The sequence below is a fragment of the Nyctereutes procyonoides genome, unplaced genomic scaffold (assembly GCF_905146905.1).
Source record: "Nyctereutes procyonoides isolate TBG_1078 unplaced genomic scaffold, NYPRO_anot_genome, whole genome shotgun sequence".
NCBI lineage: Eukaryota > Metazoa > Chordata > Mammalia > Carnivora > Canidae > Nyctereutes > Nyctereutes procyonoides.
Genome location: NW_026575130.1, coordinates 7,552,097 through 7,624,185, shown reverse-complemented (window position 1 = coordinate 7,624,185; position 72,089 = coordinate 7,552,097).

The window sequence follows — 72,089 nt, the reverse complement described above, 5'->3', positions numbered from 1 at the left end:
ATAATATATACAGCTGGTATACAAAATATATATGTAGCTGACACATATTATTATTATTATTTAGACATTTTATTTATTTTATTCACAAGAGACACACAGAGAGAGGCAGAGACATAGGCAGAGGGAGAGGCAGGCTCTGCAGGACTCTATCCCAGGACTCTGGGATCACGCCTTGAGCCAAAGGCAGATGCTCAACAACTGACCCACCCAGGTGCCCCTAGTTTTATGTGTTTATATTTTTTCCTTATTAGCTGAGCGTGACTTTAGTCAAGTTACTTAATCTTTTTTATATCTCAATTTCCTTATCTGTAAAATAGGGATAATAATGGGGCTACCTTATTTAGTAGTTTTGAGTATGACATGAATATAATATAGAAATATTTAAAATATTGAACTGAGTATATACAGTCAATAAACCTAGCTATTGTTGATAGTATACCCTCTTTCTCTCACACACACATTTTTTAAATCCATAAACAAGCATTAATTGATAATACTTAGGTGGCAAGATTATACGAGGTAGGCATTAGGCAAACTAGTATTGTTTCTGCTCTCTTGAAGCATACATTGCATGAGGAAGACAGACAAAAACAATTCCACAGATAATAAAAATAACCATAACTCATCATAAAGTCAAGATGGAAACCAATAGGTTGGGAATAAGAAGGAGGGTGTGGATGGGTGGTGCCCTTCTAAAGGAACTGAGGGAATATTCTCCTGCCAGAGAAAGTGGCATCAGAGCTCCGAATGGAGGGAGGAGGGATTTGGCTTTGTGACTCTGAGGAAGACTCCAGGTAAGGTAAATTTGCCTGCCTAAAAGCAGGTGGCCTGTCTTCCATTGTCTTGATTCTCCATATTCCTTTTGCCAATACACTAGGAAATGGGGCTTAGAAATGTATGTTGCTGCTCTTTTGTCGATTGGCTTTATTAGAGACTCAACAGAGTGGTGAATACCTCCAGACTGCAGACTTTAGATTTTGAGTTAGTTTGAGTTAGGGCTCCTGGAAGTCACTTGGGATATGGAAATGAAATCAGGTATTTGTTATAACAAAACTAGTAATTTAGAAATATGCTAAACTTGATAAAATTTCCTCCTTGCTGGCTGCTGCAGCTGTCTGGGTCTCTGGAGGCACATCTTACTGAAGCACGGTTTTAAATTTTAAACCAAGAAAAGCAAAACTTCAGTGTCTATGAGTTTTCACAAGAAAAGGTTAACTTAAAAAAATGAAGATAAAAGTAATGTACGTGCAAAAAGTATAGAAAGTTACGAGAACTAAAACTTACCCTTCCTTCTTCAGGCCATCATTTTGTCCTCACTAATTTCCTCAAAGATAACCATTTACCTTCTTATATATTTTTAGGAAAATATAATTGCATCTAATAATACAGGTATTGTATATGTGCATGTGTGTATTTCAAAGTCCTCCCAAATAAGACTGTATTTATAAACAATTATGTATACTTTATTTTTTCATTTAACCAAATGGCTTAGAAACTTCTGTTTGAGTGCATAGAAATGAACTTTTTTTTAATGGCTCCATAATGTCTTATTTTATGGGGATATCATAATCTTTTTTGTATTTTCTGTTTTACCATACTCTTATTAATAAGCTTCTGGATTATATTCCTGCTGATTTTTACTGTACATAATTCTGTATAGGACATTTTAATCATTAATGGGAACATTATTTTTCAGTAGAGTCAATTCCTAATAGTAGGACTGTTGGGTCAAAGGATGTTTATTCATTATTGATTTTGATCACCATTATTAAATTGCACTAAAAAATGTATACCAACTAAAAACTCCCATCAAAAAAATCAGAATTCTTAAAACCTGTCTCTATAGTTGCATTGACACTGGATATTATTAAACTTTAAAAAAATTTTGTCAATTGGATAAAAGAAAAGTTATATGTGATTTGCATTTTTAATATTATGAGTCAGATCGAGTATCTTTTTGCACATTATTGACCATTTTGTTTCTGTATTTGTGAATTGACTATATTGCTCATTTATCTTTCTTTCTGTCCTTTCTTTTAAAAAAATATTTATTTATTTATTCATGAGAGACACAGACAGAGACATAGGCAGAGGGAGAAGCAGGCTCTCTGCTGAGAGCCTGATGCCAGACCCGATCCCAGGACCCCAGGATCATGACCTTTGCCAAAGGCAGATGCTCAACTGCTGAGCCACTCAGGTGCCCCTCTTTCTGTCTTTTTCATTGCTAATTTGTACAAACTTTATATAAGTCAGAAAATTAGCTCTTTGACTATATAAAAATATGGTACACACTTTTTTCTTTCTTTTTGTCATTAATCTTTTAACTTTCTTTATACTTTTTGTCATTTTCCTTAACAGTTTCTCAGTTCTGTGTCATGTTTAGGAAGGCCTTTAATTACAAAATTAAAGAAATATTTCCCCATGTTTTTTCTTAATACTTTTATGGTTTCATTTTATAATTGGAAATCTTTGATCCATCTGGAAATTATTTTGACATAAGGAGTCATTCTCTTTTCAAAATGATGAGGCAGTTGTCACACACTGTTTATTGAATAATATAGAAATGACTCATTATTATTCTAGTAAAGTGTATTGGCTTGAATTTTTTTTTTTTTTTTTTTTTGGCTTGGATTTTGGAATCAGAAATAACTCAATCCAAACCTCGGTGTTACTGTCCTTGCCTCATCTTCACTATAGGGTTGATAGTACAGGGTCACATTGTCTTCTCTGAAACCCTTGCTGCCAGATTGGTTCACTAGAGTTCAGCACATTCAGATCTCTACCCGCATCCCCAGGGTTGAACTTCCGTATTGGGATCTGACATGGTGCCAAGACGTGGGATTGTTATCTCATCCTGCCGGCATCCACTGAGACACCCATATTTTATCAGGTTTCAGGTTGCTGATTGCCTCAGATCCCTTTTCAAACACAATGGCCTTGTCTTCTCAGATACTCTCAGCTCTCACTCTTTTAGTTGCTTTTGAATGCCTCTTCTTGAGAGGATGGATGGCTCTGCCCTCCTGAGTCTGTCTGGGTGGGACCATGGGGAGTTTTTAAAAGCTATCTCAGGCTCCTTTCTTCCAAAACTTCTGTGCAACTGTCTTCTCTGGTGTCCTCTGTGCCAGGGCTGGAAGCTGGGAATTCTCTGTGAGGCTCTTGGGCTGCCTGCTCTACCCCCTATCTTCCCAGGCCCGCTCAACCCATCTGGAGGCTCCAGAATTATCAGCCTTCCTCTGTTCAGAGACCCAGGGCAGTCCAAACACTATTGTTTCCAGCAGCCTGCATCTCCTCTCCCATTCCCACTACAAACTTCATCTATCTGGGGGTGGCAGGAGGAAAAACTGTTTCTGACTTCAAGTACTTATCATTCCAGATCTTTTTGTCCCAAGCTTGGATAGCTCAGTCTTTGAAACTCCAAAGCCAAGGATTTGAGTCTTTTGTTCTCTTCTCCAAGATATCAACCCTGCCCTAAGGCAATGGATACTCAAAGTCTTTGAATAGGGAAGGGACACAGATTAAGAAAGAATTGCTGAAGAGAAAGCACTTTAGTTAACATATTAGACTACTATACCTCTGTAACCATTGTATTTAATGCTATAGAAAAAACCAGCTATCAAGACTTTGAAATAAAAGATTAAACAAAGTAAAATGTATTGCCTCTCCAGGTTTAACAAAACGATTTTTAGGGGCTTTGTAATTACCAACATAGAAAATGTCAACATGGGAATTTTGCTAGACTGGATGGACCTTAGTCCATACACATAATTAGTGTATGTTATATACACTGCGAAGTATGCTTCATCATTAGCTGTTTTCAACCTATCTCCCCTCCCAAAGAATTATAAATTCATAAATCACACCTGACCCACAGAAAATCTCTATCAATTCTAATAGAAAAGCCCCTGGATATCCCATTTGCATGATTTAGTCTCTCTTTGCCAAAAAAATTGTATATAAAAATGTTAACATCTGGATCTAAATTTCTATTACATTAAAGCAAATAGTCTCTGAGCTAATAAAATCACTCCCTTCTCCATAATTTTGTAAAATTCTGGAACTCTTCCAACATTTAAAATATCATGGTTTCTCATAGTCTAAATTTTTTATTGGGAGGAAGCAATTGAAGGGCTGCCTTAATTACTCAGATTTATTTTTCCTTTTGTATTTTGAAGATTCTAGATTCTGGCAGTAATGAATTTCATATGAAGCAACATTTTACTGGTTACCAAAATAATTTGCAAGAATAAACTAGGGCCAGTCAAATGAATAAAATATTTAAAATTATTTTATAGTGCATCAAGAATTTTCATTTAGAATTATTCTGCACTAAGAAATTGATAATTTTTGACTGAAAATATCACAGTCACTAAAAGTAAGTTTCTTTTAGATTTCCCCAAGCCAAGAAAATGTTAGCATTATGTTCCCCCTATAATTCTGGAAGAATGTCTATATAATTCTTGAATTTAAATGTGGATCACTGGAACTCCTGGGTGGCTCAGGATCTGCCTTTGGCTCAGGGTGTGATCCGGGGTTCAGGGACCAAGTCCTGCATCAGGCTCCCTATGGGGGGCCTGCTTCTCCCTCTGTCTATGTCTCTGCCTCTCCCTCTATGTCTGTCATGAATAAATAAATTCTCAAAAAAATGTAGATCACTAATTACAGTTATAACTACAAAATTGTCCCTGAGTGGGTTTATTTAGTATTCAAATGGTACCCCAGAGGAAGACTCTTTTATCTAAAGAGCTGTCATAGATAAGCAACATAATCAAAACACTCTCCCTGACAAAAATTTATTTTTAACTTGAAAGAAGACATAGTGACCACCCACTCAACTCAGTTTTGCTGGTAAATAGAATCCTTGGAACAAAATTAACTAAATTACTCTTCCTACGAATTCAGGGTAAACTGAATCCATTTTGGACCTTTTCCAAGGAAATTTACTTAGTGTAAATACGAGAGAAGAACCTTATTTGAAAACTTCACCTATTTGTCGCATCTTGGTAGGCAGGACACCTAAGGACAGTGTCACAGCAGGTTCTTAGTGGGGTAATATAATCTGTTAAATTAAATAATTAAATTTATTCTTCTTATGCCTTGGGGTGGTAAAGAGGAGGTGGGGACAGAGAAAAAAGAGCATTTTAAATTTTGGTGCTTACTTTATAAAGTCTTATTGATGATGCTTTTTATTTATTTGTTTGTTTATTTTTATTTTTTTTTTTACATTTTTTATTTAAGTTCAATTTGCCAACATACAGTTTCACACCCAGTGCTCATCCCATCAGGTGCCCTCCTCATTGCAGATGCTTTAACCAAAGGTCTTAGATTTATCTAAGGAACTTTTGAAATTCAAGGAAAGAGAAGACTCAGGGTCCCTCGGTGGGTGGTTCAGTCAGTTAAGCATCCAATTCTTGGTTTTAGCTTAGGTTATGATCTCAGGGTCCTGAGATGGAGCCCCGCATCAGGCTCCATGCTCAGTGCAGAGACTATTTGAGATCATTCTTTCCTGACCCCCTCCCCACCACTGGCACGCTGTGTGGGTATGTGCTCTCTCTCTCAAATAATAAACAAATAAATAAATAAAATCAATCTTAAAAAAAAAAGAAAAGACTCATTCTTATTTACATTGTCAAAAAAAGTACGTTACATGAAGTTTTGGTTTGAAGGAACCAGTATGAAAATCATGCCACCAGTTATCTGTAATCAGATTGTGGTATTCTTTGATACTCTTGACTCAAATTTACAATGCTTAAGAATTCACTAATTTTGCCTAGATGGCAGGGAACACACACGCACTACAGAAAAGTTTTCATGAAAACTTTAAATTTGATTCTTTGTATCCCATTTGTCCTTAATAAGTGGAGTAAATAGATAAAAATACTACTACTTAAGGACATGAAGGAGTATAAAAGGGAAGGGAAAAATGAACTCTTAGATATTTAAATCTGAAAAAAATTTTAACCTCCACAAAAATTCAACTCTTGAAGCAAATGATAATTGCTTAATTTCTATAATTCAGTTAGGGTACTTGGGGAATGAAAAGACAGAATGTGTGGAGTAGTGTTAGTACTGTTGTGGAATTTCTGAGTAATAACTGTATATATTGTTTGTAAAAATAGAAAAGCTAATGGTGAAAAATAGATGTATGTCTAGATTACGTAGTTTTAAATCTTCTGTAATCTTTGTATTTACTCCTCAAAAGCCCATGTTGTTCTGTATAATATACATTTATAAGCCAGGGAAATGACATAGTCTTCAGAACAAATTTATAATGAAAAGTAACAGCAGCCCCAGTGTTTAAAATTCTAGGTAATTTTGCTTTTAGCTTTGCTGATCCCAAAGAAAGTGACTACAGAAAGTATCACATTCCATCAAAGTCACTTAGCCCTTTGCTGACTCTAAAAAAAATGCCTCTTGGCTGATTTACATACCCAATTCTGATACAAGATAATATCAATTAACAGGTTTGCTAGCTTTTTGTGGAAATTTGCAATTATGATAAATTTTTTCCTAATTCATCCTTTTTTAAACCATAAAATAATAGAGACTTGATTTATACTGTGCTATATATATACATATATATACATATACATACTATATATATATATGAGGATCATAAATAATATATATAAGGATTAAAGTGCAGAATGTAACTTATTTAACAATGGCTATCATGAAGGGCAGAGAAGAGAAATCATGAAAAAAAGTTTATTGGGAATCAAGCTGAGGAGACAGGGGAGCACATCTGGGTCCTATTCACTTCCTAAATAATTCACTGAGAGCATTTCCGTGGAGTATCATAGGGCAGCAATTAGACTCTGAAATAGGTCAGTGCTTTCCTAAGTTGACATTTTTTTAGTTATATCTCCCACCACGCACACTCTTTTAAGTAGTTATTTGCCATTTACCGGTGAGAACCTGAAGTGTTTGAATATGTTAAATATTCAGTTATGATAGTTAAGTAAATAAAGCTGTTGAGGTCTGTTGTGCATACACAACTCCCTTGTTGACTTTCACAACCATTCAGAAGACTCCTGCTCATTTTAAGAACTTTCACTGTCTAAAATTTTGTTTACCATTTAAGATACAGAAAAATCTTAAAATAGAAAAAATTGGGGAAGACAAACAGGAAGTGTTTAGGCAAAGGAGACTTTCCTTTGCCTATTTGAGTGAATGAATGAATGAACCAGCACATCACATTGATTGCCTTGTCTGTGCCAGGTGCTGCACAAGGTACCAGATATTACTAGCTTTCCAAGATCTCATAGCTCAATGGGATCCAGCGATGTAAACAACAGACTCTTACATTATGTGAAAAAAAGAGGTATTGATAAAGTGCTATGGAACATAAAATAGGAAGTGATAATTCTGCCTCAGTGGTGGTTTGGGCTTTAGTTTTGATCTGAGAACATCAGAGAACAGGTGACATTTTAGCTAATTTTGAAAGATAAATAGCATCTTCCAGAAAGAATGTTTGGGGAAGAGCAAATGGGCATTTGGGCATTTGAAGGATCAAGTGTGAGGTGATGGAGGCAGTGAGAGAGGGATAGGACACTGAATGAGTAGCATAAAGATCTAAAAGGCAGATGGAAGACAGATGAGGAGATTCTGTGCAAGCCATTTTTGCTCTATCTTCTAGGATCTTTGCCTATTTTGGGTCATGGATCTCTCAGAACAGTGGTTTACACATTTTATTGCATATTAGAATCAACTATGGAAATTAAAAATATTCCAGAAGCCCAGGCCACACTTCATAGAACCTCTGGGAATGAGACCCAGGCCTTGCATTTTTTATAAAATCTCCAGATGTTTTCAAACTAAAAAAGTTTCTCAAAGTGTGGTCCTAGAATCAGCAGAATTAGTCTCTAGCATTTTTACATTTCTAGTAAATTCTCAGCCCCAAATCCAGACGTACTAAGTTCAAAACTATGATGGGGCTGAGCAATCGTTTTAACAAGCTCTTCAGGAGATTTTGGTTTTGCTAAAGTTTGAGAATCACTGCCATAAGAAATCTACTGAAAGCTGTTAATTCATTTTTCAGGAAAAAGCACCACGTGTTTAATTTTAATTCAGATATAATTTTAGATATAATTTTAGGTGATGGATGGAAATCCCCTCTAGGCTCATTTCTTTTCCTCCCCCTAAGCCTGGAATCCAGGTCTAGAATTCCTCCTCCAGGCACTGAGAACTTTTAAGTAAAAGAGGGTCAGGATGAACTTTGGTTGTAGAATGAAGACTGCTGTAGTATAAAGAATGGAGTGGGATGAGGGGAGGCTGGAGTCAACCAGGTAACCTAGGAGTTATTGCATTAAAAAATAATAAAATAGAGCACAGCAACACCCAAGTACTGTGGGGTGATGGAGGGGGAATGGACACTGATTTCAAGTTTTCTAACTTGAATAAGTAAGGCCTTTACTTGGGAGAAGACTATAAAGAGAAAGTTTGGGGGCAAATAATGATGTACTGGTCATGTATGGGGAGGTGTACTAAAAACAAGTCTGGAATTTAGTTGAGGGATACAGGCTGTGGATAAATATATAAGAACCATTGCCCTATAAATAGGTAGATGTAGATCAAGGTTTCTCATATTTTAGGCTGGCTAATTCTTTGTTTGGGAAGGCTGTCCTGTCTACTGTAGGTTGTGTAGTGTAGAGTGTGTACCGTGGGAGCATTAGAGGCCTGTCCTCTACCCACTAGATGCCAGTAGCCAGCATCTCTTGCAGTTGTGACAACCAAGAATGTCTCCAGACAGTGCTTGATGTCTTCTGCCCCAAAATCATGCCCTGACAGGAATTGCTGGTATAGATGAAACCTGGAGAGTAGATGAGATTGTTATTGACTGAGTGGAGGGGTGGGCGGTGGAGGAGGAGGACCCAGTAAGAGATTGGGAAAATGCTCATTCATAAAGAGTGAAAGAAAGTTGCATCAAGGGAGTCACGCAGGGGCTGAACTGCCAGAAGAAGGTGGTTGGATGCCAAACCCCACCCAGGATGATAAGTGGAAGAGATCTCTGGATTGGGTGATCTGTGAGTTATGTGAAACAGCTTCCACAGACACCTGCTGAGGTCTTAAAGTGACATTGCAGGATGCGGAAGAGGAAGCGAGAAAAACTAGAGACTGCCAATCTGGATTACTTCTTTAAGGGATTGGCTAGAGAAAGACAGAAGAGGAGAAGAAGCCAAAAAGGACATGAGATGGCTTATTTTAGGGCAGGAGAGATTTGCAAATATGGTAGACTGGTGGGTAAGGGCCAGGGATTCCAAATCAATATAGAACTTCAGGTAGGCCCAGAAGCTTTTCTTCAGTAAGAGCTCAAAATGCAAATAATATTAGTTATGAAGGAGATCATGAGAATGAATTATAGCAGCAACACACTTATTTTATATTAACTATACATATTAATTGTTAGGAGACAAAATTATTAGATTGGGGACAGCATGTTATTTATGATACAGTCAAATCCTGTCTATATGATTTTGCCTCTAGGCTGGGTCACCTTAATTGTAGTGATGATTTTCTTTTCTTTTCTTTCTTTTCTTTTCTTTTCTTTCTTTCTTTCTTTCTTCTTTCTTTCTTCTTTCTTTCTTTCTTTCTTTCTCTTTCTTTCTTTCTTTCTTTCTTTCTTTCTTTCTTTCTTCTTTCTTTCTTTTCTTCTCTTTCCTTCTTCCTTTACCCTTTGATTTTGCTTCTCCACAGTTAGCACAGGGGCAGGGGACAGAAGACTCCACACAGCACTTGGAGCAAGCCTAATTCTGTTTGCCTTGGGATTGAACCACTTTTACAGTAACATGTCTCTTCAAGGGAAATCTAGAGAGAAAAAGTCTTTACTATAGCCTATTATTTTGCTAGTAACTTTCTTGTTGTGCAGACATTATCTCTATATGAAAAAAATCATCCTTCTAAACATTTTAACTGGCATATATGCATGCATGCATGCGTGTATGTGTGCATGTGTGCAGCTGCGTGTGTGGGGGTTGCTTCAGTCTCTGGGTTCCCATCATGGCTCTACAACTTGGCTGTACAGACTTGGCTATCTTATTTATTCTTTCTAGATTTCAAGCCTTTCATTTGCACAATGAGCAGGTGGGACTGAATAAGCTCCAAGGTTGTTTCTGGCTTTAAAATTCTATAATTATATGATTTCCTTTCCGCATTATCTTTGTTTGGTAAGAGCTTGCCTTAATCTGATCCATTCCTGAGCAAAATCTCTCAGATTGACTTGAAGCTTCAATTTTTACTCTGATTCTCACACCTTTTTGTTTATTAGGTCATAAGTAATGAGCTCTGAACGCTTATGAACTTGCCTGAGTTCACATAGGGGGCTCATCAGGGATGGGGACAGAGTGAGAAAGACAATTAAGGCTTCCCAACTCTCCGTTGCAGTATTTAAATCCAAGAGAACAAGTCACCTATGAAAACGTAAAATCTTTGCACGTCTGTCCTTTCTTCAAAAGACCTCAAAGCATTTTCCAAATGTATTGAATGAATTCTTTCCTTTTTAATCCCTTATAAACTACTGCATCATTAGTTTTTAAGCACATTAATAGAGAATGAAATGTGAGTTTATTTCTAACTGTGTAACTGTGATAAGAAGAATCAACTATTTAGAAAAATAAGTTAATTCCCTAGAGCTTACATTTAAATTTATTAGTATGGTTTGTATTAACACGCCTAAAACCCATTGTTTTTGGTTGGCTTACAGTTTGAGTATTAGAAACTATAATAATAAACTCATCTTAAATTCCCTCACCGTGTGACTGCTACTATGGAGGTGGAAAGGATTATCACAGGAGAGTCATTGACTAGACAATAGACTGCCCTAAATAACATAGTTTTTCTTGGGATTAAGAGTGGACACACACACAAACACACACACATACACACACACTCACACACACATAGGTGAACCAAATTTCACCTCTGTCTTAAAACTTTTATTTAAATGGGACTTTATTCCTAACCCAAGCTATAAATTGTAATCCTACATGAGGTTTAGCATTTGGCAATGAAAGTAGTTGCTTATCTTTGAAGGTAATGGTTTTCATGACTGTCTCACCCATTGCAATCTCACCAAGCATTTCAGTTATATCACATTTGTTCCTCACCAGACACTGGCTCTCAGGTATTAGGGTAGCGCAAGCTGAGCCCAGAGTATTAGCAGGCTTGTGTTCAATGGGGAATTGGAAGTAGGATTGCTTTGAGGTAGAAAGCAGCGATCTCAAAGTGCTGGCCACTCTGTTCTTTGAGTGAGAAGGGAAAAGAGGGAGAAGAATAGCAGAAAGGAAATAAAGAAAGGTACTTAGGAGGCTAAGGTAGGCTAAGTACCTTCTGAGGAACAAAGATTTAAAGGTGTCAAAGAAGAGCCAGAGAAGCTTTCCTAGACACCGAACCCTTGGAGCAGGACCAGGACTTGCGTGGGTACCCCTCCAGGGCTAGCTGTTCTTGCTCTGTTCACTTCCATTGTCATGACATATCAACATTCGCTGTAGCCATAATTTTTGGAGCATTATTTCACTGTTTTGCATCAATGTTTTTATTTGTGAAATCTGGGATAATCTACCAGTCTGACCACAGCTTCCTCCCGTCTCTGTTGTAGAGAAGAGCTGGGAGCACCCTTTATTCTAGTCAACACACTCTGTTTCCCTTCTTACGGCCTTACTGATCAGGGCTTTTTCTCTTCTGCTTTCTTTAAAAATTTTTTTTTCACCTGAAATATTTTTCTCATCCATATCTATTATTTTCTTCAAAACACCATTCCATATTTATGTTCTGCAGAAAGCCTTTGATGACTAAACTGAATACCTAGATATCCTTTTTTTTTTTTTTTTTACCTTTTTGGCCTTGATGTATTCAGTTCATACCAGCCAGTTATTATTGTCTTCTGATTGTCTACTAGTGTCAAAAAACATGTTGGGTTTTTCTGAGCAGGAACTGATTTTCCTGCTTCTTATTCACCTCCCATAATATCTAGCACAGTGCTGGGCCCCAAATGCTTCCGGAATGAATCATTACATGCTGAAGACGTGAAAAGATAAAAAGAAAATCATCCTGAAGCTCTTCTGGCAAAAGGTCAATTGGAATTTATGACAAATGTCAGTGGCTAAGAACGAGATATGGGTGTTGTTCCCAGATATGAAAGGGAGATGACACCAGCACCGAGAAATGTGAAGCAATTGTTCTGTATTCTTAACAGTTCGTGTATAATCCTAAATGATACACATGGGTTGGCTTGGTGTGCTCAGTCTGATTCCAAGGATATCTCAGGCTTATTTAACAATGCTACCCTTAGAACAATATTAGCATACTAATCTATATTACTGGCCGTGAACCACATTCCTAGGTATCTTTTAACTAGGTGGATTGAGACTATTACCCTAGATAACCAGAATAACATTTAGCATGATGGCCTCGGATTTTAAGAGGGCAGTATCAGAGGGAAAACTCATGGATTTAAACCATTTTTCCTTTTCTAAGGTTCTCACCAACTCACATAGTGAAACACAGCGAAAAATCCTCTGAAGTTTAAATATCTCTTTCTTTTCCCTTGCTTATGCTGTGTTATCACTCCTGTACACTTCACTGGGCTTGAAAATTGCAAAAGAAAGACACAGCTTCCCCACCTACTCCCCCCACTGCCCTCTGCCCAGCTCCTAAACTACTCTGTTTATAGTCAGTTTGCCTCCCTGGATCTTATGTTTTAACACATGCTGTAGTGTTCAGATTGCAAACACAGCAGAGGGATGTTTAAATCCTAAAAACAAACTGTTTTCATTGCAATGTGTAAAACAGCATTCCATGAAGACATTTCAATTAATATTAGCTGAGTGAGGGGAGTCTTCTCTCTGTGGCCTGTTCAGTGTTTGGCCTCTCTCTGCTGAGACTGCCAACCAGGGTGCTGCCAATTAATGCCAGCTGTGATCTATTGTTTGCTTCTGACACCTGGGAAGTCCCAGATCATCAGAATCCTGCAAACAGCAGCTGGCTTAGTGGAAGCTGCCAGACTTCAGGGATTCTGAGATCTCTCAGCAAAGGTAGGGGGCCGTCTTGTTTTAGTTAAGGGAATAGTCCGGAATAGCCAGCTTAAAATCCAAGATGACTTACATTAAACAACCCCCAAATTTGGGGAGGATCAGCCCAAGCCTATAAGCCTCCTATCTCACTTCAGGTCCCCACAGGGCAGTCTTTTAAAAAATAAACAAATGTTCCTAATCCTTTCTTATAAAGTCCCAACAAGTCCCTGTTATGCTGTGAAGGTATTTTCAGGACCCACACATCTCTAGGAGGTGCTCAATTTGGTGCTCAGTTGTGCTATAATTTTATTTCATGTGTGTTGAAAAAATTGTATGTCCTTGCACGGTCTAAAATGTTTTTTATCCCTCTGCTCCATCTGATTTTCTTACTGATAGGATTTCAGAATCCATTTCTTGAGTGCTTATTATGTGTCAGGCACTAAACCCTTTATAAGTTTTATTATTTCATTTCACTTATCTTTTTTTTAAATTTTTTATTTATTTATGACAGTCACACACACACACACAGAGAGAGAGAGAGAGAGAGAGAGAGAGGCAGGGACACAGGCAGAGGGAGAAGCAGGCTCCACGCACCGGGAGCCCGACGTGGGATTCGATCCCGGGTCTCCAGGATCGCGCCCCGGGCCAAAGACAGGCGCCAAACCACTGCGCCACCCAGGGATCCCCCCTATTTCACTTATCTTTAACATGCATGCCTCAATTAGGTAGTTCCGTCAAGTGTGTGAGAACTCAGGCTGGTGAAAGGGTTTCTTTTTTCACCTCCATATACTATTGTGCTTAAGTGATGATCATGTTTTATTCTGGACTTGAGTTCACTTGGAGCAAGAAGTTGAGCAGAGCATGACCACATTTCACTGTGGCGGGCTGGCTTGGCAAGCTGTCCTATTCCTCCTCCTTTGTTTGGTGGTTTGGGGAGAGTTCTGATGTTTCCTCCTGGGCCTCTTGAATTATAAATGTCAAGAGGACAGAAACTAACTGTCTGTGTCACATTTGTGCCTGCCCTACAATTTGTAAACCTTCACAAAGCCCTCTAGGAATAGCAGATAATACCAGAGACTACTTTTCCTAGAGGGGGAACGTTAAGAGGGCTGGTAACTGGCCAGGTAATTTACCCCGAAATGTGAGGAGATATTTTGTCTCCTGGTGCCTTATTTTCCAACACATGAAAAGGTCCTGTATCCTTTTCATATGGATGCCCTTCAAAGTTGGCTAGGAGCCCTCCTTCTATTCTGGGCTCCTAGGCCACCATGCTGGAGCCTGTTGATTGCATTAAATACACAGTTACTTTTTAGTGTTGATCATCAGAGGCTAAGATGAAACCATTTGCACTTGATTTATTCAGTACACGATTCCATGTCTCAAGAAGTGAAAATCCAGTGAAATAAGCCACCACTATAGCTCTCATTAACAACTTGATCCAAATCCACTCAAAATGCTCACTCTTAAAGTCTTCAGGTAATGATGATAACATGGTTTGTTTGCTGAGGGGTCTGTTCAATCGAGTAATTATAAATAGAATTTCTAAACTATTTCCAAATAATATTTTATTTCTTGTAAATCAATCTAAAATTTCCAAAGGAGTTAACATTTACATTAATGAAGTATACAAATGATAAAGATGAGAGCACTTCCAGGGCTAGTGTGCAAATTTGCAGAGTCATTGCATACATTTTTTTGAAATAAGCTGTGTAAGATCCAGAAAATGGGAAAGAAAAATTGGAAACAATTTCTTCCAGAGAGATTGTGATCAGCTTTTAGTTTATGAGATATTTGATACATTTCATATTGACTAGCTTGTTTGGAAATCTAGAGTCAAAGCCTTCTCTGGTCTAGACTCAGTGAACCATCTGAGCAGAAGAGTATGTGTTGGCAGTGAGCTATGCCATTTTATTCAGGGTTTGATCCAGGGCAGAATTAAAACCATACTTTGTTCTACTTCCCCATACTCGTTGAAGATTGGAAGTTTGCTTCTATAAACAATAGGCCATCATCACATCTTCCTCTATTCTTTAGATCTCTGAAAATCGAGTCAGTTCTCAGAGGTCCTATATATATAGTTTTTGTAGCCTAAAGAGAAAATCAGAAGTATCTCCCTCTCACTACACTCCCTTCTTTACTATTAGATCTAGAAAAGGCCTCAGAATCACGTAACATCTCTACCAGAATATTATCCCCCATAACTATGATTCTTGTAAGAGTTGGTGTTTTCTTCTGCTGTACTTTATTACATAAATGGGAATATGATGGTTTTAAGCACACCAAATAGCCACTGTACTAAGGTGAATGTGGCTTGATGCATATTCTCCTGATGAAAGATCTGTTGGCGGTTGGAATAACATGTTGGGATGCTAGCCAAGCCAAATCTTAAGACCTTTTTGGTTTTGACCACTGCAAAGGAGCTGCTGGTTTCTTGAAATAGACCAAAGGTGTTTCACACCTGATAGGAATTATTGAGCATGTCGAACACAGGTTCAAGGGATTTTTTTTACTTCAACTTAAAAAAAAAGTTATGCAGGGAACATAGGTAAGCTTAGAATATCGCTATTTTTAACTGAAAATGTACTGACTTTCTTTTTGAAGATGCTGATACAACTTCTGACACTGTTGGTGATGAGTGGTGTGTAACAGCCGGTACAGCTCTGAGCTATCAGATACTGAAAGGGAATCTACTAACTACAAATCCCAGGACACCAGACCAGCTCTTAACAGCCCTCTTTTCCTGAGTAGGTTGGGGATGAGGAACTTAGGGGAGAACAGACTCCTAAACACAGAAGGAAGGAGAAAACCCCCCAGGAAGACAATTTAAAGATGAAGTTGAGATGAGTTAAGATGAATTCACATGGTTTGAATTGGATACAATGTGGGAATTCCAGCTTAATTCTAATTTATAACTAATTTCTTCTAACAGCCTTTCTCTTGTACATAGAGATCAGTTTGGATAAAGGAGACATAGCTCCGAGAATGCAGCTTCTCAATGAGTCTAAAAGGCGAGTTCTGTAATCAAAAAGAGGATGTCAGCAGGGAGGCCTAATCATATGTTTTCTTAAACCAAACTCCTTTTCTCCTTTTCATTAGGCTTTCTTGAGGCAATTCAGCTAATTAATGATAATAAATAGTTATTGAACACCACTAATATTCTAAATCCTCCAGTGTCATGGATTTGGAAGGAAAAAGGACCAATAGGTAGATAAACTAGAAAATGTGTGTATGTACGCATGTGCATGCTCTCTCTCTCTCTCTCTCTCTCATGCACACACACACACACACACACACACAGGAATTAAGGTTCCTGTGCCTTCAAACAGGAATTAGGGTTGTAAACTAGGAAGACCTATGTAAAAGAAGAGATGGCTTAAGTCACAGAGACAGCTGGAATCTTCACTTTGTGCGATCCTGTAGACATCTCCTCATACATTATAGGTGTAAGAATAATCATTTCCACATCTGTATTTGGACTTTGGTCCCATCTCTTAATCAGAGTTATAAATCCTGTGAAGCTGGATTAATCTTATTTTATGGATGGTTGTAAAGAAAACGCTGTCCTTTGGCTTTACCTAAGGAAGAAAGAGAGACCTTCACAAAATGCAGATGTAGGAAGGGATGTTCAGAGGGTATGATAACCCAGAGACATCCTGAGTTTGCTCTTGTCATCTAGAGTAGGATGAAGATGTCTCATTACAGCAGGGGGTAATAAAAAGAGCTGGACCTTTGGGGTCAGGCAGCTCTGAATTTGGATTATGGCTTTACCGTGTAGTAGCTTTGTGACTTTGGACATATTACTTAACCTCTCTGAGCCCCAGGCTTTATTTTTAAAATGGAGATAATACCCAGATTACAGAATTATTTGGGGAATTAGGGGTGATTATGTAAAGTACCGAGTATGTGGCATTTAATAATTGGTAGCTGTTATTATTGGTATTATTGTTTGATTGCAAAGCTGAGCAGGCCTCAGAAACCATAATCAGGCAGCTCACATGAGATCATGATAGAGCACTCTCTTCTGAAAAAGCACATACTAGTTAAGTCCTGTGAGAGGAATCCTGGATGAATATTTTTTTTAATGGCACAGAGCATAATTTGTCACAGATTAAACTTCATTCTGTAGCTCTCCTTGGGACATGTCTTTATTGTACTTTGTTCTTTGATGCGTCTCCCTTTCCCAAGAGAGAATCTTACCTGGATTTTTGAAAAAAAGCACATGCTTCCAATGTGATTTGCCCCTGGTCACTTGTGGATTTCCTCTTTGCTTTGTGAGAATCTCCCTGGCTTACTGGGAGATCTCTCTCTCAGAGTTGCTCAGATCATAGGGTAATCTGCTATTTGGAAGTAACCTCATAATTGAATTGGAGGGTCTAGTGTATAATATGGTAACTGTAGTGGATAATATATTGTATAATTGAAATTTGCTAAGAGAGTGGAACTGAGATGTTTTCACCAAAAAAATGGGGGTGAATATGTAAGATGATGCATGTGTTAATTAACTCCACGAGAGGGGCCCCTTTCACATTGCATAGGAGTTGACATACTTATTGACAAACATTGACATCATCACGTTGTACTCTTTAAATATCCTACAGTTTTGTCAATTATAACTCAATAAAGCTGGAGGAAAATGTAAATTCATAATGAAAAATCTAATGCAAAGAAGTATGCACAAGCCTATTAGAGAAAGTTGGGCACAAGAGATTCACATTTGTGTAGTTGTAACATTTTAATATTTTTTTCCCCAAGCAGCCTCAAAAAACATGTTAACAAGACTACTTGAAATTAATACTGTGCTATTAGAGCGTATACAGATGGGCCCGCTCCCTTCCTTTTTACCGTGCCCCGTGCTGGGGTTCCTAGAAGAGGCAACGTGCTCCCTCCTTAACGAATTCCATCCCTCCGATCAATAAGCATTGGCATAAGGCCAGTTTAACTTCTCCCGGACTCCTTACAAGACCTTGGCCTCTATTTTGCTTTTATTATTTCCTCCCATTCTCATTTCTCTCGCTGTTACATTTTTCATTGGTTTAAGCTCTCAGTAGTCCTGTTTTCTTGCCAATTTGAAAAAAAAATTAAAATAATAAAACCAAGCTAGTGCAGAGGTGGGTTTCCCCCAACTCAAAGCATTAATTAAATAATCCCCACTCAAAACTCAGCCCAGTAAGTCCAGCGTGTTTTCAAACACAGGCAACTCTTGAGCCTTTGCATTTGGAAACGTCTTTGTGTCCATTCGTTGGATTTAGAACAAACTGCCTATGCAAATGAGTGGGGGGCCACCGTGCCTTGGCCTCTGGCTGCCCACACCCTCAGCTGCCTCTCCACCATCGAAGCCTATAGTTCTTGTGAAGAAGCCTGTCGTGAAAGTTAATGGTTATAAAAAGCACTTATTTACATCTGTTTTAGTGTAGCCATGAAGAGTGCAATTAATTAAGAAGTCTCTGGTGTGGTAAGAATAATCATACAGCAGGAATGCAAACACATGATTTCCAAAGAGAATTTTATTCCATATGGAATTTTTCCCCTAACTAAGAATTAATTGCAACTTTAAAGAAGATTTGATTGTGTCTATGAAAAACATTTCAACTACTGAGGAATTCTAAATGACTTCAATGTAAAATTTTCTTTCTTTACATTGTTAGAGTTGAGGGAAGAGCTTTGATCAAGCTCTGAGTTATAGAATTTATTAAAGGGAAGAGGATAACCTTCAGATGTCTTCTGTGGTGAGATGTTGAAGCTAAAAATTTTAAATGTTTGCAGACTAAAGACATATTTGGCTGTGAGGCCTTAAAGGATAAACAGAATGTGACATGTTTTATTTTGTTACTTAACCCTTGTTTAAAAAAGCACAACAAAAAATGTATATAAATCATATTTTTATGCCTTTCTGAAAACATGGACATGGATTTTTGGTGATTAGCCTCCATGTAGCGGCATCATGCCAGGTGGTCTGCAGTGGTTAGGATAGATGCAAATAGCTGAAGTTTTGGTGTGGCAGCTTCTTAAAGCTGAAAGCATTTAAATACATACAGCATAAATTCTGCGAAGGGATACCCTTTCCTTCTGTTGCCATGTGCTACACATTCCAATATTTTGCTGTGGCCCAGGAATGAATAATGCAAAGAGTCGAAGAGGGGAAAAAGAAAAACATGCAGTTGAATGCAAGACTGGCAGAGAAATGCTGCCCATCGCTGCGTAGGTACAGAATAAGAATGTGACATGTCGAAGTGGGGAAAAGCAATAAAAGCAGCGAGGGTGCAGGCAGAGAAGATATTTTGATCAAATGCAGTTACAAGTTGCTGAGGAAAAAAAATTCAATCAATAACAAAGAGCTCTTATCACATGCAACTTTAATTTGATTGGCACGGCATTTCCATTATATGCTAATGAATTACGGATGATGAGAACGGCTGTCGCCTTCTGAGTGCAATTGAACATTCATCAATCAGTTGCTTAAATGCCAGACTGTCTGAAATATTAAAGGAAGTTGTTGCTATTTTGGAGATGAAAGTAAACAAACTGGAAATCTTGAATTAATTGAGAAAAGGATACACGCTGATAAGGAGGATTTGGTAAGTTATTACTTCTCTGAGTGGATGTCAGGGCAGGTATCCTATTCTCCGTGGAGCAAGTATGTCCCTGCCAAGCTCACTGAAAAACAAATTCTCTTAAGTGAATCTTGTTTTGCTGTTGACTAGCATTATACAATTATTGACTATTACTCTTGGGGAAGAAAGCTGGCCCTCGACTGTACCTTGACCATCCACTCAAGGATGCAGTGCTTTCAACAATACATATTTAAAGGAAAATAACAATCTACTAAAACATTAAAAATAATCTTCAAAATATTGGCAACATTCAAATTCCTACGATGTGGCAACGGTATTCAAGTTGCTGTAAATAAAAATATACACAAAGAGAAACCTCAAACTACCTGATATATTCAAGTTATCAAAATGATTAACTTTTCACCTTTTACCCAGAAAAAGACAGTGTTGGGTGTTTTAGAATTTCGACGAAGCTTTTCATCAGTCTCAAGCCACCTAAAGATTTCTAAAATTTTTTTTTAACTTTTATTTATTTATGATAGTCACAGAGAGAGAGAGAGAGAGAGAGAGGCAGAGACACAGGCAGAGGGAGAAGCAGGCTCCATGCACCGGGAGCCCGACGTGGGATTCGATCCCGCGTCTCCAGGATCGTGCCCTGGGCCAAAGGCAGGCACCAAACCGCTGCACCACCCAGGGATCCCATTTTTTTAAAATTTTTTTTTAACTTTTATTTATTTATGATAGTCAGAGAGAGAGAGAGAGAGAGACACCTAAAGATTTCTAAATTGCGTTTTTCAATCATCCTTTCCATTTTTCTTTTACTTTGTGTCTTCCTTTAATAATTTTAAGCATTTTTTTTCTAATAACTTTAGAACATGAGGCTATGGCCTAAAATATCTAATCTTTGTAAAACACAAATTCTGTTCTGATGTTTGCTGAGACACAGCTCAAGTATGTAGGCAGTGGCAGAGACTATCAATTTGCAAGTATTTTTATAAGAGAAAAAAATGATTTGTTGTCATTACTTCACACCCATGAGGATGACTACTATCACAAAACCAGAAAATAACAGGTGTGGGTAAGAATGTGGAAAAATTACAACCCTTGTGCATTGCTGGTGGGAATATAAAATGGAACATGGCCTCTGTGGAAAATGGATGGCACGTCCTCCAAAAATTAAAGATAGAATTGTCATATGATCTAGAAAATCCACTTCTGGGTATTTACCCCAAAGGGCTGAAAACAGGGTCTTAAAGAGATATTTGTATTCATGTTCCTAGCAGCATTATTCACAATAACTAAAAGATGTAAGTACATGTGATCATTGGTTGAAGGATAAACAAAATGTGCTAAATACATATAAAGGAATATGATTCAGCCTTAAAAAGGAAGGAAATTCTGATACATGCTACAACATGGGTAAACCTTGAGGATATTATGCTACATGAAATAAGCCAGTCACAAAGGGACCACTAATGCAGGGGTCCACTTATATAAAGTCCCCAGATTAAGTCCATAGAGACAGAAAATAGAATGATGGCTGCCAAGGACTGCAGGGAAGAGGAATGAGAAGTTATTACTTCTTCAGTACAAAGTTTCAACTTGGGAAGATGAGAAAAGTTCTGGAAATGCATATGGTGATGGTTGCACAGCAAGTGAATATGCCTCATGTACTGAACTCTACATTTTACTTCAATCAAAAATAAAATTTAAAAGATGTAAAAAAATAACTTGTGTTACCTATGGCTAGATTTGCTAATTAAAGCAATGTCTGCTTGTAGCTATTAAGATGGTATTTCCAAATCTGCACAGTTGGTTAAGGATTACTAGACTCTTCAACCTCATCCATAGAGAAAGCATCAAATAGATTGTTTTTCTCTGTTGGAACAGAGGTAGCACTAAATGCCCAAGTCCTATTAATACGGGGATGCCTTTCCTTAAACCACAGACTTGTGTGTGTGTGTGTGTGTGTGTGTGTGTGTATGTGTGTGTGTTGGGGATAGGGGTGGGCAGTTCTTTAAGTAAATTCTGCCAAGTAATTGAGAGCTGAAGCAAAGGCCTGGAGTGCTGGAGGAATAGCCAGGGTCTAGTGCCTGGGGTGAGGTGAAGGCAGCAGAGGAGGAGAGTATTTAAGAGGAATTTAGAGTGAAATGGGGACTTTGGCTTTTTCTTTACATAATATGGGGGAGGGGCATCTCAGGGTGTGGAGCAGTGGTATATCAGGTATGTTTAAATATACACAAACTATACTGTGAAGGAGATGAAATGAAAATGCAGAAATGGAATTTCACAGGAGGGTGCAAAACTACTTTTAGTTGTCGAAATCATAGAACAAAAGTTTCCAGCAAAGGTACAGAGGAAAAATGAATCGATTCCTTTTCATGTTTAAGCATGCTTGAGAGATCTCTAGGTAACAAAAACTAAAACAGGAGAGTCTCTGCTGGTATTACTCTGTATTATTAATTTGTTGATGTTAGTATATCAACCGTCCTGCATAAGTCCAGACTATTTCAATCCTTAAGGGTCTGAGATGACTGCCCCAGAGGTGGATCACAACATGCCTGGAACTCCTCCTGCCCATGGGTTTTTCCTATAATTTATAAAGCTCCTAAGAATTTATCTGAGTAAGAATAGAGTTTCCCTGGGGGTGCCTGGATGGCTCAGTTGGTTAAGCACCCAACTTGATTTTACCTCAGGTTTTGACCTCAGGGTCATGGGTTCAAGCCCTGTGTTGGGCTCCACACTGGGCATGGAGCCTACTTTTAAAAAAGAATAGAGTTTCCCTGAAGGATTCAAGATAAAATTATGGACCTTAGCACTTTATAGTTCAATATTAATTTTTAGAATAATTAATTTAATAACTGATATGAAACAGTCTTTGCTGCTTCATGGTTTGGGTCCCTTTAAAGAGACTATCTCATTATGTGCTCTAAATTGTCACATGAAATGCTGACTCACCTTTTTTTTTTTTAAAGATTTTGTTTATTCATGACACACACACACACACACACACACACACACACACACACAGGCAGAGACACAGGCAGAGGGAGAAGCAGGCTCCATGCAGGGAGCCCGACGTGGGACTCGATCCCAGATCTCTAGGATCACGCCCTGGGCTGAAGGCGTCGCTAAACCGCTGAGCCACCTGGGCTGCCCGCTGGCTCACCTTTTGAACCCAAGTGCCAGTTTAGGTGACCATAGGTGATACACTCAACCCCTTCATTGATAGGGCTGGATGTAATTAAACAAATGTGTAAATGGCTTGGGCCTGAAGATTCTAAAGTTATTGGAAGAACAAAATCAGTCTTGCTTTCCATCTCTTTAAGACAGCTTTCTGTATTTATAATAATGCTTTCCTGAGATTCAAAGTGGCTGTAGAGTGATAGAATGGCATAATATACCAAATAAAGCATACATGCATCCATACACAGCATAACACACGCACACACACACTTTATAAGAATTACAAATAACAACTTCTAAACCCTAGCCTCAAGTATGCTCAAAGTCATAGTATAAAATCAGCTGTTTTCAAATTTGAATGCCTTGTCAATGTTGTTTTTTCTTCAACCCCCAAATGCTCATGTAAGATGTTCTATCACCAAGTTCAAGTTTCATCAGTAGACAGAGGCAGAACTTAATTGTATCTTTCTTTGATACATTCAAATAACTTTCTCTAACATACTATTCTGTGATTCGGCAATGTAACTGAAAATATGTTGGCTTTGGTGGACAGATTGAGTTAAACTTTCTTACGTATTAGAAAATCTAGTCAAAACTTTCCAAACTGTTGATTGTTCCCTCCTCTCCATGAATTTGAAATCTTTCCTTGGTGCAAATTCAGTATTTAAATATCTATGTGTTTTAATTCCAACATTTTCTCTTTGGAAAAAAAATGGTTGGTGGTTGACTAATCATAGGAGGAGGTATATCCCAAATTAGAAATAACCTAAGTTTTGACATTTAAGGAATATGTGCTTTGTCTCTTCAGCCTAAACGTAATTCTCTTATTTTTCCCGAAATTTTATTTGTGAATTTCTGTGGACTAATTCTATTGCTTAAAAATGTATCTGAAAAATGCTAAAAACCCACAAAAGTAAAAACCATCCAGGATTAGGTAATTTAAGAAACAAGTTGAAAGTACAAGAGAAAGCCATCCCTGCCTCCTTCCTCTGCTTTACTAATTCTACACAGAGAGGTAAACCACTTTTAACCTGTGCTTTTTAACTTTTTCCTATGTGTTTATATGCATTTCTGTGTATACATATCTACCAAACGGGTGATCGTGCTATTCATTGGTTTGGCAGTTTAACCTTTTTCCCTTTTACACACTGTATCATTAAACTGTCTTTCTAGGTCACTACATGTAATTCCACTTCAGATCTCAAAGTCTGGACACCTGCTGGAGAAGATGATCTGCAGATAAATTTTGTTTGGTTTGGGCCATATCATGTGTTTGAAAAAAAATTGAATTTGGATCTTTTTTGGCGAGAGACTCCCTGTTTCCATTAATGGCACTCAACTTTTTGTAATCAGATCTGCTTAGTTATGGGAAGCATTTACATATGCGATTCCCAAATATTATTCTGTTGTATTGCTCTACTCTCATTTAACCCCTCCTCCTAATGGAACTTTAAATTGCCCTCTTGTTTACTATTAAAAACAATGCTTTCTCCAAACCTCCTTAAGTATCAATTCTGTTCTTTCTTTAGTATGGCTTTTTAGAAGTAAGATTGCCGAGTTGTCAAGTATTGCACATTTCATCTTTCACAGACACTGCAAATTACAAAAAAGTACTTGTTTATACTTTCAGGAGAAGAATATGAGTCAAATTTCCCTACACTCTTCACTAATGGGTTGTATCAACTCGTGAATTTTTTTCGTCCCTGCATATGTTAGTTTTAATTAGTATTTAAAAAAATTATTAGTCAAGTTGACTACCTTTACATATATATTCTGTGAATTACATAGTCCTATGCTACACCTGTATTTCATTTGGATTGTTTGAAATGTAAAATATTAACTATTTGCTATAAGTATTGAAGATACTTATTTTCAGTTCCTTGGTTTTCTTTTAACTTCATTGTTGCAATTTTTGGCATATAAGAGCTTAAATTTTTGTATAATTAAATGGCTCTTACGTTGCTTTAACATTTTTTTCTTTGTTTTTGTAAGCTTGAAAGGGAATTCATACCTATGTACATTGTTGTTGGAAATGCAATAGTATAAGTAAGCAATAGTAAAATTTAGCACTCCCCTAAAAAAAAAAAAAAACCCAAACTCACCATATATAAGTATACAATAATATTTAATGCTGCATTAGGCATAAGAATAAAACCACAAGATATTCATTTCCTCAATATTCAACAAATATTGATCAAGCATATTTGAAAGTTTGAAACTAAATATCCAAAATTTCCCTAAGATATCCTTAATAAGTATCATGTGGTATGGAAGCTAGTATTCTTTTGAAATTTTTATTTTCAATTTATATGTGTTCTCTGGAAATAACAGAAAACATACCATAACATTACTTCTCTCTGCTGTATTGTTGTATTTAGCAATGTTGGGATTCAGAATAGCTAGCTAGGGATTAGAGAGAATGAAAATTAAATCTCCAACCCTCTCTTTTCCCATCTCCTACTTTTATACATTTGACCTATGAATAGAACTGAGTTTCTATAATTCTACTTTTTAGTTTGTGGTAAAATTTTCAATATTAGTTTACCTACACTAGATTTCTTGTTTGTAATTGAAATTTCAACCATAGTAAACAGTGTAATATGGATTTATTTTGAGGATGATACAATGGCTTAAATTTACATAGCAATGGGTTACGGAAGTTTTTGAATTTTCAGCATGGAAAACTTTATAAAAATCTTACTCCTTAATGATTATAGAGATTGCTGTGGGTTTAGAGTGGTACTTGCTGGTCTCCACTAGGAGTTCTGATTTAGGGGGCCCATAGCCCATACATAAAAAAATCAAATGTAAAAGCAGCACCCCTTTAAAGTGTATGTCCAAGTACTTTCTACCTCATAATTCTGGACCCTCTCAAAATGTTGGATTTGCAAATTCCTGCTTTGATTTTGGGACCTACACATTCAGGTTTGCCTGTGGATCTTGCAGCTGTAAGTCAGACTCTGAAACCATGTTTTGAACCAGTTGCATGATGAAGATTAAAAGCTAATATCACATGTTTGGTCTAAGCAGGGCAGAAAGACAAAGGTGTGCCCACAAAAGTAGGTCTGCTTACCCCATAGGGACATAAAAAGCAAGGTGGCCTCATGCCTAAGCTCAGGAAATGAGAGTAGAGGGAAGATCTCCTCAGTGTGTGGAGAGTTAAGGAAGAAGCCGTGGCAGCCCAGTGCCTGCTTTTGAGACACAGTCACCCTGCCCATTGGTAAATAAACCCAGTGAATAGAAAACTCTGGTTAACTGGATTAGTAACTCAGCCCTTTGAATGTAGGGATGAATAGGAGTATGGAGTGGGTCAGAGAGAGAAATCAGAAACACCCTCTTTAGTGATTATCCATGTGGACAGAGAGAGGGAAAGCCTTATTTCTGAGAGAAACATATGCAGAAGAGTGAAGATGTTTGCTTCAATAGCATCCGCCAGGCTGTCATACTCTTTACATTCGTATTGTACAATTTAAGTTGAGCACTGCCCCAATTAGCAAACAGGATTTTAGTCTATAGATATCTCTGGAATGCTGTACTAAAGTTTTACCATGTTGACACTTAACACCTTGCAAATTGTTTCTGATTGTCCCAATAGTGAGAACGAACACCAGGAGTCCTGACTGTATTATTTTAATTAACTGGCAGTTGGGTATTCGTTACTACATGCAGGTAATTATATGCTAGATGCTCCGGAGACACAAATATGGGTATGACTGGGAACTGGCTTGATAAAGGTCACAGTATAATTCAGTTAAATGGATGGCCTTCAAGCCACCCTGCTCATTTGACTACTAGTTCTCCCACTTAGTGTCCCTACACTTCAATTTCTTCAGTTGTGAAATGGGGATAATAAAGTTATATAAAGCTAAAATTAGTGTATGTAACACATTTGGCACTGTGCCTAGAACTAGATAAGTGCTCAATAAATGTTTGCTGTTATATCATTATTATGATTGTGACTACTGTACTGTTATTGCTCCTACTCTTGGATAGTTTATGAATTACTAACTGCCTGTTAACCTCAAAATCACCCATCTGAGAAATATAGTCAGATTTGTCATCTGCTGTGAAAGTTGCCATGTGACTGTTATCCTGGCCACAACTGACTGAACCAGGAACTGGTACCAACAACCAATGGTTTTGAATTGCTATCTTCCTGACATCCTTTTGAATGGTAGAAATTTGTCAGCTTTGAAGAGACTGAAGGCCATTCACAATTATTATGGCATTGGTGGACTTGATTGCCTTCAGCACCGTGTGGCTAATCATTTGTTACACTGATCCCACCCCTATGCTCCTGAGTTCCAGCACCAAACTGAAGATATCTATGCCTTCCTTACAGTAATGAATGCCCAATGGGTCCTGTATCCTACCTACATAGCTCAGTGATCTAACTCACAGGCATTGCCTTAATAAATATATCTATTCCTCATTGTGTCTTCAGATCTGTGAGGGGGTGGTGGTGAATGGGGGGTGGTGGATTATGGCATACCGTTTGAGATCTACCTCCTTTGCCTAAGGAAACCGCGTAGAACAGTGGATACTAATGTTTGTGTGGGTGGGTGGATCAGGGGGTGAATGTATCAGAATTACCTCCACGCCCACCCAACAAGACAACCTGAAAATACCACGTTGAAAGCCAGTGAACTAATCAATTAAGACTCATTATATTCCCTCTTATTAAGCTTCAGGATTGCTCACAACCTAAAAAGTATAATTGTTCTGACATGTAGAGATTTATGAGTCTTTACTGTTTAGGATAAAGCTAGGCTTCCAAAATATAGGGATCCTATAATGCAGTGGCTTAAAAATAAAGAATTTTATTTCTTTCTCACCTAAGAGTTCCAATGTGGCTGGAAGCTCTCCTCCTTGTGTTTATTCAAGGACTCAGGTTCTCATAAAGCCATTTTTCTAATAGCTTCTAGGGTCCTGTCATCATCTGAATGGCCTATGCCAGATCACCAGCACATCCCTGTTTAGACTGGTGGCAACAGGACAAGCTCACTGCCTTAGGGCTAGTTCTAGAAGTGATAGGGCTCACTTCTCTTTAATTCTATTGGTGAGAACTTTGCACACGACTATTCTTAACTGCAAAAGAGCCTGGGAAATGTAATATAACTGGGCAATGAGGTGTCCAAGTTGGAGGAAAATGATTGTTGATGGACAACCAGCAGTCTTGCCATCGAATCCTTGTTGAGAAATGTGAGGTATATGATTGTAGTGTCAAATATACTGTGACCAAAGCGCGGTGATAAAAATTCAGCTCTTGCTGAGTTCTATCTATCTATTCATAGATATGAAAAGGTTTATGATTTATTAAGATTAGAACTTTATACTCAATTCATTCATATATATGACTATTTACATATATAGTCATACTCATAAATGTATCTAGATTAAATTCTTGGGATAATACTGCAATAAAAACATTGTAAGAACAGAACATGATGTAACAGTTGGTGTAACACAAGGCATTTTTTTAAAGAGATTTTATTTGTTCATGAGAGACACACAGAGAGAGGCAGAGACATAGGCAGAAGGAGAAGCTGGCTCCCTGTGGGGACCCTGATGCAAGACTCAATCCCAGGACCCTGGGAACCCACCTGAGCCAAAGGCAGATGCTCAATCACTGAGCCACCCAGGCATCCTAACACAAGGCATTTAAGGGTATGATTTGGGATACCTGGCGATTTTGTGCCATCACTGTCATTATCTGCATAACTTTGTCAATGCATTTTACCTTTCTGGGTCTCATTCTCCAAGTTCTCTAAAGTGTAGCAGTATAGCCCTGTCTGCTTAATTCTACCTTCAAAATAGATCTTAAAACCATCTGCCCTTCTTCTACTGCTGTGTCACCCTTGTCCCATCTCCTTCCAGAGTCTATAAATCCAATTCCTTTTCCTTCTCCAGCCTCATTTTAGGCTATTCTCAGATTTATCACCAGTGACTTTTTTCAGTTCCCAGACCACTCTGAGCCCTTCTTTCTCAAAAGCCTTGCATTCACTGGTCCCTCCGACCCTATCTCTCGCTTGTCCTTTGCATATCCATGTCCTCTTCATCCTTTGGGACTCAGCTTCGATGTCATCTCTTATAGAGGCTTTCCTGATCACTCTGTCTGAAGTAGGTTTCTTCCAACCTTATCAATGTCAAACACACTTAAATTTCTTCAATCTATTTGGTAATTATCTTCTTTATTCATTTGTCGTTTATCTTCTTTCTATTTCTCTCTTTACACCATTAGCCTCCCCCAAACTATTAGTTCTATTAAGGGAAGATAAAATGTTTGCATTATTTATCCTTTTAACTCCATCACCTGGCACAGACCCCTGCGCCTAGTAAGTACTCAATAAATATTTGTTGACTAAATTAACATAGAACCTTATAAATAAACGATCTGACAATTTGTTAATTTTTTTGACAATTTGTTAATTAAAGCATAATTTCATGTATTTAAAATAAAGATTACACTTTAAATTTTAGTGGAAAGATATTTAAAAGAATAAGTCAGTGAAGCCCTGTTTTAAGACAAAAATGATTTCGTAATATGAATTCCTTTCTTTTATTTTGTCTACTTTATTTTGTATTTGCTGTCCTATTTACCTTCAAATATTGTCTTACTTAAATATTTTCTCAACCCAGTTAAGATGGAAGATTTTGGGGGAGAGAATTCATTATTCTTAGGCCTTCATTTTGTTTTGTATAATTTTAATCATGACAGTCTTTATCAAATCCATGTTTATTTAAATATTTATTTCCTTTTGCATATGTTAGGATTGAATATGTTGTTTTAATTAGCGGCACTGCTTTCTTGTTGCTAGATGTATTGTTTTGGCATCTGACCAAAAGCAAAACAGAATCAAGGCAGTGTAATCTATGGCAAGGGAACTGAATCTCACTGCACAATGGCCTTTCATCAGCTATGGGCTAGGAGATGGCCCACTCAGCCAAGGATGGATTGTGGCGACTACAACTTTGTACTCCTGGGAGCAGCAGGGTTTCCGGTTCTCCCACAAAACTTTTTGTCTGCCCTCAGTCTAGCCAACAGTTAGATGACAATGAAATAAAATAAAGTTGGAGGGAGGAAAAAATAACTGTCTGAAGAACACATCCCTTTAACAAGTTTCTGTTCTGAATGTTTTATAAGTGGAATATCAAACGTCTCAGACTCTAATGACAGTTCATCATATAAATGTACACAGAGAATAAAATGAATCACTCCATTGCTGTGTAGATAAAATGGCAAATGCCTTTTCATGAGCGCTGCATGATACTTCTTATTAGCTGTGTATTACTTGTGTATAGTATCAGCTGATTTTAGCATGGTAAATTATCATTGTATTTTATTTATTGACTTACTGTTTCACAGTTACATACCAATTTCCCTTTAACAAACTCCGTATTTGTTGAGTTCTTTCTCTGCCAAGGCACAGTGGGGATTTTTTTTCAAAGACAATAATCTTAGTTTCATTATTGTGAAAGGTATGAATACTATAATTTTTTTTAGAGAAAGAAAACCTTGAATCAGTAATATAAACGATGTTTTTAAACCCAACTCTTTGCCTCTTTCTTAAATCAGTGTGAATGAAAGCTGAAAGATGAGAGAGAGAATGGGAAGCTGTCTCACCAGGGCTCACATACCACTGGACCTTTATCCAGCAGTGAGAGTCTACTGCATGGAAATCTACCCACGTAAGAGGGCAAATGGTACACCAGAGCCTCATCAAATACTCTTCTTTCTTGGGTTCAATTTAGTGCAGGGCGTGGCCTTGGAAAGGTTCCCACTAAAACCCTATCATGATGTCCTTGGACGTGGAATCCTATGGATATGAGACGCCCTAAAGTCAAGGAAGCTTCAACATGGTCATTTATGGATTTACTCTAAACTTTAGATTTGGGGAGGCATATTTCTTAGTACATATATGCATATCACTAAACACTCTATATACTACACATCAAACATTCTTATTCAGGACAATTCTTAAAAGCAGATTAATTTTCATGAGATAATGAGTTTATGTTTCTATGTGTAATGTGGCTACAGACCTTTTCTCTTAATGTCCCTGCTTTGTGTAATGCCAAGTAATGTGATAGAAGGGCCCATTATAAAATTATTTGCAAATGTGAAAGTCATACATTTTATTATAGGTCTAGGAAGGAAACTTACTTCAAGTTTTTCAGGCATAGAGTATTTCTCTCTCTCTCTCTTTTTTAATATCTAGGAAAGGAAATAAAAAGACAAATACCTAGGAAACAAAAGTCACTTAAGATTTTAGGCTTTAGAATTAAAATTGTAGAAACAAAATTGTTAAAAATAGCTTGGCAAACTCAGCTAAGATTTATCCTCCTCCCCCCACATCATCATGGTATACATACTGGGAATTGTAATTTTTTGGTAATTTTCTTTTCATATGGGAAAGAAAATCAAATGCATTGGAAAATTAGTCTGATTGAAAAGCATTTCAGGAAAATATGTTTATTATTATTCATTTACAATAGCAATTATAGCCCAAATTTATAAACGTGTAGCTTGCAAAATGCCATTTGGATATAATATGGTGAAATTTAAAAACCACAAAATCCTTTGCTTTATAACAAATTCACAATAACTACAAACTAAGCTGTGGCTTAGTGTAGACCACTGTTACCTATGTGTAAAATAAAAAGAAAATGAGATTTGGGGAATCTTTATGCAATAGATTCTGTAAGCCAATTTTTATGAAGATGGCATTTTTTTGATACAACGTTCATAGTAAAGCATCTATTGCTACAGTAGTGGTTATTTTTCTAAATGTTGAGAGCTTGGGCCAAGAGTGAGAATTTGAAGACAACTGTAAGATGTTTCCTCCTCTCCAGAGATGGCACTTAATTGTGTAATTCTTTTGGCGTATTTTTATTTTATTTTAGTATATATATTTGTAAACGTATATTTGTATAATTATATACAAGCATGTAATATATATATTATATATTTGTATAATTATAGATTTAATTAAATTATAGTATAATTATGTATATTTAATTACACTTTTAAATTTTAGTATATAAACTGTGACTATATATACTGTAATATTTCTCTTTCTTATGTTTATGTACATAAATGAATATTACAATCACCCTTTTCTGAATCTCTTCCTCTTTATTGACTCACTGGTAACCCCAGGTCTCCTAATGAATGGGAAAAGGAGGACTGATCTTTCTCAAGTCAGAAGGAGTTTGAATAAACCTTCTAGTTTTAAGCACTTGTCAGCATCATCATAGCAATGTTAATTGCGCTGGTCTTGCATGGGATGCATTGCTGAATCACCTCTAACTTGTAGGACTTTATAGCTGCTCATCAATCATACCTCCATAGCCTGACATAGAGAGTACACACCCTACAGTATAAGGACATACAGAGACAACAAAAAAGATGAAACAAAACCCCACATATCAGCATTGTGTATCACTCTTGGGTGGTAATGGAGACCAGGAGACTATTTCATGTTCAGTCAGGATGAGGCCAGGAGGAGCTTGTCATGCCTTTCAGTTTGTGAAGAAATCTTCATGGAAAGAGAGAGGCTTTTACCAAGGGAGTGGAATCACTAAGTCTGGAGAGAGAGAATGTATCAGCTGTAAGAGATGTGGTCACGAAGATGGCTTCTGGAGAGCAGAAAAGCAGGTGAGACAAGGAGGATAGGAATAACTGCTTCCAAGTAGGGGTGAGCTAACGGAATAAAACTCCTGCTTGAGTTACCCCAACAGAAGAGACTTTTGAGTACAAATATGACCTCAACGGGGATGTTAAGGATCAAATAGGAGGAAATGTTCCTAGATGGGAGAGAGTCCAATGATCCAACCCAGTTCTTAGAATTGAAAGGGGGAGAAATTTGAGACATGAAGAGAGATGGGAAAGGCAGTAGAAAACATCAGAAGATGCACTGAAGTAGTAAGGGAGGGGTGAAAGCCAGAGGGAGAAAGCTATGTATTCAAGTGCCCCTTGTATACAAGGAGAGAGTAATTCTGCTTTTTTTTTTTTTTTTTTTTTTTTTTCCCAGAAGGTGCATGAACTCATGTGATTTGGGCGGTGAAGAGTTAGCTCAAAAGAACTGCTATAATGTTGCCCTTTGGGATTCCATGTAGACCACAAGGAATTAATAATGCCTCTAAAAGCCATCATTCGCTTAACCGAGCAGGGACTACCTACCCCAGTGCCACAGCCGCTTCATAGCCAAAAGCACATCTGAGGCCCCACTGGCCGGTTGGTGCGGTTCTAGGTACCATGCAGCCCAACTTTTTGGATACAGTTTTCCAAATTATATCAACATCTTTCGGAGGCATAGCAATCACGTAATCTGCCTGCAGAATTATGTTACTGTGAAAAGCGATGTCTTAAAACCCATAAATTTGCGATGTTAGAATGAGGTGGTTTTTATATCCTTTACGAGCTAAAAAGTACTCAGGCCTGTTGACAAAGCAAAGAAATGGTGTCAAAAATAATTTTAAAACCTTTTGACCTATAAGGTTTAAAAGAATTAGGCACAGATTCTTTGCTTTAAGCCTCTTGGTGACAAGAAATATGGGACCCTGCCAGACTGTTTGATTGACATTAGCGTTTGTAGTTTCAGCTGCTAATACAGTATGCTTCTTGTATATTCTGAGTGGGTAAATATAGAAGACTATTTGTCACCTGGGTTGATGGATTACAAATAAGTGAGACAATGTGGTTAGGCTTCTGAAACATAAATGAAAAGTCAAAAATCTTAGATTACTTACAATACAATGCTTATGATTTAAGATTAGTTATTCCTATTATGTTAATAGAAACGATTGGGTTTTAAAATAAACATGTTACTCATGGTTAATCATCTCTTTCCATTATATAGTTATTTGCTACAAGAATGCATCAATTAAGTGTACCAAAAACACTGATTAGAATGAAGGACTTATTATAGATAGCTGCATTTATTTTTAAATATCATGATTCAAGTATCTTAAAATTTTCCACTCATAGGACCTATGACTAATGACATGTTTCTCCACCCAAACAGAGCTTGTTGTTTTCAATACCTAATTAGTGTTCAAGCTTGTTGTACTCACTTATGGTTAGAATAGTGGTATTTCTGAAAAATCTTTCTTAGTCAATAGCCCTCTAATAATATTGATTTCTCTTTGTACAACATTTTGAATGTGGTAAAGTGTTACAAGTGGTATAACATAATTTCAAAGCGATATCAGGAATGGTGCAGTAATTAATATTTTCAAAGAATCGTGCTACTCAAGATGAAAAGATTATTAAGGTGATATTACTGAGTCTTTGGACTTAGAAAAGAAAATTTGCTTTGGAAAGCACATTATCACCTTTCAAGACAAGAAGCAAAATTGGCATTTTTAGCATGCTACTCTTATCTTTATTTGCTGATAAAGAAAGAATCCAGAGTTTTTCCAAACTTGAAATGAAAGGCTGCAGTGAGGTTCACATTACCCAATCTTAAAAGAAAAAAAACCATAAACTGATGGGAATGAAATAGAAACAGGAGCCTTCACATCTTATTTTAGAACATAAAAAATATATTACTATTCTAAATTAGACACAGCATATGAAGTATATTCGTTTTCATCTATGTATTTAATACAGTACTATATTGGCGTATATGAAAGTGTAAAAGAACTACAGCTTTAAGTCAAATACTATCATTTCATAATAGATATTCAGCTTATTTTTGAGTTGGTTATCCTTTTGATGTCTATATTTAAAGATCATTTATATTAAATAAGAGTAAACACACTCAATTTTTAACTCAATTCATGCGACTTGTGGTTTGATTTAAAGAACTGTAGATAGAAGCAGATATCATTTTCCCTGAATTTCTATCATGATGTATTTGATACTCAGAACAACCTGCATCTGACAGTATGTGCTATCAAAATAAAGGAGAATTGGGCTTCAATTTTATAAATTATAATTCAATATTTTGAAATATATACTATTGTAAAAACCAGTGCCATCCATATAAATTAGAACTCTACACCAATAATATGCAGTTGGTAAAATAAAACAGTTGAGAATTCTTTAATGTGATTTAAAAAATTCTTCCATTCTCATCCCACAATCATAGTGCTATAACTCAGACAAGGATACTTAATGGCTACATTACTTGAATATCAGTTTGGTTTCTTACCTGTTCAGAGAAATGCTAGATTAGTTTACAAGTTTAAGTAGGATGGCTGGCATTAAATGTCCTATACATCTTGTTAATATTGGATCTGGAATCTGTGTGTTGTATCTTGGGATGTCAGGTAAACGAGGGTCAACAGGCATAGCTAGTACAGCTCAGATAACAATTTATTATTATTATTTTTTCCAGAAAGAATTAATCCTTGGACGTAAGAGTTTTAAATATAAGAGTTTAAAAATAAGAGTTTACAGTCCAGTCTCCTCAGTCTCCTGCAGTAAAGAGTTTACAGTCCAGTCTCCTCAGGTAAACGAGGGTCAACAGGCATAGCTAGTACAGCTCAGATAACAATTATTATTCTTTTTTCCAGAAAGAATTAATCCTTGGACGTAAGAGTTTTAAATATAAGAGTTTAAAAATAAGAGTTTACAGTCCAGTCTCCTCAGTCTCCTGCAGTAAACGTCCTGTAGTGGTGAGGCAGGTAATGGGACTCAAGAGCAGCGCTGCTTTTCCCACCCAGTGTGATTACTAATGGACCAGGATAATTTAACCCAGCATTTCCTGGCACTCTGCAGTCAAGATTTCCTGATTCACCTCACAGAAATACTACACTCTATGTTGTTTCCAATTATTACTTTTTGGGATACCGTTAACCACGACAACAATAAAAAAAATATAAACTTAATTGCAAGGGTGCAAATCGTAGCTCTTTATTTTTTTATTTTTTAAAAAAGATTTTATTTATTTATTCATGAGAGACACAGGGAGAGAGAGAAGCAGGCTCCCTGTGGGGAGCCTGATGCCGGACTAGATTCCCGGACTGGGATCATGCCCCTAGCCAAAGGCAGATGCTCAGCCACTGAGCCACCCATGAGTCCCAAATGAGCCACCCACGAGTTCCAAATTGTAGCTCTTTAACTGACAGAGAATTATGGATGCTGAAGGAGCCACCTCAAATCTTTGTTCTTGACACAGTGATGGTATAAAAAGTGGAGGGAGTTATGGGACATTTCCAGCTGCTTTGACTCTGTAATCTTGAAGGAGTTTATGGTAGAAAATATTTCTCCTCTTATCTTTGTCCCTAGAGGACGCCTTTAAGAAGCTAACAATCGACAATGTCTCATATTTATATAGAGCTGTTGTCTAAATAATTTGAAGATATTTAAATGTCATTTAGTTTAAAGGTTTCCAATAATTTCACACAACTCTTTTGAGAAATAACACCAACAGCCAGACCACTCACAAGGGTGAAAGCCTATAGAATAGACTTTTCCAGCTGAGGTAAAGATTTAACCATCAAAGAATTAAGAACTGAAGCACAAGGCCAATTATATGAGGCAAAAATGAAAGCCTGTGTGGTTAATGAGAAAAAAACCTGTTGTTAGTACCTATTGCTGTTTGTGCTTCTTGAAAACAGGGAGAGAAATTCCCATTGTTTTACTCATGGGTTTTGGGTTTTTGTTTTTTGTGTTTTTTTTTTTGTTTGTTTGTTTGTTTTTAACTTGGATTAGGTGTGTTAGTTATTAAAATATTGTGAAATGCAAAATATTGTTGCATAATTGTAAATGGTTGTAGTTTTAAGAGAGTATTTTAAAAATATTGTCAGAAAAGTTTAATTATTCATTTGGGGTTGGTAAATCTAGGAGGTAGCTTCTAGATTTCTAGTTTATTGTCCTTTTTCATTAAGTTCTAGGTTTAAGTGCATTTTATGACACACACAGAAATAAGGAGCCATTTCCAGATCTGGAGCCTGAGGAAAATGAGAAGACATCATATGGAATGTTAATGAAAACATGAATAAGAATTTCAAAAGTCAGTCAAAAGCTTTGATGTTAATAAGACTACTGCTATATATCATTATTAATGGCAACATTGGCATTATGAAAATTGCTTTTATATGTGAAGACAACTGTCACAAATTTTCAGACAATTTTTGAAAATACAGTTGTGTGAACTTTTCCATGTCTGATATTTTAGTTTTTGGTTTGAGAATTATTTTAAAAGAACATAGGACAATTCAATTACTGGATTGATATTCAGACTACTAGATTCACTCAATATTTTTCATGCAAAATCTAAATCCAGAAGAACAGATTCGTTCGATATCTAATAGGAGCCCAGCAACTAATGATAATATTAGTGAAAAAAAATCAAAGTTAGGTCAAAAGCAAATCAAAGTACAAATTAAGTCCAGTTTAAACAGGCATTTATTTATTGCTTTTAGTATGTACAATTAAATGTGATAATGTATGCCAATTATTTAACAGTCTGATATGTGAACCTGTGGTACATGTACTCGATTTTATTTTATTTTTTCATGTACTCGATTTTATGTGAGAAATTTAGGGTTTTAGGGACTAGCAAAGTAAGACTTAGTAAGAAATACATCATGATTAAACAAGTGTACCTTGTGTGAGGAACATTCACACCAGTACATGACTACCTCGTTGATTGTTGACCAGAATGTCAAGTTGGCAATGGTTAATTTTAATGTATCTTTGTCCTGGGTGATGTACTGTACAAATGACTACTGTATTCTAGATACTATTCATTTCCATTTATCTAACATCCTCAGTGTGAGGCACTGTAAAGGTGCCTCGCAGAAATCTCAAAGAAAGGCTCTGTGAAACAATTTCATTATAAGCTACATTTAGAGTTGAGAAAATTAAAGCAAAGATAAGTTAAGTAGCTTTTCCAAGGTCTGAGATTGTCTTCAAAGCCAGAATTCAATGCCAGTGTCCCTTTTCCACTTCATCACACAGCGTTTATTTCTCAGAAACATCACACACTTTGTACAGAACACGCAGTGATCCTTTGATTAATGAATTTTCAGGGAACAAAATTCTCTCATAACAATAACAGGTTTTAAAAAATGCTCCTTGAGTCTTTTGAGATGTAATAGCAGAAATTGCAGCTGTGCATAACCAAAATACCTTACTGCATGGTTTCTATTTGACTTTGTCCAGCTGAAGAGAAGCAGGGCCAATACTGAATGGCACCCAGAGCCTTTTGAAAGTCATTTCCTTCTTTTACTCTACCTCATATTAGTTTGGGCCAGTTAGTGGTTGGACACTGTGCATTCATCTTTTATTTTATTTTGTTTTATTTTATTATTTTTTAATTTTTTAAAAAGATTTTATTTATTCATGACAGACACACAGAGAGAGGCAGAGACATAGGCAGAAGGAGAAGCGGGCTCCCTGTGGGGACCCTGATGCAAGATTCAATCCCAGGACCCTGGGATCCCACCTGAGCCAAAGGCAGATGCTCAATCACTGAGCCACCCAGGCGTCTCTATCTCTCTCTCTCTCTTCCTCTCTCTCTCTCTCTTTTAAGGTCTGTGGCTTTATGATCTCTCTTGTCCTTTACCTTTCCCCCTCCTCCGGTCCCCTGTCTTTTATTTTTTATTTTTATTTTTTATTTTTTTTAAATTTTTATTTATTTATGATAGTCAGAGAGAGAGAGAGAGAGAGAGAGAGAGAGAGAGGCAGAGACACAGGCAGAGGGAGAAGCAGGCTCCATGCACCGGGAGCCCGACGTGGGATTAGATCCTGGGTCTCCAGGATCGCGCCCTGGGCCAAAGGCAGGCACCAAACTGCTGCGCCACCCGGGGATCCCGGTCCCCTGTCTTTTAAACACCTTGTCAGGGAGACTCTCACTGCTGAGTCAGGGAGGAATCTGTTAGCAGGTGATTCTATTTATTGACTAAGAGGCAATTGCACTTCATTTTTGAAGATGGTTCATGGTGTTGCCTCAACCAGTATTTGTATTTTCAAATCCTGGTCAGTGTACAACAGACTCATTGCCGAACCTATAAAAAAGCATATTTCTGAGGTACCACCTAAATGTTTTAAATCACCACATTTTTAATTATCATCCTCATGCATTGCACTTAAAGAAGCTGCACCTCTCATTGGGAAGGCTTTTTCTCTGTGAACAAAATGTAGAAATCAGTTCAGAAGCCTGGTGGAGATAGTTCTGTGTAACAAAAACATCCCCAAAATCATGATTTTATAGGCTTTCCAGGCCCTGATGTATGCTGTTCTTCCTCCTTTTATTCATTTATTCAACTGTTTATTTTCAGGCACTTGTAATTTCCTGGCAACAATGGATTAAGAAGCAGCCTTGACTCATAAAGAGCTTACAGTCTAATGGGGAGACATATCTATCATTCATATAAATAGTATCTCTTTTAGACCCAGGCAAGAGGGACTCTAGCCCTGACCTGTGTGCTTTAGAAAGCCCCACTCCAGTCTCTGCTTTGGCTATACTCCTTCCAATAGGTAGGGAATTTGGAGAGCCAAGAGAATGTAATCAACCAGAGTTTGTCTCTCTGTCCAGACCATGCATTGGACCTGAGATTCTCTGCACTGTCCTTTGTCTGGAGTACATTTTCTGGAGTGTGCCACTGGTGAGCATGCACATACATTGACCTGAGTGATGGTCCTGGGGTAGCTGTTTGCAGTGTAGTAGATGGAGCTTGGATGGTACTGGCATATCCACATGTGTATATGTGAAGCTATTGCAGTGTAGAAGGAAGTTTGAGGAGGGATATGGTTAAGAAGAGAAGTCTTATATGGTGCTGGAACTGGGGCCAGCTCACCCAGGATGTCAGATTCTGGCTTAGAACTGCAAGGAGTTCAAGAATTCCAAGCTTGAACTTCTTAACAAGTGGGCTTCTGTTTGTATTTTTTTGCCCCAAGCCTTGCAAATATTAGGAGAAAGCTATACTTGGAATTGAGAGATCCCTGAGAAGATGAGTCACCCAGGGTGGGTGAATCAGGCAACTCTTGAGCTAGATGTTGAACCGTGAACAGAAATTGTTTAGGTAAGATGGATGGATGGAGGCTGTCCTGAGCATGGAATGGACAAGTGCACTTAATGTCTGAACAGAGGTAAAAGGGCAGCACACCGGGTCAGGTGCATTTGAAACATTCTTTAGCTTACTGGAATTTAAAGTGCAAGTAGAGCAGAGTTTCCTGGAAAGCCAGTAAAGTACAGTATTCACGTTCTCTCATTTGAACAGTCCATGATGAGTTCTAGGGCTTGCTGGAAGTTGTGGAGTTTTTAGGGGGAAAGGTTGGCCAGGCTGCAATCTGCAACCCTTTCTATATAAGCATTTCTGCTTAATTGCTTAGCAAGATTTCTAAGAGGACCTGTGTGTCCAGGTTTCAACTTTTGTTGTGATTTCTTTTTTCATTTGAAATAAATCTTTACATTTGTATTTAATTTCAGATATGTTTTCTTTTTTAAATTTTTTTAGATTTTATTTATTTATTTATTGAGAGAGAGAGAGATTGAGAGAATGGCTGGGACACAAGCAGAGGGAGAAGCAGGCTCCATGCAGGGAACCTGACATGGGACTCGATCCCTGATCTCCAGGATCACACCCCAGGCTGTAGGCGGCGCTAAACCGCTGCGCCACCGGGGCTGCCCTCAAATATGTTTTCTTAAAGAGGATTCCCTTCTCAAATTGTAGATGTCTCAGGTCCCACCAAAGCTAGATCTGCCCTTGAGTTCAGTATCTCTTGGAGAGATGAAGTAAAAGAAGTTGCAGAGAATGAGCCTTCGTTCTTTGAAGGCCATGTGAGCCACACAGGATTTTTAGGTATGGAAGTGATTTGGGTATTTTCTTATTGGGTATTTTCCAGATGATGGACCATTTGGAGACAATGACTGGATTGGAGATTTAGTAATCCCACTGAGTCAGGGTGTGCTTCTAAACAAGGACAGTGGAGGAAAAAATATTTGTTGAATAAAACTAACAGGACTTCATGTTTGACTAGAAATATGTAGTGGAAGAGTCAAAGATGAATTTGAAGTTTTTAATTTAGGGGTCTTAATGCATATAGCACTGATTTGGGGAGAAAAAAATACATTCAGTTTTAAAGCATTGAGTTCACATCTGCATAGGATACATAGGGAGAGATCTTTAGCAGACAGTTAAGTATGTGATTCCAAAGCCTAGGGAAGACAGCTGGACTGCCCTGGGGACATCTGCTGATATTTATGGGTTTTTGTTTTTGTTTTGGTGTGTACTGGCATACATTCATACACACATGCACCACTCCTATGTACTTTTGCTTGTATATCCTTACACATACATAACCTATCTTCATGAGTACAAATATATATTTGGGAATGATTAGCAGTAGTTGAAAGCACCAAAATGAATGAGGTTAGTCAGGGAAAACATTCAGAATGAGTTCACCAGTGAGCTGATGACAGGACACTGGGAAACACAAATGTTTCAGTAGTAGTGAACAGAGAAAAAGAAGAATCAAAAAAAGAGATAAAAGTGGTTACTCAAAAATCTTAGAAATCACGGAAGGGCAGGGAATAATTGACAGTGTCAATTATGCAATGGTATTAAAGAGTATCCACTGATTTGGTGTTTAAGGAAGTCACTGAAGATTTTCTGGGGTAAGGGTTAAGTGGGGACAAAAAGGCCCTGTAAGTGGGTTGAGAAGTGACTTGAAAATGAGGAATAGAGACTGTAACTTTCAGAATATGATGCCTCCTAAAAGTTAAGTTGCAAAGATGAGAAGAAAGATTATACTGTATTTCCAAGGGTATGAGAATTGAGTGAGTGACATCTATCTATCACACACTCATCCATCACCCATTAATCATCTATCTATCTATCTATCTATCTATCTATCTATCTATCTATCTATCATCTATCTATATATCATTTATCTATCATCTATCATCTATCTGTCATCCACCTGTCTTCAAGCTGAGAAAGACTTGAACATGTTATGATGGCTCATGGAGTAAGATCCCAGGGAAATTGGGGGGCAAGTGTGATTCAAGAGTCTTAGAGGGACTCATTAGAGGAAGTGAGATGAAGATGGATGGTGATCACAGTCAAGTAAAAGTGTTGGTAGCTGGTGTCTCAGGCTTGCTGAGTGGAGACATTGTCAATGTTGTGAGAGGCAACAAGTCACTCTGATGTGGTTTCTTTAGAGGTGCTCATTTCTCTGGACAGTTATCATTGATCTGAGTTTGGTATTTTGCTGAGAGACAGAACAGAAGTTCATTTGTACAAGAAATGGAGTGCTCTGGAGATAAGAAAATAGGTAAACATCCATGAACAACAGGGCTTGAAGTTGGGCAGGGCAGGGAGATAAATAAGGAGAAGGTAGACATTCTCAAGGAATATGGAAGCGTAGGGCTTTGATGAAGTTAACAGAGAAGTGTCAGTGAAGAAACAAGGAGCCCAGGTGGCTCAGTCTGATTAAGTGTCAGACTCTTGGTTTTGGCTCAGGTTCTGATCAGGGGCATGAGATAGAGCTTGGTCTTGCTCTCGTTGGGTGTGGATCCTGCTTAAGATTTTCTCTCTCCACAGTTTGGCTATTGTGGACATTGCTGCTAGAAACATCGGGGTGCAGGTGTCCCGGCGTTTCATTGCATCTGAATCTTCAACGTGGATGGAACTGGAGGGTATTATGCTGAGTGAAGTAAGTCTATCAGAGAAGGACAAACAGTGTATGTTCTCATTCATTTGGGGAATATAAATAATAGTGAAAGGGAATATAAGGGAAGGGAGAAGAAATGTGTGGGAAATATCAGAAAGGGAGACAGAACATAAAGACTCCTAACTCTGGGAAACGAACTAGGGGTGGTGGAAGGGGAGGAGGGCAGGGGGTGGGGGTGAATGGGTGACAGGCACTGAGGGGGACACTTGACGGGATGAGCACTGGGTGTTATTCTGTATGTTGGTAAATTGAACACCAATAAAAAATTAATTTATTAAAAAAAAAGATTTTCTCTCTCCCTCTCCCTCCTCCCCTTTCCCTTTCTTTATGTCCCTCTCTTTCTCAAAAGTAAATAAATAAGTAAATAGGGCAGAGGGAGCCAAGAGGTAGAACATCATGGTTAAAGAGGGTTATTAGAGTTGTAGGTTGCAGGGGCATAAGGGTGTGTGATGATAACAGAGTTGAGAGTATAGGAGAAGTTTTTGAAGTATAGCCAAAACTGATTGGTAGTGAACATTTTTCAGTTTAAAAAGGTCTAGAAACTTCAAACAGGGAGTCAAAATTTTTGGACTTCCTAAGATAAAATTTTGAAAAACAAAGAATATAAAAATGAGAGAGGCAGTTTCACTAGTTTCCTTTTATTTTAAGTCACTAAGTTATGACCCTTACTATCAATCTAATAAGTTATTTTAATAATTCAATTAATTAGGATAATAATAATTATATAACAATTATTTAGTAACAATGCTTGTTTAATGAATTATTAATTTATTTGATGAGGCAAAATAATTAATTTATTATCATTTACTTGTTAATATTGGATGTCAGTGATAATATCAATGTCTTACTTACAGTGTCTTAAGGTTGCTTGCTTTACTTTTAGTATATGTGCTGGAAACAGGATGGGATTTAGAATCAGAAGACCTGATTTAATTCCTGTTCAATTTACCAGTTATCCTGTGTAATCTTGAGCCAGTCATCTATACTGTGTAGGACTTAGTTTCTTAATCCAGAGAAAGGGATAACATCTCTCCTTAGGGTGGTTAGTGGTGGCCAAGTACATATACAAATGCATTTTTTTTTTTTTTTTGTAAATCACTCAAGTGCCAGGCAAGACATAATTGATGGAGTTGTTTCATTACTTGAGGATGTTGAAAATAGCAAAGCTCTGGTGTTCTCTCTAAACTGGAATTCCAACATGCCTTGTAGGATTTGTTTGGCTTTTGATTAAGAAGTAAACTTAAATTTATGTATTAAACAAAAATCTGTTAAAAACATGTATTAAATCATTAATTTATTGTATACCTAAACATATAAAAACACTATCTCTGCTTTAAAATTTTTATAAAGTTCACAGTTGGAAACATTTTGAAACTGGTTAATTTTGAATATATCTTTTTAGAGAATAAGCTGATATATTTTAAAAAGTGATCTTGTATTACAAATAGGCTGTTAATGTGCTAGGTATACTTTCCCTTATGTAATTAAGCTATTAATCAAAAGAATGATTATTAATTAATTAGTGAATTAATAAAGTGTCTGAAAATTTTCAGTTTGGTAAAGGAAGTTACATACATTTCTGTGACATCCTTTGCATCAGCAAAGAACTCTCTTTTCCTGTTTCTCTTCAAGAGGATGTTGAGAAAGTATGCACTAAGAAAAGGAAAATTAGAAAGGACAACTAGAACTTTCTTTTATTTGGTGGAGAGAAGCAGTTCTGACCATGTGTCCGCAAGGCATTGTGGTCCACATTGGCATTGAGTATATCATCTTATGTAATGTTTTTTTTTAAAGATTTTATTTATTTATTCATGAGAGACACACAGAGAGAGAAAGACGCAGGGACACAGGCAGAGGGAGAAGCAGGCTCCATGCAGGGAGCCCTACGCGGGACTCGATCCTAGGACTCCAGGATCACACCCTGGGCCAAAGGCAGGCGCTAAACTGCTGAGCCACCCAGGGATCCCCCGTTTTATGTGATCTTGCAACAGCCCACTGAAGTAGGTACACGTGTCCCCATTTTATAGATAAGGACATTAGTAAAGAGCTGAAGGGATCTGAGCCCACTGATGGCAGAAAAAAAAACTAAAAACCTGTGAACTTTGACACCAGGTGGAGCTGCAGAAGCTGGAAAGGGAGTTTGTGATACACAAGTTTCCATACTTTATTATGTTTTGAGATCAGTGCTAGTAAATGAGCAGAGTCTTAAACAATGGAGATACAATTCAGATACCAGTTCAGTTGTTTAATATCTGCGTGATTTTGGACAGATAACCTAAGCACTCTGTACCTGAATTTCCTCTCCTACTAAAACAGAGGGGGCAAATGATCTCCTTTACGGAGCCGTGTGAGGACAGGAGGATGAAATGAAGCACTATGGATAGAAGCAGATATTGCAGATGAAAAAAATCTGGTTCTAAAATTTGATTTGTTTTGAAATATTATATGCTGTTGCTAAGCTTAGCTTCATCAGCAGGCTTATTTTCTTATTTATTTATTACTATTATTTTAAAAAGATTTTATTTATTTATTCATGAGAAACACACACAGAGAGAGGCAGAGACATAGGCAGAGGGAGAAGCAGGCTCCATGCAGGGATCCCGATGTGGGACTTGATCCCGGGGCTCCAGGATCATGACCTGGGCCGAAGGCAGACCCTCAACCGCTGAGCCACCCAGGCATTCCTATTTATTTATTTTGATTTTTAGAAATGGGACCATATATTGGTATGTTTTTCCAAGGACTCAGAGGACATCTTCTGGAGAAACTTGTCCTTTAGGCCCATGAACCAAATATGCTTACCAGGTGGGTGGTTGATCCTAATTACAAGCAAACCAATTATAAAGAAATAAGTATTTTTGATGGTGTTCAACTTTTCAGCTTGCAAATTTAATTTGGTAGAACACAGTAACGGCATATAATCAATGTTAACGGGAATCCAATCTATGAACAAGTAGAAGCAGTAACTGGATTTTAATGAGATCAGGAAAACAAAGCCTGTCCCCAGCAGCCTCCTCGCTGTTACATTACCACATCCTGACACTATGTACAATTTTATGGTTTTTATATCATGCAGTCTTTTGGAATCATGATTGCACTTTTCCATGAAATGTCTCAATTCTCCAGAGGAAAACAGCAGTTGTTTTAAGAAAAAGCAAATAACGTAACATTTTACCAGCTGGAAATAAAATAAACACAAAAAATTCTTGTTCACTGGAATGAATGAAGTACCACGTGGCTGACAACATTAAAGTCATTGTTTAATATTAATGGTAAGCTTAGGTATATAAAGCAAGACCTATTATTCCTACATGAATGCATTAGAATCAGACATAAGTGAATCTCAAAAGGAGAGGAATCTGGTTCATTTTCCATAAGCACCCAGAAATTCAGATGCTTATTTAAAGCTTATCTGAGCTACCTAAACACAGTTAAGTCTGCAGATCTTAGCAGAGCAGAATTGCATGCAAAATTGTCAGCATTTATGCTGCCAACTCAGACACAAATATTGAGAAAGGAGACTTTTACTGGTGTGTTATGTTATTTCTGGATCTAACTGTTACTGTCAAACTAAAAGGGGGAAAAATAAAATTCTTTATCCGACTCAGGATTTGAGAGTTAGTTGGTTCCTAGTTTCCCAAGGTGGTAACTGGTTCACATTGACAGAATTGATGTCTCTGAGAAATACTCAACTCTCTGTTTTAAAAAGTGAATTGTGCACATCAGAAAAAGGGAGCAGAGCCCTAACGGGTTCACCAGTATATGTATCTATCATTTGAGAAGATGAGTTGGCAAGTTAAATGACTGATTGATTATATTCATACCTACTTGCTTTCTCAACTTCCGAGTGAGAGTGAGTTTCTTTGCAATGCAACAGGACACATCAGGTTGGCAGGAATGCCTATCTAGAACAATTTTGTAAGGTTCAGAAAAGAGCAACAGACCTCCAAATAAAACTATGAAATTTTGTTCACAAAATTTCTGCACAAAAAAGGTGAACAAAATCTTCTCTTAAAATCCTCTCTCAAACCCGTTCTTCTTCAATAATCAGATCTGTTTGTATCAGAAGCATTATTTTATTTACTCCAAAGGTGAAAAAATTCTGAAATGGGCACAGAATGAGGAAAGGAGGAATGTTAGACGAGTTGATTTCTTTCTTTTTTTTAAAGATATTATTTATTTATTCATGAGAGACAGAGAAAGAGAGAGAGAGAGAGGTAGAGACAAAAGCAGAGGGAGAAGTAGGCTCCCTGTGGGGAGCCCCACGTGGGAATTGATCCCAGGACTCTGGGATCACAATCTGAGCCAAAGGCAGACCCTCAACTACTGAGCCACCCAGCTGCTCCTGAGTTGATTTATTTCATATTGGGTATGGGGCAGGGGCATTAGGATAGTATATGGGGCCTCTCATCTTTTCAGAGGCCTGTTAATTGTTTGGTATATTAAAAGAAAACTTTATTCGATCCTAAATAAGAAGATAAGTTGCAAAAATGAGAGATTAATTTCAATAACATATCTGCTATTCATTAATTTTTAGTTTTATTATTTAAAAAATTCCTCCATTTGAAAACAATTTGTAGGTGACATTTTCCCCCCTTTTGAAGAATCCTAAGATATGGATGGTAATTGCTGAGAAATCATAGCCATCTGTAACTTAAATTTGTTTTTTTGTGGCCATATAATATTAAAAGGCTGATTATAACAATCTTAAAATATACTTATAGAAAAATTATATTTTTTGTGTTTAAAGTATCATTTTAATATGTTTGATAAAACCGTGGTGTTAGATCTCCAAAAATAAGAGGGCTGAAGGCCTGGGAAGGTTTTGATTTGGGAAGAAATGGAGGGATCCTGATTTGAGAATGGGACATTCTAGATGTATGGAAATGTATTGGGAAAAGTTTGTTTGAATGTTTATGTTTTTAGCAGCTACAAGAATCTGAATTGCTGTAGCTACAAACAACAAACTATGAGTGTTGGTCAGAGAAGGAGAGTATAACTGAGTATATCTAATTAGTGTTGGGTTTAAAGTTTGTGGCTAATGCATATTTGTTATTTCTTTTCATTTTTTTGAACAATGTTTCCATTACTTTCTTCAGATTTGTATATACTGGTGTAAATAACCCTTCCTTGTTTACGTTATCCAATAACGATTTTTTTTAAAAAGGAACATATAGAAAGGTACACACCATTTATTTTGGAATGTCTTTAGTGCACTGAGTATTTGCTGTTGGGAAGAGGTATGGATTGGATTAAATCATTAGTGAATTATGAAGTCTGCAAGTTATGTAGTAGATGACAACGACTTTTGGTGATATGCTAAGGCTGTCTTAAATTTGCCTTGTTGCTAGGATCATTTTAGATTTTATTAAAAGAAAAAATACTCAGATCTCCTCTCTGATCTACTTAATCTAACTCTTCAGGGGAGAGGTCAAGCAATCAAATGTTATTGGGTGATTCTTCTGATCAAGCATGTGTGATGCACATGGCATTAACTTGGAAATTTTGGAGAACTTTTTCAGGTGGTCTGACACTGGAAATGCTCATTATGATAAAATCTGTTCTGAGCTACTCTTGAAGTTGGTCAGCTTTGCAGTTTAGAGCATGTTGGTTATGTGGTTGAGGGTCAGTTAGTTCTTGCTCCACGGTTGTGGATTATATTTCTAATTCAATTTGTCATCTTCCACAAACTCAAAATAATTTTAACTAAAAGCTTATGCTATCTTATTAGAGGGTCATTGTTATTATCAGGCATGACAACAATACTTTTAAGAATAGAACTTCAATTCTCGGGAGTATAAAGCTTATAAATCTATATTACAAAATGAGATTGACAGTATTTCTGAATTCAAAATAAAAAAGAGTTTGAAAATTAATTTCTTGAAAGGAAAAGAAGAAATTTAAAAACATAAAAATTGGGATGTCTGCGTGACTCAGTGGTTGAGTGTCTGCCTTTGGCTCAGGGCGTGATCCCAGGGTCTTGAGATCGAGTTCAGAATCGAGCTCCCTGTGGGGATGCTCCCTCTGCCTATGCATGATTCTCCCTCTGCCTATGTCTCTGTCTTGCTCTCCTGTGTCTCTCATGAAAAAATAAATACGATCTTTAAAAAAATAAATAAAAACATAAAAATTATCTTTCATTGTGTGATTACTATTTTATGGGGCAATACATAATTATATAATGAAGTCAGGACCTATAATAGAGGAACTAGTTGTAGAGAAGGAGGAAGCAGAGGAAGAAGGATGTGAAAAAAAAAAGAAGGAAATCAATAACAATAATTGGCTTAATTTTCCTGTTAATCAATGTTTTTATTTTTTATTTTTTAATTTTTTTAATCAATCTTTTTAAATACCTGATAACATCATGTTAAATAGACATAAAGGCATTGTTCCATCTTCTGGATTCTTGGAGGACCAAGAATTCTTACATCTGTTGCTTTTGGTGTAAGTGTTTATATATCTTCCTTATTAAGTTTCTTGACCTTCTTAAGAACTATGTTTTTAAAAATTCTTTTATCCCCAGTTGTTAACGTTAGCTAATAAAATCAGCAATAGCACAATAATCCAATAAATAATTGACAGATTAGATGAAAGATAACATGGTTCTTATCTATAAGGCTACTCCACAGAGACCCAACTGGAAGAATAATTATTCTACATTATTGAAGTTAGCTCTATTATTTTTAAGTTGTGGGCAGTAAATAGTTCAAGAGCCATCACTTTTTTTTTCTGGACCAAATGTATTCATAATGTATGCCAGTTATTCTAAAATTATTTAAAGGCATCAGCTATTGGATTTTTACACATAAGAGAAACTAAGAGTCATCAAAACATATTAGAGAATATTGGAATTAGACAGCCCTTAGAAACAGTGTAGTTTCTCATTTATATTTGCACAAAATCCTCCAACTCTGCTTGGAGGCCTCCAGTTCCTTGGAGCCAAATCTGCTGAACTCTTAGGACATTTTATAACAAAGAATTTCCTGCTTTTGAGGGGAAATATCTCCTTTTCTATCTAAGAGCTATTATTCTACTCTCTAGTAATTTATAAAGCAAGCATAATTCCTCTTTTACATTGATAACCTTATAGACATTTAAGGAAAGTATCTGTACACCTGAAAATTTTCTCATTTTTACATTTTTCTATATTGGAAAATACATATTGTTCAAGGGCAGATTTATCTGCATATGAGGTGGTCTTTGCTGTACCTGGAAAGAACAAATTAAGAAGGCCAGGAGAGATCCAGGAATAGTTTAGAGGAAGCTGCCTATAGCACAACTAAATCAGGAATGTGCTTTCAGTCTGAAAAAAAAAAAGAAAAGAAAAAAGACAAGAAGGAGGATCACAGCAAATATTATTTACTCATACATTTACTGAATATTCTGGATGTGTGGATATGTGCTATTAACATTTCCAAAACTTGAAAATAGGGAAACTTCTCTGAAGGAAACATTTTCAAGATAAATAAATAGGAATAGTATTTATACAATGGTTGCAAACATTGTGGTAAAAATCTTCTGAGAAGAATTATTGATAGATTCAAGAATGATTTAGATGCACTTGTGGGTGGCAGGATATAGGTTGGTGGTCTATGGTTTATGGATTTGGAAAGTCATGTGCCCAAATTCTAGTCTTATCATACATTAGCTGTATAATATTCCACAAGTTACTGCAGAACTCAAAATTTTAATTCCCTGAATTACAAAATGGAAAGTTAATAATATCAGTATCAGGATTCTTGCGAAGATTCAATGAGTATAAATAATGTATGTGTTAAATATATATTAAATATACAGGAAGCTTATCAAGGTGGTTGGTACAGGTCAGAGATCCACACATATTGGCTATTGTGATCACTGTTGTTGCTATTGCTGTCTTTGTGGTTGCACACGATGTAGGAAAAGCAAACTTTTGGGGAAATGGAGATTGATTTTAGAGAAATGAAAATACCAGGTTTTTCCTGATGTATAGTCACAGCGCCATGCTGGAGGACTCTGGTTGTTATTTCAAAATACGGCCCTCCTTGCTAGGTTACCACCTCTAAAATTTCAGGAACCTGTTTGTGACACAATTTTACCGAAAATAATCTAGGAATAATACATAGGAAGTATAAGAAATTCATTTTCTGAGGCTTTTACTTCTTCATAAAAGTGTTGTAGAAGCTGGAATGAAAAATTAGAATGTAATTAGATTTTCACTAAGAGAACAAATCGACAGTTCTCAAGAGTCAGCAAAGTGGTGTGGTCTTGGTCTGGCCCCTTCCTGACTGACCCAGAAGCTTCACTGGCCTAGGGGCAGGTCAAGGTTTGATTCATGGCAAGAGGGCTCACAGAAGACTTTTTATTTTTATTTATTTTTTAAAGATTTTATTTATTTATTCATGAGAGACAGAGACACAGGCAGAGGGAGAAGCAGGCTCCATGCAGGGAGCCCAACGTGGGACTCGATCCAGGGCCTCTAGGATCACGCCCTGGGCAGAAGGCGGCGCTAAACCGCTGAGCCACCCGCACTGCCCTCGTGGAAGACTCTTTAATGCCAAAGCAGAATACCAGGGTATCATCAGTGAATGAAGCCCAGGTGAACTAGTTTTTACTGAATACCTACTCATGACCTTTGATCTGGTCCTGCTATTTGAGAAACGGAAAGCATGAGAGGAGGTTAGTTTGATAATTCTATAATAGACATATATTAACATCTGTGCTGCTTCTTGGTTTTTCATCGGTGCTTCTTATCCTAGGTTTCAGTGACTGACCTAACTCCTATTTGACTCACCCCTCCCAATTTATAAATACTACTTCAAATAGGTTACAACCAAATGTTTTGGGCCATCTCCTTGGATCCACTTTATACTTATTATGTACTCTCTCTCACAGAAGGCAAACTTGTTTCCAGGTTTTGGACTGGGTTAGGGTAATGGTGGTGTTAGTAGTAGTAGTCTTTTGTTAACTCTTTTCTATTATCCATTGACAACTCTGATGAATGCATATGGAGGTTCTTTAAATATAAGTCAGTGCCAAATTAGGTGTGCAAACTCTTCTGAGATCAAATGGGTAAATCAAACAAGAAACGAGTCAAGAGTAACTCTAATTATGACATCTAACTGTAGTTTTCCTTAGCAAATGCTGTTAGCAAACATAAATCATTCCATGGTGACCGTACCAGGAAATGGAGTACTTTCACGTAGGTTGAATTACTGGGTTGATAGGATTTATATTAGTTCTGCCTCAACTTTTTTTGTGGAGTAGGATAGAGACCTTTAAAAAAAGACCCCTACACATCTAGTTACTTAAACTGCCTCTGTTAACAACAGCCATGCATGCCTTTTCATGCTAATGAAACTAAGGATGGAGCATCTGGTGCTGGTCAAGTATTACAGTTGGGTCGAACTAGGAGGAAGGTACCATGACAAAATTGTTAACAGATTGGTCATTAAATGCAGGTCAAATTTCCTTTTCATGTTCAAGCCAGGCCTGGAAAATAAAGGGAAAGGCAATAATCTGTTGAATTACTGTGTACCATGGCAAATATGTATGGCATTTCAAGTTGTAAACTTGGATGATCTTGTCCGTGCCATCCTTCAACATATAAATTTCAGTTTTAGTGACTTGAATTTAAATAATAACTATGTTGTGAATGTAATGAGTACTCTGTACTTAATCACTTCTCATAATAAAAACACTTTAAGTAGGATTAAGGGCCCCACATTAAGAGAGGTCCATTATTAACAAGTTTTCACACTGCTAAATTATACCTGGAACGTGTTTCACTTCTCCCAAGAAACTTCAGCCACAAAATAAGTTAAATTGACAGCAGAGGTTGCTGCATTTTGCATATAAATGCAGTGACTTACCTATTTAATAAACCACATAAAGCAAAATCTTGTTTTGCAAATCCAAATTTTGGCTCAATTTTCTTTTCTTTTCTAGACAGATGCTGTCTAGTGTCTGGGAAACCAAACTTTTGACTTTTAGTACATCCTTTCCTCTCTTAGAAAATGTATAAACTTTTAGTAATAAACATAAAGTTATCTCATTTCAGAACGTTATTTACCTCTTTGTTTTATGGAGCTTCATAAGAAAACAGAGTAGGGAGACAATTGAAAATTTTCTTCAAGTAATGAACTCTCAAAATCTGGAACTCCTTCCTTGTGGCTTATGTGGCATTGAGTTCCATCTTTCGAATCATCAATGTGCTCAAGTGAGATGGGTTGACTCTGTTGAAGCAAGTTTCTTAATCAACAAAACTTTGACTGCTGTTTATATTCATTTGCAGAAATATTTGCATCTTTCTTTTAGAAAAATTCCACATGGATCAATGATGAGACAGAGGTAAACTTCTGTGTAAAATGAGGGAATATTCTCCTGAAAAAAATTGTGTGTGTGTGCATGTGCAGCAGCTCTTATACACCTGAAAGTGCTAGATTCATATTTTAAGAGTTAAAAATGGATAGCAAATATAAGGGCCATAGCAAAAGCTATTATTTGTTGAGTGTTTCTAATTTTTGAAAATAAAGTCATATGTAGTCTCTTTCATTTTCAATAATCTTGTGAGGTTGATTTCTTTTTCATTCTCCAGATAATGATCCAGAGAAGTTGAACAACCTCCATTTTTTGTTGAGGTCTTAATACATAGAATAGGGACGCCTGGGTGGCTCAGTCAAATAAGTGTCCAACTGTTGATTTCAGCTCAGGTCATGATCTCAGGGTCATGAGATTGAGCCCTATATCTGACTCCATGCTCAGTGGGGAGTCTGCTCTGGATTCTCTCACTCCCTCTCCCTCTGGCCCTGCTCCACCTTCCCACTCTAAAAACAAACAAACAAATAAAACATACAATAAATAATATTTTAATCCTTTTTCTATCTCCTCTAGTTAATTCTATACACCATTCTATCTTAACTCTTTAAGTTCAGTTTAGCCCACCAAATAATTATTTTGTTTTCTTATAAACAAGTATTGGCCAAAAGACTTCGAAAAGATAAGTATGCAGGAAGATCCTGAACTTATCTCCTCCCATGGGCACACCAAATCCAAAACTCCAGATGGCTCATGTCCCTCTAAAAGAGCTCTGAAAACTGCTTCTCCACCACAAAGGATAAAGATCATATTGAGATGGTAGGAGAGGCAGAGACATGGTTTTAGCAAAACCCCACCCTTAGTGCAGTACCACACAATAAGGAGGGTTCTGACCAGTCTGGTGCTTCTCAGAGGAGCAAGGGGTTGATGCCTCATATCGAGTACCCAGCCCCTGGGATCTGCACTGAATAGATCAGCCCCCAAAATGTCTGACTTAGAAACCAATGAGGCTCATGTCCAAGGGACCCAAAGTACTATACAAAACTGAGACTCTTTTTAAAGAGCTTGTATGTAGTCTCACTTGCCCCAAGATTCACTGAGAAAACAGTTTGAAAAGTTCTGATTACATTTGAGGGAGAAGTATTTGCTAATCTAAGAGCATCTGCTGTAGTGGCAGGGAACAGTTGAAACTCTCCCCAGAGATAGAGGCACTGGTGGATACCACTTTCGTGTAGAGTTGCTTTTAGGTACCAGGCTTGAGCAATGGTAATCTCAGTAAAGCAGAAGGGCCCACAGTAACCACTAGGCTGAAAGCAAACAGGCTCATTGGGTAACATACCTCAAAATAGGCCCATAGGCCCTAGCTGACCAGTGCACTATTACAATTGGGCACAGTTATCAAAAAGGAAAATTCTATACATTCCCAGACCTCCTCACAACCCCCTATAACTCCAGGTCCTGCCCTCCGCCCCACCTCCTGGCAGGCAGTGTCTCCTTTGCTGTCCTGCCAGCTGCTCCCTTGCAGTGTATACAATCAACTTCTACCTTTTTTGCTTTGCCTGGGGTGAAGTTTTTCTTTTCTTTTTTTTTCTTTATTTTTATAAATTTATTTTTTATTGGTGTTCAATTTGCAAACATGTAGAATAACACCCAGTGCTCATCCTGTCAAGTGTCGGAAAAGGGCAAACATTATATGGTCTCATTCATTTGGGGAATATAAAAAATAGTGAGAGGGAATAAAGGGGAAAGGAGAAAAATTGAGTGGGAAATATCAGAAAGGGAGACAGAACATGAAAGACTCCTAACTCTGGGAAACGAACTAGGGGTGGTGGAACGGGAGGTGGGTGGGGGGTGGGGGTGACTGGGGTGAAGTTTTTCATCGCCAACACTGCTGCCCTTCACCTTATCGGGTCACCCCACATTTTGCACTCTCCATCTACTCTGCTAACATGGGTGTCCTAACTTGCACACAGACAGCAACCTCTTGCTGTCTTGCTGAGACAAGCAAAGGTGAGTGGTCACTGCACTATCCTTCTTCCTAGCCAAAACCAGAGGTGTGAGTGGTTGCAACCCTCCTCTGCCCCTGGCTGGGGAGGGCGAGTGTGATCAACTGCAGCATTCTCATGCTCAGAGCCCAGAGCCACTGCAAGTGCATAGACAAGGCACTCCCCTCCTGCATTCCTGAGGCTCAAGGGTTCACCAAGTCAAGACATTTTCCTGCTGCTTTTCTGAAGCTGCGTAACATTCTTGCCCTCTACATTCTCTAGCTGCCTTGACTAAAAGTCAAACAAAAACGATAAAACAGAGAAATATATTCCAAATGAAAGAACAAGACAAAACCTAAGAAAAAGACCTGAAAGATATGGAGATAAGTAATCTGCCTGATAAAGAATTCAAGGAAATTGTCATAAAAATGCTCATCGAACTCACGAGAACCTCATCCAAGAGATAGAAAACATAAGAACCAAACAAATGTCACAGAACTGAGAATACAATAACTGAATTTAAAAATATACAAGAGGAGTTTAATAGCAGACAAAATGAATCAGAAGAATGAATCAGTGGGCTGGAAAACAAAGCAATGGAACTCACCTAGACAGAACAGCAAAAATAAAAAAGAAGTTAAAAATGTGAAAATAACTTAAGGGACATTTGGAATAACATCAAAGGGAATAATATTCACATTATAGGTGTCCTACAAGGAGAAGAGGGAGAGAAAGGTACAGAAAACTTATTTAAAGAAATAATGGCTGAAACTTTCCTGATCTAGGAAATACATAGACATCCAGGTCCCAAGGGCCTGGAGAGTTCCAAGTAAGATGAACCCAAAGAAAGCCACACCAAGGCACATTATAATGGGAATGTAAAATGTTGAAGATAAAGAGAGAATCTTAAAAGAAGCAAGAGAAAAACAAATTGTTACATACAAGAGAAACCCCATAATACTATCAGCAGATTTCTCAGCAGAAATTTTTCAGAAGGTAGTGGTTTGACATATTTAAAGTTCTGAAAGGAAAATCTTTCAATCAAGAATATTCTAGGACAAAAATCATATAACAAAGGAGCAAAGACTATACAATGGGGATAAAATGGCCTCTTTAATAAATGATATTCAGAAAATTGGGTAGCTAAAAGAGGAAACTGTACTTCTGTCTTACACCATATATAAAAATTAACTCAAAATACATTAAAGACTTGAATGTGGGACCTGAAACCATGAAAATCCTAGAAGTAAACATAAGCAGTAAGTTTCTTGACATTGGTGTTAACAATAGTTTTTGGACCTAATTGTAAAGGCAAGGAAAACAAAATAAATTAAGCAAAAATAAGTTATTTGGACTATGTCAAACTAAAAAGCTTTTGCACAGCAAAAGAAACCACAACAAAATAAAAAGGCGATGTGCTGAATGGGAGATACTTGAAAATCATATATTTGACAAAGGGTTAATATCCAAAATATATAAAAATCTCCTGTAACTCAACAACCCCCAAACAAACAATATGATTACAAAATGGGTGGAAGATCTCAATAGACATGTTCATCTAAAGAAGACATCCAGATGGCCAACAGCCACATAAAAAGATGCTCACCAACACCAATCATCAGAAAAATGCAAATCAAAACCACAATGAGATAACATGTTACACCTATCAGAATGGCTATTATCAAAAAGACAAGAAATAACAAATAACAAAACAAATGAATAATGTGTTGGCTAGAATGTGGAGAAAAGGAACCCCTGTGCGCTGTTCATGGGAATGTAAAATGATTCAGTCACTAGGGAAAACACTATGGAGTCTTCTCAAAATATTAAAAATATAAATACCATATGAACCAACATTCCACTGTGGGGTACCTGTCTAAAGAAAACAAGCAAAAGACCTAATTCAAAAAGACATACACACCTCTATGTGTTCATGGCAGTATTATTTACAACAGCCAAGACATGGAAACAACCTAAGTGTCCATGGATGGGTGAATGGATAAAGAAGATGTGATATAAATACACAATGGAATACTATTTAGCCATGAAAAGAATGAAATCTTGTCATTTGCAACAATAAGGATAAACCTGGAGGGCATTCTGCTAAGTGAAATAGGTCAGAAGAAAAAGACAAATACTGCGTGATTTTACTTTTATATAGGGTCTAAAACACACACAAAAAAACAAATAAAACAGAACAAAGCCCAGACTCACAAAGAACAGATTGGTAGTTGCTAGAGGGGAACCAGCTTAGGGTGCTGGGAATGAAGGGGGTCAAGAAGTACAGAGTTCCAGTTATAAAACAAATAAGTCATGAGGATGTATTATACAGCATGGGGAATATAGTCAATAGTATTATATTAACTCTGTATGGCAGACAGATGATAGCTAGACCCTATTGTGATGATCATTTCACAATTTTTATAAATTAATTTATTTATTCATGAGAGACACACAGACACAGGCAGAGGGAGAAGCAGGCTCCCTTCGGGGATCCTGATGCAGGACTCGATCTTAGGACCCCGGGACCAAAACCTGTGCTGAAGGCAGACAGACGCTCAACCACTGAGCCACCCAGGCAACCGATTATTTCACAATTTATAGAAATGTCACATCACCTTGTTTTACACCTGAAACTAATATGTCAATTGTACCTCAATAATAAAAACATATCACTTCCTAAAATTAGCTTATTTTTTTGGTAGTTTGGACATCTGCCTTCATTTGAAAGTAAACTCTATGATGCATGAAATTTGTCAGCTCTATTCAATGCTCATAAGATTTTAACCTACTGAATAGTGCCTGGCATATAGGAATTTCTCAATAAATATTTATTGACTGGAAGAATAAATGAATGAGCACCAACCAAGTGCCCTGCACGCAGCTGGGCTAGGGATGGGGCTCTGAGGATGAAATAGACATGGTTCCTGTTTTCTAAGTACTCCTAGCTTACGTTACACTACATGACCATGACTCTTTGCCAGGTAGACTGAAGATGCTTTATGTCGAGTCCATTATCCCTTCAACTTACAATTCTTCTTCCTTCGCCGTCCTCCAGATCTCCTATCTCTGTACCTTGCCAAGTCTCCCTTGTCATTAAGGTCCTTATTTAGAGAGGAAGTGTTTTGTTTCATTTTCAATTGCACAGTCCTCAACCTAGCAAAATTTGCCTACATGGTACATGTGGCCTCTTCTGTTGCAGATTCTCTTTGGTTGGTCCTTTTCTCTGCCCTTTCAAATTTGGAAAAGTAGACATGGAGAAATTCACCCTAATTCCAATAATGATTTTAGCATTGGGCATATAGGCCTGCTTCTATCTTCAGGCTGTCCTGCTTGGTTTCACTTAGCCACATCTGTGGGGCTTTGGACTCCCACATCACACATATCATCTATGGTGAAGTTCTTTGTGTTGCATCATTCTTGGGGAGATGCTGCACACCTCTTCAGAATTTATGTTTGCAGTAAACTACTAGACGTTGTGTGGGGGTAGGGAACTGACAATCTGCTCTATGTCATAGTTACTCTTCTTTAGGTGTGAAAGCTGGGAATGTCTAGACTGTTGAGAATTTCTCTTTTCACTAAATACGAATCCCATGTTTATGTTTTTTATATTCATGTTTAGGGAAAATACAATGTATTTCCTGGCTGAAGTGACCACTTGATGACAATAGAATGGGCTTAAACTTTCTTAATTACAGGTTGCTGGTAGCTAAGTGCTTTTAGGCAAGCCTCTTAGGCTCACTGAACTTCTCTCTCCTCATATGTAAAGCAGGACTATAAGTGCACCTACTCCATATCACTGCTGGGGGGATTAAATGAAGCGATGAGTGTCATCAGACACCTCACCATACCACTTCAGATCCCCACCCTGCCTCACCCTCTTCCTGTTCCAGCTGTCCGGCTGTGATCAGTCCTGGGCAGGTGCAGCGGCTGGAAGGCAATCGACCTCAGGTAGGCCCACCTTGACAGCCCCTCACCCTAACCTGGTTCAGGGCATTCACTGCCTGCCCGGGGCCTTTCCTCTTGATGCTAAGAAGGGAGAGCTGTGTGACTCCACGCCGGGCCCACGCGTGCACAACCCAGAAATATGGGGGAGGAGGTAATGAGCTCTGTGTCAATCTTGGACATCTGAAAAGACGGGGACTAGATGGAATGGGATAAAATTTTTTCTCTTTCTCCTTCTGGAGAGACTGCCCTGAGATACAGTTACAAAGCTTTGGCGGGGGTGGGGAGGCGATGGGGGATAGAATATGCAGTAAGCTTAAGTTATCACTTACACTCGGAGGGACACGCCTCGTAATGCATCCTTTGAGTGGCTCTCCCTCCTCTTGGGCCTCATTGCCTTTGTCCCTCACTGTTGCTCCCTGGGGTCGCACTGCTTCATTAAACAGCAGCCCACAGACTTTTGCCTCAGTCTTTGCTTTCTGAAGGCAGCCTGAGACAGAATGTAAGGCTGGCTCAAAGTAAGTGCTACATGTTTGTCACCACTATTGCAAGCTAAGAGGAATGCATTAGTGATTGCTGACATCAGTGAAAGTGGGCATGGGGAGAATTCTGTTTAACCAGACAATTTCCACTTTTCAGCCTCTATGATCAGTTTCAGGAGATCATATACAATCTCAGGAAGCACTCAGTGAATGCTATCTACCCAGATAAAATTCATGTCTAAGAAAAAACTTTTGATGGCATCTTAGTGACTTCGGCTATTTTTATACAAAGCAGGTCAGAAACCATTATTCACCATGGTCCCAGTTTTCCAAAGAGTCCATGACAGTAAAAAAAAAAAAAAATGTTTTTCTCAAAGCAACTCAAATGGAACGTTCCCCCTCCCCTGGAGCAAATCAACTTTCTGTGACATATGCAGTTATGCATACATTACTGAAGTGTGGAATCAAGAAAATTCCTGGTCACTGATGCCAATTAATAAGTCTGCAAGGGTAAATACTAAATGAGAATTGATATTTCTCCCCTTATTCATTGGCTCATCAGTAGGAAGGAGAATTCTAGATTGAAGCTTATAAACTAAAACGATTCCTCATATTCTGTCCTAATCCTGGACTCCTTCTTTTTTAGACTCTTTTTTTTAAAGACTCGAGTTTATATGGACAATCTTATATTTGTCCTGAATGTTGACATTAGAGAACTACTCTGGTCTGAGAAATCCATTTGGAAACAAAGATAAGACATACATTTCTACTTGCATCTTCTGATACATGGTTTTTCTCATTGTGATTAGATGTTTACCAAAATTCTCCTCTGTTGAATATTCTTTCAGTATAAAGGACATATATCTACCCCTTCTCTGAACCTAAATGTATTTTTTATAGTTCTATATTCAGCTGATAGTGTGTTGTTCATTCTCATTAACTGCTTTGCAAAGATTGTCTCGTTAATTTTACGGGCACGTGTTTAGAGTTTTCTAACAATGCTCTTTAATGACAGGGATCATATCATTTTTGTGTGTGTGTCACACAGACTGCCTAGGGTAGTGCCTACCACGAGGTATCAGAGTAATTCATTTTTAAAAAAGGGTTAATGAAGACCTTTTGGTTTTTCTAAATGAAAGAACTGACTCATGTCTTGGTATTTCCCTTACTAATAAGAGACATAATTAGGCACATTCCAATGCTAAACATACATAGGCTATTTTGGGGAGGATGGTAATAGTTCTTTAAAGTCATGTTACAAAGTGCAAACACGACTTTGTCAAGCACAGTGGTAGGAGCTATGTGTTGTCAGTAATTGTAAAGGAATAAAGCTCTGCCAATGCAGGCATCAGAAAAGCTGCCAAAGCTGAAAAGTACCTGGCTAGCTTTTAAAGGACAGGAATACAATACTCTTACTAAGACACACTTTATAGAGTCCAATTCACAGCCAAGAAAAACAGCTTTTGGAGCTTTTGGGTGTCCATAAACAGCTAGATGAATGCAAGGAAGCCAAAACCAGGGATGAGTAGGGTATTTAAATGCTCAACTTGCTCAGCTGCCACAGTGTCCTCCCTCCACACCAATGCGCTGGCACAAAGCGAATGAAGAAACTGCCCTATGTGTTTGTGATTTATGGAAAATCTACACATGGGGAGGGGGGTTTGCACAGAGAGGGAACACTAATGAAGTACTCAGTTGGTTATTATGTTATAAATTATGGAGAAAATATTTGGTTTGTTTTCTCAAGGTGATCATAAAACATGATGCTAAAGAGAGGGAGGACCGTCCAGTAGTGACCCTCAGATAATGCCTTGTGGTCACTCAAGTCCTAGGTGACAATTGCTCGTTGATAAGCCAGTTCAAGCATTTTCTTAGCCAAGACACTTCATAAACCTTGCCAAGAGAAAAGGGTATGTGGCAGTAAGTTGTAAAGTGATAAAAAGCAGACATGGGTGGAAAATATTTTATCAAGAGAGATAAAATAAAGAAATTATATGAATATGATAACAGCACCACAAAGGATATTTTATAGAAAAAATTTTGTAATGTTGCCAGCTACTAAGGCAAAATGAATGAAGAGCAAATGGGTTGTATTTCAAACACATACCATTACACTGAGCAATGGTTGCATTTTACTACCCGAGTCACATTTTTTGACTGATGCAATAAAATTTGCAAAATACAAAGAAAAACATGAGATTTATATCATTTTTTTAAACTTCAAATTTAAGATGGATTTTATGGTTAACTATGCCATAAAAAAGTTTTTGAAATGTTTTGAATCATGTTATAGTTCTGAGGAAGCACCACATTGTTTACAACCCAGACAGGAATATGGAGTTTCCTATGGTTGTTAGACTATTGGTAATCCTAGCATGTTTTTATTGGAGAGATTTTATGCTTTAATACTACAATAATCATTACATTTAAATGGTTCAGAGTGATTAGAATAGTCTAGTAGGGCTTCATGGATTATAAATTGGGAATGCTTTTTATGATTCATAAAGTTTTTTCCATCTATGATGAGCTAGTTCTACATGTAATGATTTCATTTGATTCAACTTCTGTCAGTGAAACCTTAGATTGGAGACAAGATTCATGAAATATGAAACAAAAATGATTTTCTCTAAATCTTTCCTGCTTTTTTATCTTTTGTTTGCTTGAGACTATTTTGGTTTAAGAATGTGGCAACAAAGAATTTAGATTTTTTAACTTTTTAAAAAGTTATCATTAATTAAAAGCTAATACAATAATAATACTACCGAATGTAAATAATCTAAACTCAGATCATCATTACATTTGCCTAGCTATTTGAACGTTTATTTTGTTTTACGGAGCATAATCATTTGTTAAACAGAGGTAAATTTCTTCATTCTGTTTCACCCCATTGTGTGCCGGAAGGTAGATAGATAAAAAATTAATTTAAAAAATCGGAATTCGGGCAGCCGGGGTGGCTCAGCAGTTTAGTGCCGCCTTCAGCCCAGAGTGTGATCCTGGAGACCTGAGATCGAGTCCCACGTGGGGCGCCCTGCATAGAGCCTGCTTCTCCCTCTGCCTGTGTCTCTGCCCCCCCGCCATGAATAAATGAATAAAATCTTTAAAAAAGAAATCAGAATTATAAATGGCTTTAGAAATGTTTTCTGATTCTAAATTTTGTCTTGGCTTTGGGAATAATAATGCTGTTTTCAGTGTTCTCTAAGCAGCTATGATTCAGTTAAACAGAGTTTTATAAGAGTAGGCCCTGAAAGTAGGTCATGAGTAGACACCTTCTTAATTCCAGAAAGTTCTCTAAGATCTCCTCAGGCAGAGCCCAGGACATCAACTCAGCGTGTCTCCATGTGTATTTGTTCTGGTGCAGAGTTGTTTTGAAACAAAAGCCAAAGTACATGGTTAACTGGTCCACGCTAATACACTTTCTAAATAAGTTTTGCTTTCCCTTGCACATCCTTTAAAATTTTGTCTTTCAAAGGAACTCAATGAAATGCTATGAATTTGCAATTCATATCATGCTAAGAGATACATGGGGTGGAGTGGATAAAAGATTAATGTTGATTTGCAAAATTGGCTGAGCTCTGACAGGGGCTATTCCACCTTTATTAGGCTTGGTTTGAATTTAGTATTCTCTTCTGACACAGAGAAAATGCTCTCAACTAGGCAGGCTGTGAATTTCATATAATGTATGAGATGGAAGTTTAAGAATTCCTGGAAATTACTGAAGTTTGATGCTTAGTTTATGTGGTGCCGAAGGCAATTTGCATTTTTTTTAAAGATTGTATTTCTTTATTTATTCATGAGAGACACAGAGAGAGGGACACGCAGAGACATAGGCAGAGGGAGCCTGATGTGGGACTTGATCCCAGGACCTGAGTCAAAGGCAGATGAGTCACCCAGCTGTCCCAGAAATTTGCATTTCAGTGTATTTTGTAGCTTTGTCTCCAGACCCTTTTAGTTCCTGTTCTGTTTTCTGTTTCTTTCAGGGTCATCACTTGTCCTGGTTCTCTGAGGGAGCCAGAAATCCACTGGTACGGCTGCTCCAGCCCCCAGTGCTCTTAGGATTCTGGGGATAAGAGATGCTGCTCTAGCTGTGTGACCTCAGGGCCACTCTTTGCCTGGCTGGACCTTGGTTTCCTCACCTGAGTGATAAGTGAGCGAATCGGAAATGTTTCCAAGAAAGAGTGTTTCTGAAAGCCATAGCTGTCTCTTAAACAGGAAGATAAATGCAAGAACAGACTTGGCTACCCAGCAAATATTGCCTACACCAGAGATTAGTCCCTTTAAGAATGAAATCTTGATAATGTTACAGCTGTGTTTAGAGCAAAGAAATAAATGTAGAAAAGGTCTTTTTGAAGTTTTTGCTCTCTTTTTTTCTCAGCTTAAGAATTGAGAAATATGTGAAGGATGCTAGCAGTGAAATCGCATTTGAAGCTGAGATGAAAGACTTGCTCTGCTTTTTATTAGTAGCGACTTTTTGGTGGTCTTAGTGGAATCTAGGGACTAGAACTTTTGGGTTTTATTATGTTTTCTGGAGCAGCTACCTATCCAGTTCTTGCCAACTTTTGCTTGGAGGCCCCTTCTCTCATGAAGCTTCTTCAGGCCACAAAAGTGGCTAGAGTCATCTTCTTCCTACAAACCCATCTCTCCAGTGACTTTTGTCAATCCTTTGGCAATCAATCATCTTCTACCTGAGGATTATTATTGTGGGTGAATTTTATCATTCTTGACGCTTTTATTCCTTAACCAAAATAAAGGTTCTTTGTAATGGTGTCAGATAGAGGTTATGACCTAACTTTTGGAGTCAAAACTCCAGAATTCAGATCTTATCTTGACTCTCTTCTTGTAGGACGCCAGAGAAGTAATCCTCCCAAGTTAACTTTCTCCTGTCTAAAACGGGGTTAATAGTAGAACCCATCTCTGTTATTCTGGGGGTTTGGGCGATAAACCCTGGAAAATACTGAGCAAAATGCTTAGCACATATGAAACTCTGGGTCATTATTAGTAATCTTCGAAGGAGGGGATGGATCTTAGCAGTATCTGTGGTACCCTCCTGCATGTGCTCCATTCATATTTTTTGGCTATTTATTATTTTGATATCTTTTCAGGTATTTGTTTTTATATGTAACTTCACTTTGCAAGTCATTTCTGTTTGGCCCGAATTAGGGATTGGGAGGATAGTGCAAAGAAAAGGGTTGAATTACATTAGAAGTAAAAATAAAAATAGACCAAGCCTTTGCTAGAGGAGTCTGTGGGACACTTGTCCCTCAAACTCCTCCCAACTGGAAGAGGCAATGAGAGGTAAGTACATGGATTCCTCTGAATGGATGTTCAGTCTCCCTGCTCTAGTCTCTCTGTCTTCTCTGACTCCACATGCAAGTGCAGGGTCCTAAATACTGCCTAATTGTTCTCTAATTGTTGAGGTTTATGACCACTTTTTGCCGTTATTCTTGTCATGCATGTTGTTGACCTCAGTCTGGTATCATTGACCAGGTCATTGACCCCCTGCAGTAGATAATTCTCATTAATGTATGTTGACTCTCATCACATCAGCGTGAGTTTCCTCCCTCATTTGGGACACTGTAATAGCTTTGGGTCAGTCAAGATAGGCTAATGTCAGAAGTGTGCAACAAAAAAAGTACATCTCATGCTCACCTTATATATCCATTGTGGGTCACCTAAATTCTCTGCCCAATTACATTATTCCCCCACTCCAAAGTGCCAACTTAGAACTGGCCAGAACCAAGGGAGAGGGAAGAAAGATCTTGTGCTACACACAAGGGCTAGTAAAGCTCCTACTCAAAAGTGGCACTGTATTCCTTCTGTTCACATTTCACTGGTCAAAGCAAGTCAGGTATCACATTTGACTTCAATATGATGCGGAAATCTAATCCTCCTGTTGGGAGAGAAAGTAGATATTGGTGAAGGGTGATCCATTCTGCAACAGAGGGTAAAGGATAGCTTTTTTATTTTTTAAACCCTCCCTCATTACTTGCTAAGGAAATCCAGTCCAGGGAGCTAGCTGTTAGCTCCAATCTGCATTCTTTTTAAGAGACCAATGAAGACTTTCGTATGTCTAGCCCTCGGTTGCTCACCTTTGGTGTCCAGCTTGACTTATGCAGGCTCCCATGGCCATTGTGAGGAATAGACTCTTCTGGGGACTCTTGCCTCAAACTCACTTTTCATTACTTGGCATATGTACAAATATGCCCTGTTTTTCTTTTACTTAATAGGAACAACAATGTTAATAGCAAACACTTGTTATGTGCCATGTACTTTTCAAGTGCTTTGTATAGTACTATATACTTTGCTTTTTAAAATTTATTTATTTATTTGACAGAGATAGAGAGAGAGAGAGAGTGCACAAGCAGGGGGAGCAGTTTGCAGAAGAGAGGGAGAAGCAGCTCCCTGCAGAGCAGGGAGCCCGATGTGGGGCTGGATCCCAGGACCCTGCCTAAGCCTAGGCATCTAACCAAATGAGCAACCCAGGCGCCCCTGCTTTTTTTTTTTTTTTAAATAATACTAATATATTTAATCTTTGCAACAATCATATGAAAGGAGGTGCTTTTATTATCACCATTTTACAGATGGGACAGTTGAGTCCCTGAGAGTTTAAGTAAGTTGCACAAGGTGATTCAGCTAGAGGATAATACCATAGATCTTCGAACCCTGTGGAGTCTGGGTCCAGGGTGTCCATATACTTAGCCATATTGCCACATTGTCTCTCAAATAGAGTGGTATAAGTAAAATGCTCAGTAGGGTTGCTGGGATATATATGAACTTCTCAATGAATGATCACTGTTGCCCCTGATGCTCAAATGGACTGGTTTAACCTTTTCTTTCTTCAAAGGATTGGCATGTATTTTTCACATAACTCCTCATTCTTTATAGAATTACTGTAAGGTAGGTATAAGCCAGGCGATGCTACTACCATTTAATGGGAGATAGCTAAAAGAAAAAAAAAAAAACAACAACAAACAAAAATGGTGATTATGCATGAAGGCTTGTGTGTTCTCTTTTCTGCTATTGATCTGCTTACATTGTGCTACATCCAAAATGCAGTGTGGACTTTACCCAGGTAGGATATATTTCAATATGACTGGGCTTATCTCGCTGGACTACTTCTCCAGCAGAGATACAAATATGAGCAATACAAAGCTCATTTGTAGGTGATATTATATTTTCATCTCATGCTTTATATGCAATCTCTATCCATGTTAATGGGAATTTTTTTGTGCTTCCTCTAGGGAAAATTGATTCCAATTATTGAGAATAATTTATTCCAACCCCTTGATGGAATAATTTATACTCTTGAGATACTCTTGAAATGTGTAACCAATAGGGAACTCTATTTATACATAAGTTTCTACACATCTTTCAATTAAATAAGAAATCCAAGTGTAAAACCCATCACTCAAGGAAAGCGTATGAGTTTGTAACACTCCCGAGAGGTTTTTTGGTCCATAAACCAATAAATGGATTACACTTACAGGGCAAAATTCTCCTCTCAGGTCCCATGTGGAGTTCCTATTGACTTACCTGTGAGGCAGCTCACAGGGGATGTGAGACACTTCAGGCTGCAAGGGGAGTAATGGTCATTTCTTCATATGATCAATTTTAGGGCTTCAATATTGATTGGTATGAAGAATATATTTATCAGGATACAAACTATTGCATGTTTAAATACACATTAATTATTTTTTATAAATCCTATGATGATAGGACTTGAGCAAGGAAAAGTGAGTGTACCTTTCTAACATAAAGGAAAGCAGATTTATGTGTCTTCATCTATGAATGAAGCAAAACAATAACATCACTGTGTGGATTTTTTTTACACTAGTTATATTAACATCCCTTTAATATGACAAAAGAGACATTATGAATTGTCTTTTTACCTAAATGTTTCTGGAATTTTATGAAAAACTAAAGTGAGGGATGCCTGGGTGGCTCAGGTGGTTAAGTGTCTGTCTTTGGCTCAGGTCATGATCTCAGGGTCCTGGGTTCAAGCCCCACCTTGGCCTCCTTGTTTAGCAGGGAGTCTGCTTCTCTCTCTCCCTCTGCCTGCTGCTCCCTCTGCTTGTGCTCTTTCTTTTTCTGTCAAATAAATAAATAAAATCTTAAAAAGAAGAAAAGCTAAAATGAAAATTTCTTCTACTGAGCATTGCAATTTTTTTTACCATATTGTTATACCATATTGTTTATAATAAAAATCATCAATGGGAAAAATGGTGTTAATATAGATTCCAGTATATTTGACTTAATTTTTTTGAGGCGGCTGCCCTGTAGTGAAGTGGTTTATAAACCCATTATTACTACGTTTTGTAGTAAAATTCTGTTACAGTATTTGTTTAGGGAGAAAAAAAAACATCCCTTTTAAAGAGTTGTGTTTTATAGAGAGATTTAGGACTTACGTAGTTTTCTGATCCTCAGAATAACCCAGTGCTTTTTTTTTGAGAGTTGTAAACCCTACAAAGCAATTTACAAATGTGTGGAACTGCTTTTGTTTCCAACTTGTCTTTGACTGTGACCCAAATATTTCTTATAAGTCCTGGAGGCCCAATGCCATGAGATGCCAATCCCCAACTCATAGTTGTGAGTTAAAACTGTGGTTCCTAATTCAAGACTTTGCCAAGAAAGTATGAACATTAATGATATTAAAAGAACACTTTCAAATTTCATAAGAATTTATAATTTTTAGTATGGAAATATTTCCAGGGTCTTTGGGGGGAGGAAAATCTCATCTCCTGAGTGGTAAATATTTAAGACAAGCATATGTAACACCTAATTTTTTATGTAGACTAAGGTATTTATGTTAGTAACAGTGGCTCTTTGTAAACAATTAAACATTCTTTGTTTCTTGAATATGAAAGATTTAATATGTAAAGCCAAATATGATCTTCTAGCCCATTTTTCCTGCCACCCAGTGAAGTCAGCAGGGGCTGTGTGTGGCTGTTGTTACCAGATATGCTCAGAGAGTTTGCTTGGATTTCACAGTTTTATTAGCTGACTTTATTCCTTCTGAGCCAATTGTATTCTTGCAAAACTCTTAGTGAATTCTCTTTGTCATCTGCTGCTGTAAGACAGAATGAATGATTTCAGCATTTGCTAAAGATGTTTTGAAACTGGAGGCATAATCCACAGTGGCGATCTACAGACAGCTGCACACCCACACAAACACCCCTGGACACACACCACAGTGGCACACGGTCCCGTTGTGTCATTTCTTTCCAGACTCTAGAAATCCACCACAATCCCGCTTGTGCTAATGAAGAAGAGCTCTGGAATTTCTCTTCTGTACCCTACCCACTCTGTTGCCTTCTCTTATGTAGCTCCCATTTGGACTTTTATTAGAATGCCTGGTTCTGTGTATTTATTAGAATGCTGGTTCTGTGATTGTTGGTAGAAGAAACAGAACACAGGAATCCAGTCACCCCATCTACTACCCTGGCCAATCCTTTGCCAAAAGCATTTGATTTCTTTTTTTTTAGTATCAGAGAAGTACTTGGGCAAACTGATGAGTAAAACTGATTGCAAAGGAGAGAATGTTGTGTCTAAAGGCACACACACACACACACACACACACACACACACACACACATTCTTTTAGCCAATATATCCTGGCTGAATGTTACCAAACTTCTTGCAATGGTAAGAAATGCCAGACTTTTCTTTGTCCTTGAAAGATAGGCCAGGAAAAAGATACTCTTTTAAGAATTTGTTTTGGATGTTAACCAGTAACCACTTAAATTATGAGGAGCTGGATGCTATACCTTTTATCGTGTTATAAAGGGTTTCAGACCTAGCTGTGTGTTAAAAAAATTAACTTCTAAAATGATCTTACTAAATGGAGACATCAAACAATCATCTTAGTTTCATATTTTTAGGTTCAAGAAAATATTTTTTAAACAATATAAAAAATTTCCTTTTAAATTTATTTAATAATAGTAGCCACATGCTAAAACAAGCGTAACTGTGTCACAGTGAACTTTAATGGCCAGATTCATTCAATTTCTTGTCTAAGGTCATACAAACATTGAGTGGTAAAATCAGGGCTTGGGATCCCGATTTTGTGATTTCTCAGTCCTGCATTCTTTCCATCCCAGCTTGAAACAAGCTCAAGTGTGGCTGTCTAGAAACCATACCTAGGGCCCTGACACCAATTAGTTTATTTTTCAGTAATGAGATATAACCAATATAAGGTAATGACCGTGCCCAAGAAGGGCTTGGGATAACTAGTTCAGTCATCAATGTACAAAGAAATAACAGCCCAGGAAAGGCTAAGGGTTGAAGAAGCTTTTATTGGAGGGGGAAGAATAGCTGAGCTGTTCTGGGCACCAGTTGTGGAATCAGGTAGGTTTTCCTCCATGTCATGGTTTGCTACTTAAATATTTGGGGACATGAGTAATTATGTATCTTCTGCTCAGTTTCAGTTTCTTCAAAAATTTTTCATTTTTTTTCATTTGTAAAGTAGGAATAAGGACAGTATCTATCTCAGAGTGATAAGAGAATTATATGACACTTAGAATTGTGCCTGGGCATTGTAAACACTTAGTATATGTTGCTGATGTTTTAAATTATTATCATCATTGCTGCAATTACAGTGAAACAGGAGATCAGTGACCCACATGATGTACACTTGAAAGCCATCTTATTAAGTATATACTGGAATTCACATACTAAAATATACATAGTAATAGTTGAAAAGGCTCATTTTATCTTAATTTAAACAAACATTTATATAGCATTTATTATGTACCAGGCACTATGATAACCACTTTACAAATATTAACTTACTTATTTTCAAAACAACTTTATGAAGTAGGTGTCCTTATCCTCTTTATTTCAAAGTGGGCAAATTAAGGAAAGAAGGGAGAGGCTGGGAGGTGAAGGAGCCAGAATTCTAAACCCGGCTGTTTGGTCGAGCATGCGCTTAAATCACCAGCCGTCCTGCCTCGCGTGGAAGGATCAGCTCCCAGTGTGGCACGGTTATGCCTATTTGTGGGCACATGATATTTCAAAACAAGAAGAACTTGGATTTAAAAGTCAATGTAGAAATAGAACCCTAATTACATAAATATCTTTGAAGCACCAGTGTAAACAATCTACTATTTCAAAAGAAAAATAGCACAGTTGAAGAATTGTGTCTATTGAGACAGAATAAAATAAATCATTAGAAAAAGGAGATTAGAGATAGTGTGTGTGCGAACATAGTGTACATTCTCTGTGTATAAATATTTACAAACTTGTCCCATTTCTTGGCTCCACTCTTGTGTATATGTATATTTGTAACATCACATGCAAATATAAGGGAATTTAACATCTGGCTAAAATAGCTTTTGAATGTTTTTACCTTTAGTCTCCTGTACGGTTGTAACAGATGACTAATTTCCATACGTAATTGTTATGGCCGGGTGGCAGCACAGAACACTTTTTCTAGGCTAAAATACGGGCGAGTATGATGAATATAGAAATATGTATTATTTGCAGGGCTCCTTACATTTAGTTATACTATATGACTGAATTCTGGCTCCTTCACCTACCAGCCTCTCCCTTCTTTCCTTAATTTGCCCACTTTGAAATAAAGAGGATAAGGACACCTACTTCATAAAGTTGTTTTGAAGATAAGTAAGTTAATATTTGTAAAGTGGTTATCATAGTGCCTGGTACATAATAAATGCTTAGAAGTATGCTATTAAGAATGATAATAAAATTTATACTGGTGAAATAGCTTTATTACAAATTCTATCATATCATTATAATGATTAGTTTGAAGTCCTTGGAGAAGAAAGTTTTCTCTACCTGAATTAGTAGTTTGTTATTTTATGCTATAATTTGGATTGAGTAACTAGCTTTTCCAGACCAGCTCACTTTATGCTAGTTTAGTTTTAAAAGTGAAGCCTTTGCTATTTAGTGGAGTACTGAAAATATCACTGAAATCTTTCTCACTAAACATTTAGAGCTAACAATGTGTACAATGGGTCATTGCGCACCAAAATTGTTCTCTTCTGCATTCATTTGCTGTCGGGAATGAGTAACTGACAGTTCTGAGCTGCGAGCTCAACTTTATTGCTGGTGATCTAGTAGCTGTTTGTAAATGTCAATAGTGAAGTTGTAAGAAATGGGCAAAAAGTGTCGATGGCCACTGAATGAAGAGTGAGAGTGAATGCTGTCCACATTTCCAAATATTTATCACTGCTTACTATCATTTTTCTCTCAGAGCAAATGAATCATTTTAAATAGAAGCAAACTGATCCTCCTATTAGCAAGTCTAAATCAGTAGAGCAACATCTATTTTCAGAATCTTTGTAGCTAAAAAGGGATCTTTACAGTTTGCAACGCTTTGCCCTGTCCCAAAATGATGGCATTCTGTTACAAATAGATTATTTGGGCCTTGGTGCCAGCGTCTCTATTGTGGAACCTTTGGTTGGGAAAGCCGACAGCTGGGAGGAGTTCAGTGTTTTGAAGGTTATGATCACAGCAGTTTCATAAGTGCTTTATTTCAGTTCTCCTCTGGCTGCAGAAGGGACAGGTGCGGTCTGGTTCTGATTTCACTGGTCTTAATTTCTTATCTGACCTGGTAGTCAATCAAGGGCATGGGAGAGAGAGAAGGAGGGAGAGAAGGATGGGTGGGAGAAGGGAGCTGGGGGCGGCAAGCTGCAGGGGGAGAGAGGGGTGCACGGGGCTGCGAGGGACAGTGTGTGCGAGCGTGCGTGTGTGTGTGTGTGTGTGTGTAGTGCTAAGCATCTGACTTTTCTCATCGAGGAACTGGCAGCTCTGCCTGTCATTCCGCACTTCTGTGTGTACGAATGCTGCCCTGTGCAAAATGGATTTCTGAGTGTTAACCATCATGTTCTTCTTTTCCAAAGGGTCTTCTGTAGGATTTCATTTGCAGAGCACAGAGGGCAATATCTAGGGTAATTCCAGGGCTTACTGGCTGTGATCTTTTGTCAACTCTCCTTGTGAGAGAAATTAAACTTGGTATGAGCACCCACAGTCACGGCGAGTGCAACGCC